Source organism: Typopeltis vanoorti, chromosome 20 (assembly GCF_054136105.1).
Source record: "Typopeltis vanoorti isolate ZY-2024b chromosome 20, IOZ_Tvanoo_1.0, whole genome shotgun sequence".
Taxonomy (NCBI): domain Eukaryota; kingdom Metazoa; phylum Arthropoda; class Arachnida; order Uropygi; family Thelyphonidae; genus Typopeltis; species Typopeltis vanoorti.
The window spans coordinates 60779013-60850568 of record NC_143568.1 but is presented as its reverse complement, the minus strand read 5'-3'; the positions used below and the strand labels follow the sequence as shown (position 1 = coordinate 60850568).

Genomic DNA, 71556 nt, shown 5'->3' with positions numbered 1-71556 from the left:
GCCCTTTCATGTTGAACAGTGGAATTGGAAAATAGAAACTCATTTAAAAAATAGGAACCATCTCCTTTGTATTCCATTTTCAAAGGCCTGATGAAATGTTTTTCTCTTCTTTGGTTTACTTGATCAGATTTCTGTTATTGATTTTTTTCACTGAATAATTAGACTTTGAAAATTTATTCTAGTAACTGCAATAGCATTGTTTCCTCTTTGAAGCCTTGATCCTACAAAAGAATTTGTCATTTCATCCTTGAATAATATAGTACCACATTCATTACCTTCTGTAAAATTTTTTAAAAAAATCTGTGACAATGTGCAAAATGAATATAAATTTTATTTCATTTCACTAATGATAGCATGTTGTGGATGGATTTATATTATAGTTAAAACTTTCATTAACACTTTAAATGTTAGCATTGTCCTTTTTTATTGGAAATCATACTAGTCAAGGAGATGGGTGGCTAACACTCTTGAAGTTGATATGAGTGATACTCAGATAGCTGGTAACAAAGCAATAATAAATAAATTAATGAACTAACAAAGCAATAATAAATGAATAACAGTAGGTAAGCAGCTGTGCTAATACTGATGTGTTTGAAATTTTTGAAATTAAGCTGCTTAAACTTGAGTGCAGCATAGGGCTGCTGGTTATGTTATGAAGTCAATAATTGTTGTCAACAACAAAAATTTCTGCATCTTTTGTACAATGTTAATAGTTCACTGCAAAAACAAAAATAATATAAGAAAATTGAATTCTTGCATTGTCCATCTAAAGCTATATTGCCACTGTATATTTTTTATTGGGTACTTTAAACCACTACTTTATTCAGCTTAGTATTTAATTTAAAATGTAAAATCCTATTTTCTGGCTTAGTTAATAAAAGGTCATGCAAATAACCAGTAGTAAAAATTACTTAAATACTTACCGTATATTATCACGTATAATGTGATCCACGTATAATGCGAACTAGAAATTTTGTTTCAAAACTAGCCCTAAAATGCCATGTCCACGTATAATGCAATCTGTTAATCTTGTTCCATAACAATATAAATAATACAATACAAATTAACGAAAGAAATATTTATTTTAAAACAAAATGTCAAAATCCTTTAAATTCTTCATCTTTTGAGTCGTCGAACATTTCATTTATAAATTCATCTGTAGGGATTGTGTCATCAGTGTAGCAGTTGTGTTCATCATCTTCATGCTCTCCAATTTGTTGTGCATCATCTTCGCTTTCGTATATGACGTGATCTTTGGATCCATCCATTGAATCATTTCAGATGATATCGAATCCCATGCTTCTTTAACCCAGCTGGTGACTAGGGTGATCTCAGGCTTCTGAAAATTCCCACCCTTTGTCATCGTCACCAAACCAGATGACATCCATTCTCTCCATTTTTCACGTAAGTGATCTTTAAATGACTTATTCAAGCTGACATCAAGCGGCTGCAAAATAGAAGTTAGACCACCCGGTATGACTGCTAGGTCTGTACGTAGCTCATGTGCTTTCTCTTTGCTTGCCTCTGTTAAATGCGCCCGGAACATATCCTAGACTAGCATGCTTTGTTGACATAACAAGCTACCTGGGTATATGTTCCATACTTGATCCAGCCACAATTGTACACCTTCTTCATCCATCCAATCTGATCAGCACAAACAATTACACCTGGTGGAAATTTCATATGCTTCGGAATGTTCTTCCTTTTAAATATCACTGTTGGCTTTAATTTGGTTCCGTCTGCCATGCATGCTAGAACAACGGTAAAATGCTTTTTTTCATGTCACGTTGTTTTTATGAAGACACCCTTTTCACCAACTGAGTTTACTGTTCGATTCCCAGGCATATCAAAGTACATGTGCATCTCATCCATATTGCCAATTTGGGAAAGTTCATATCCATGACACTTCCGTAATTTTATGATAAATTTATGGAAGGACTGCATTTTTTCTTCAAGCTGCTTTGGTAACTTCTGCGCAATTTTTGTTCGGTATCGTAATGTTAATGCTTTGCGTTCCATAAATCCAGGTGAAGCAAGAAAAGATGAAATAACTGGTGTGTCCTTGAATTTACCATTCTTGAGTTGTAGAGCTCGAAAACGAATTGCATTTCTTGTTACTATAATGCCATCTTGTCGTTGCGTCAAAATTCATTCATTTAGGTCTTCTTCGAGTTCTGGAAAGGATGCTACATCTCCACGACGGGCACGTTTTGTTTTGGGGATTTTTTCAAGACTGTCTTTTTGCTTACACCAAAGTCTAATATTACTCTCTGCTACACCAAATTCTCTCATAGCAACACTGTTATTATGTTCTTCTGCAAACTGCATGACATGCAATTTAAATCCTGCTTCAAAAGATGAACGTTTACGTTTGTTGGCTTATTTTCAAGCTAGGTTTGTTTAACAAATAATACTTAAAATGAACTGTGGTTAAACAGATATACCTAACTGTGTTCTATCTATCTCACTGTGCTCTATCATTCGGTGACAGAGAGCGCATCGTATCTGCACATAATGCCATTAATGTAAGTAGCTTTATGCCCAGATACAATACGTGCTTGGTCGCCGAATGCGAGTGGGTCAAGTAGATTTGGTTGCATAGGCATTAGGTAGTATATATTTTTTGTGTAAGTCTAATAAGATGTTATATTTTTTAGGATCCGCATATAATGCGAACCCCTAACTTTAAGTAGTATTTTTTAGCATTTTTCGCATTATACGTGATAATATATGGTAATTCTATTTTGAAGTATTTTGGCATTTTGTTATCCTAATCTTCTACATGCAGTATTAAGCTTATCATAGTAAACTTTTTGTTCAACAGTATTAGCCCTCTACCTGTAATTAGCTATGGCTTTCCAAGTAAGTGCATGTGAAGATATTGTGGCATTTCCCCATTACTTGCAAGGAATCTTTATAAGGGCTTCATTGGCATAAAATACAGACCTTGGCCATAATTTCAACCAACTGAATCCTGTGTACATTCATGCTTTCTCAGGCTGGCTTGTTTTGCAGGAGGAACAATCTAAGTTTCTGGGAGGGGAGGGGAGAATCTTCCATCTTGTGTAAGATCAGTTAACTTTGCCTTGTCTGAAAAAGACTTCATAAATTCCATCACATAAGAATTTGCACTAGTCTCTTTCCCAAGCAAGCGATACATGGTTAAGCCACTCAATCATTAACAATAATCGTATAGCTAATAGTATAACAATCACTTCTGATTAAGTGATTATGGTAACCTTTTAAATTACAAATAAAAAAAGTGATCCACAGATAGTCTCAGTTTTGCTGCCTTCTATCACTGTCGTCTTGCTGAGTTATCGTTTTTTATGTAATTCTTTTGATATTAACAAGCCTTCCCCCTCCATCCTGTTCTCTCTAACCTCTTTGAAAATATTCTACCTATTACATTCTACACCTGTATCATCCTCCCATCAGTCAAACTTATCAGATCTAGAATTTTGGCAATGCTAGATTGAACTAAGCATTGCGAAAAAACTCATTATTCTGAATGCTTCAAGCATTTATACACATAAATTGTTATTTTCAGGGGCCCACAACTACTCCCACACAGTATTGGTTATCCCACCCAATTTTTTCATCTGAGATGCTATTCAACATTTGCTTGCTTCAACGATGCTTGTAGCTGCACACTTCCCTGTGTTTTTCTCCTGTTTGCCAATTGCAGTAGCTCTATTTCCCTGACTACACTTTCAAACACTCACTCTACAGCATTATCTCCAGATACCTAATTCCATATCCATTTAAATGCAATCTGTAACTCATATATAAATAAATACATTAAATTCACTTTAAATCAACAATCTGCATCGTTTTGCACAATATACACATTTTCGATCATGGCCTGCTCTTCTCATCTTTCCACTGCTCTACCGTGAAAAGAGATTACAGATTACTATTAAAACTAACTCAGAATTAAAATGAATTTTTTTTTTAATTACATTTTCATTTTTATTGCATATAATACAATAGTAATTCAAAAAAAAGCACATTTTAAATTATCAGTAATGTTCAGTTGCAGATTATTTCAAACAACAGAAATAAATTATGACACTGCATAACCTTACATTCTGGTAAGAAAGAGAGTTGAGAACTTCTATGGACCCTTTGAACACTAAAATGCTAGTTTTTCTGTGTGAGTCTTGAGAGACTTACTACTGAAATTTTATGGTGAAATCAGCACTGGTTATGAGCATTTGTACCTTTGAACTAAAATGTGGCATAAGTCTCTTCATTTAAAAAAATTTTGACAGATCCATAGCTGTCAACACCAACATATAATTCTGAAAATTTTTCATAACCTGCTGGGCTATTTTAACCCATTTCCTTGTTCACACTCATACGCCATAATTATATGCATAATGCCACCATTAGTGCACATCCTAAAAAGCTGTATTATTTCTATCAACCTCATCTGTTGCACATTATTACCAATTCCACTCGTTTATAACAGTTAGTGATAATGCCTGGCTCTTTCATGAATCAGGCATAGTAAGATTAACAACAACAACAAAAAAAAGTATTAAGTTAAGAATACCAAACTGGAATACAACAACTTCTTCCTGAGCAACTAGTTGCTTTATACAAATAGGATGACCCATGTTTATTAGTTTGATTTGCTGGTATGTTAATATTGCCATTCACTCAATGGCTATATGGTGCATTGTGATGTCTGTGATGAATGTTAACTGTTTATCAGATTAGTTTACTGTTCTAATTGTTCACTTTGAAGACAGAGTAAAGTCTGTTATTTGTAACTTCAGATATGATTTTCTTATCCTTGATATTTATCATACAAGGACTTGCATAATGCCAAACTCAAAACAAAAATGAGTGAATCATTAAATTCTGGTACCAGTTTTTGACCTACAAATAGATTCTAAAGGTTGTAAATTGTGTATAATTTTTTATTTTGTTTAAAAAATGTTATTAGCTATGGTAGATGTACTCTTAAAGATAAGCCACAGATATCCTAATAAACAAGACTAGTTTAACTGCCACAATGTGGGTATAAGATTCAGCCATCATAGTCAAGGCTTCTTGTATTTGAATTACAAAACAAAAACATTTGCATTTACATCCTGATACGGCATCATATCAAGCTTAATCCTATGTTCAGCTTGATCTTTCTGGTATACTTGTTAGATTACTGGTTAAGAAATTAGATTACTGTGAACAGATCGATAAGTTAAAAAGATTTTAGTATTTTAATATCTTTATTGTATGATAAAATTATATTATTAGTGCATTTTTAATCAGACTTGATCTAAACAGGAAGCAAGATGTTTGTGACAGAGGGCAATTGTAATGGGTTCATCACTTGTTCAGGAACAAATTAACCAGTTTTTTTTAAACTTGAATTTTCTGAAATAAAATTTTTTTGGAACTGTTTCACATAAAAGCATTATATTTCATGTACATTTTTTGTTAATCCTTACATAATTGTGGATATTAGGACCAGAAATGTTACCTGAATCAAGAGAAAAACTATACACACAGAAAAAAAATAATTTTTATAGAAATGCTAATATTTCAGAGAGGATAAAAAAAAAAAAACTTAAAATTCTTTTTTAATGTATAGATTGATCATTTGAAAATTTTCAAAATGGTGTTCTCTCATTTATCTGACCTTCACATAACCAAACCCATGGTTATCCAGTTACTGTGTAGTTGTACATTCAATCACTGCACCAGTTTGTTAACTGACCAGTTACCAGTACTGGGTCTAAATCTCTGCAAAGTTGACTCTCACAATAGCAGACTTAAAGGGACCACAGGAATAGTTTGATATAGAAAATAGTTTGCTATGTTGAATTTCTTTTAGCATAGCATTATACCTCCAGCACTTTGTCTGGAACTTTTCAGTAGTTTGTTATAACAGTGTTTGCTATAGTGAGAGTCAACTGGATTTATCTTAAATTTTGTTTAATGCCTTCAGTGAGTGACTGAAATTCTTTTACGTATGTTTGGGTGTGTATATGATGTGCTCATAATGTGTGCCATATGGCTAATAAATTGTAAACAGCATTGTTTTGATTTATTTCCACTGTTCAATATTAAAAGAAAAGTTAATTGAGCAGAACTGTTATCTTTATAAATATACTGTTCTAGAACTACCAAAGATGTACAGTAGATGAATTAAAATTTTTATGAGTTTTTATTTAAAAGGTCATGCTAATGGGTATAATTGATTTGTTTGAAATGTTTTTGTCCCTGTTTATTACATCTTTATATTTTGCGTGCCAAATAGGGCTTTGTAAAGTTAGAATTTTGCTCAACTAATTTGAGAGATTGGAACAAATATAGTTTGTAAATTTATATAATTTATAATTTATAGTTACATCACTTCTGATCTTGTTAGGGTCTCTGTTAGTTCCAGTGTCTTTTTTATTCATCTAACATAAATTCTTCTACAACAAATGTCATAATTCCTGAATAAAAATTATTTTTACAAAAGTATGTGGAACTTTAAGGTCAGATTTCTCCAGTGTTTGTTACATTGAAATAGAAGGAATAAAGTTTTTTTTTATAGTTATACATGTATGCTTACATAGACCCACACACTACTGTGCAGGCTTTCAAAACTATATCCAAAGGAATAGAGTTTTAATCATTATTCCTGTAGTTTCTTATGTCTGTGTGTTCAGTTTGCCTGTTTAGCAGAATGGAAAAACCCAAGTTTCTAAGAGAAAAAAACCCTGTCTTTGTATGAGACTGCATAACTCAACTTCAGATGAAGAGCCATAATAAAAGTTCATTACATTACAGATGGAATTTGTACCAAAGTCTTTCTATCCAAAGAGCATCATCAAAACTCACTGAGCTAGAGAGAGTCCTGTTAACCTTAAGTAAAAAAAAAAAAAAAAGGTGTTGGTGGAAATAGAAGTTTGGTAGTTAAGGGAAGACAAAATGGTGAATGTTGCCAGCCAAGTGGATTGTGTATCTGCTCTCCATTAGGCTGCTTGGTCAAATCCTGCTATGGGTGTGGTTGTTTATGATTGAATTTAGGTGGGACATTCATTTCATTGATCAGTATGAGACTACTGACCACATGCTTATTGTAGGCTGAAAAAGTTCCGTGTCATTCTGTAGAGCAGGTTTCTGAACTGTAAAAAAATAAATAGTTCACAAACATAAAATTTTTAAAAATTAGTCCATCCACTATACACGAACTTACTATCGATTTGCAAAAATGTTTTGTTTGTGGAAGCCATTAAAAAAAAAAGTTACATAAAAATGAGTAAATGAGAGTTCTCCAAAAGTTGGAACTCCAAAAGTCTCCTTGCATTAGAGTAGTGGAACTACAATAATAGCATTTGAAATCGGGTGGCAACTGATTTTTACGAGGCTACTGATGATTTTGAATGCATCAGGTGGAGTGTGGCATGCACCTCCATCTTGTTATAAGCCTTACTCATATCGTTTGAAATTTAAATTTGAAAAATTGATAAAAAAAAAATGACTGGAGAGCTTGATTTTCCTCAGTAGCAGTGTTAATCGCTTTTATGGAAGGGAACCACTACTTGCATATGCCAGAGATCAGTTAATTTGGGAACTGGCTGCAAAAAATGCCTCTAAGAGGAACTGCTCATACAGGCCACTGAATTAGAAACTCGTTTAATATTGTGTTGAATCGCCTTTAGGCTTATAGCTCAGTGGAAATGCTGCTTGCATCCTCTGCACTAGGCTGCCTGAAGATGGACTTAAGTGCGGTTTAGTCGCAGACTGGAGGAACTTTTTTAAGCCTTTCTTCAACCATTTCCTGATACCCATCTCTCATACAGGCAAGCAGATATTTTCTGTGAAAGTATGCTCAAGAAAGTTGACTGTAGATAACCATTCTACTTCAAACAACAACATATCCTATTAGGGTATGTTATTGTTTGGTATCTCAACAAATAGAGGTACCAAGAGATATCACTTGTTTGCTAATCTCTTCATCAGCTGCTGCTTTTCGATCGTTAGTGATCGTCGTGGGCAGCTCTCTGATTTTCTACCAGCGGAGATTGAAGTGCTCTCTTGGTCTCCAAAAGCTAGATGGAGTTAAAACACATTGTCTACTCCTTACAAGGAAATAAAAGATGTTAACTGATTTTGATCTCTTAGCCTGAATTCCAGCGCATAGTGATATGTGATTTTGTAGATCCCACAAGGTGTATTGCATCTGCAGCATATGAGACGTTCACAAGATAGTCCTTAAGTCCCCTTACACTTAAACATTAGTTACTGTATTTACTCGAATATAACTTGCCCTTGCTGGCAAGCCATCATCAAATTTCTGACATTTACCCTCAAGGGGTGTACAGTATATGATAGTACTACATGAAAAATTTACATCATTACTAACTTCCTACCTACAGTTTTCTGCCAAATCAATCTGTTACCTGTGAAAGCTACAACATTTTCAGATCTTATATATTTATATATCTATCTACTAAGGCACTTTTTACCATATCAATCCATTTATATCTGGGTGTTTTTCCTGCCAACCTGGCAGAGAACACTTGTTTGGCTGATCTTTCCTCGCCCATTCTGTTTAAGTGACCATACCACCTGAGATTAGCTCTGCTAACGCATTTCTGGATGATGACAATGCGAAGTTTTCAGGATTCCTCATTTTTAATAAGGAATCCTCATATTAAAAAGAGGATTCCTAATATCCTCATTTTTAGTATGATATTGCTATTGATGCCATCTGTTCACGCCCCTAATCTTTCTCATATCGGCTGTCTCTAGTCTTTGGTCAAGTGTTTTACTTCTGACCAGCTCTCAGATCCATAAGTTAAAATTGCTTTGAACACTGTCTTGTATACAGCTAATTTAGTGTTTTGACTAATTTTTCTCTTATTCCATATAAATATATTCAGTTGACTTCCTACAATGCCAGCTTTGTTGATTCTGTTGTCTACTTCCATATTTAACTTACCATCTTCACTAAAAATCGTGCCTAAGTAAGGTGAAATGTTTTACTTGTTTTAGAGGTTTTTCATTCACAATGCAGCTGATATTTTCAGTGCTTCTGCCTATTTTCATTATCTTTGTCTTGTTATTGTTGACCTTCATACCATATCTATCACAACAGTTATTCAATTTAGTCAGGGAATCTTGCAGACTTGTAGCGGATTCATTTAGAAGTATAACATCATCTGCATAAAGCAAGGAGCTGACATTAACATCTCCAATTTTGATATCAGGATTAATACTTTCCTTCATAATGTAATCCATATAGAGAATGAATAACAGGTGATAATGTACATCCTTGTCTGACACCAGATTTAACATTAAACCATCTCCCTGTACTTCCTTTAATTCTAACTGCTGACTTGCAACTCAAATACAGACTAAGTATTGCTTGATATAATGCCCCATTGACACCATATAACTACAGCGTATTGAATAGCTTCTCTCTTGGCACCTTGTCATATGCCTTTTCCAAATCGACAAAACTTAAATACAGATCTCTGTTATATTCCCATAACTTTTTAACTATTTGTAAAGTGAATATCTGAACCGGACAGCCTCTATTTGGCCTGAATCCAGCTTGTTCTTCACCAAGCTTCTCTTACACAATTCTTCTCAACCGTTTCTCAAGTATACTGGCAAAAATCTTACCAGGAACACTCAGTAGAGAAATACCTCTAATTTTCACGATCAGTTTTATTTCCCTTTTTATATATATATATGGGTACTATGAGAGCTCTACTCCAATCATCTGGAATTCGTCCATCTGTCAAGGCCATCTGAATTATGCAGTGTAGCCACTGTAAAACTTTTATACCTCCATATTTGATCATTTCTGCTCTAATATAATATCTACTCCAGCTGCCTTTCCACATTTCTGGCTTTTTCTACTTCAGCATGGATATGTATTCCTGATTGCATGCCTGGTCAGTTTTTTTTTTTTTTTATCACTGTACTGTCATCACTGCTAGTTTCATTTAGCAGTTTTTCAAAGTAATTACTCCATACTTCAAGGATATCTTTTTCTCCCGTTTTCATGTCACCTTTATCATCTCTAATTCCTTTTGCAGCAATTTTTCCTTCATTTCTCAGCTTCTTCAACAACCTCCAGAATATCTTGCCACCTTCTTGATATTTATTTTCAATATTCTTTCCAAAGTCTTCCCATAACTTTTGTTTAAATAGTTTTACACAGTGTTTAGCTTTCTTACATTTGTCTCTGTATTCTCTAAGAGCACAAGCTGACTTATTTGCCAGGAACTTTTGATATGCTTTCTTCTTTTCCTGCACTTCCTCTTTAACTTCCTGTGTCCACTAGGGAGTTCTGATTTTTCTATCCTTGCAGACAACCTCACCACATGCCTCTCTTGCAGAATCAATCAATGTTTTCTTCAGAGCTTGCCACTGAATATCCAAGCCTTTGATTCCTGTTCTCAAACTCGCATTTTTTCTTGAATAATGTTTGTATATTTTAGTCTACAATTGACACCTGAGCTGCTCAACTTCTATTCGTTTTAAAAACGTTCTTACATGTTCTTTTCAATATTAAATTCAATTTTATCCTGTTTAAGACTAAATGGGGATCGCTTCCAATTTCAAATCCTCTGTACACTAGTGTCCTGCACCAGAGAGAAGACATCACTATCAACAATAATATAGTCAATGAGACTTTCCTTATTCCTTGACTCTTCTCTGCATGTGAATTTGTGCACATTTTTATGTTGGAACATGGTGGTAGTAATAATCAGTCCATATCCTGAGCAGAAATCCAACAAGTATTTGCCATTATAAGTTTTGCTCTTTTCTCCAAATTTTCCCAAAATATTTTTGTATGTCTGACAATCATTTCCTACTCTGCTGTTTAGATCCCCAACAAGGACTAACTTTTGCTTTTTCTAAAGCCTGAAAAAAATTCCTCCACTTCTACCTTAGTAGAACCTTCTGTGGGACCATAGGCACAAATAAGTCTCATTGTCCAGTTTTCCATTCTCATATATGCTGACATCACTCTACTCGAAATTGCCTGCCATTCAAGATTAGCCTCGTATTTTGTGTTGAATACTATGGCTACTCCTTTTCCTTGATTGTCATTGCCTGAATAACATTTTGTGTTTATTGCTCAGAAAGATCTCACCAGTTTTTGTCTTTTTTGTTTCAGTCACCACTATTATGTCGATCCAGTACTTTGCTCCATTTCTTTGCCATTTAGGCTTCTTAGTTGATAGTACCGATCTTCAATTCTGGTGATATTGAGTTGGGGTGTGTTTTCAGATTTGTTCCAGTAGCTGACTTTTCGCTGTTCACCCTGGTTCCCTGGCAAAAACAATGGGGTCCTTGTTTAATTGGGCGACGTCCCAGCCGGCATAAAATTCTATCATTTACCATCAATTAATATTGTTGTTTAAGTCAATAATATAATTTGGTCAGCTAAATCCCAAATTGCCAGCCCATCCTCATTCGTTCAGTATCCAGGTAGATATCTGACAGGGTGCGCCACGAGAAGGTGAGGATTGGACATTAGGTCAGAAGCCCTGATCGGTTCTTCACATTCCTTTAACACGTTCATTGCCAATCACGCGATATCGCGTGTTGCGAGTTCTCACCGGTCGGCCGATTACGCGTTATCGCGAGGACGTCGCTACTAAATAAAAAAAAATTTGGCCACCACACGAAATTCCAATTTTCAGCTTGGCAATGAACGTGTTAAAGGCTATATCTCAGTTATATAGCTTTGACCCTTAAGCACTCTTGCTGGTAACTGATTTTACTTTACGAAAAAAGAAATTAAAAAGTTTCGCATATACCTTGCACACAAAAAGTTTAAAACACGTTCATGTTTGGCCGATGCTAAACTAGCTCCCTGCAGTAAACATGCTTTCTCTAACAGCCCCTACACTGTACATGCAGGAAAAACGAGTACTTCTATTGTATCATTGAATAAGGTACAGAGACATTTGCAGTCTGTAATGTAATATATTTCTCAACAAATAGAGCAATTAGAAATAACTGGGATAAAAACGGCACTAACTAATGAATGACGTCCTCTCCCACAGAAAGTATTCTATATAGACTCAAGCAAAATCATGTTGCACCAGCAAATACAGTAACTAAAAATTATTGTCCTTTTCATTTACATGAAATAAATGTTTGTGATCTGTCATTAAGACATCACAAAGTCTAACTACTAATAAAATTCTTCCACGAATTGAAACACGCCACATAACGTGTGTGTGTGAGTGAGTCCACCTGCCAGCTCGACAAGGAAGCGGCAGGCAAACAAGGAGCAATAAAATTAATCTGACTTCAGCCTACCGTATACAGAAATGGTAACGAGAAGTTCCGTCGGAACAATAAACAGCCAAAACTCCCTGTAATGAATGTTTTAAAACTAAGAAATCCGTAGCGCATGTTGTTATGACAGTTTCAGATATGGAATTCGGTTGATGAGAATTACCATTTCAACTCAACAATTGTCAGTTTGCCTTTGTCGTTGGGTCACGCGATCTTTTGTAAATACCGCACCAGTAGCCGCTCAATCTCTACTGGCATACCATTGCTGTCTATTTCGAACTGCTTTCCTTGTCATTAGTCATTCGTGAAGGATTGTTTATTACGTATCTCAAGCCTTGTAAATTACTGGTAATTTTTCTTTGTTGAAATAATGGGAAAGAAAATGACACTGAGAAGCTTAAGAATTGAGGAAAGAGTGCTGTAAAAGGAATTAGAAATGATAAAGGTGACATGAGAAAACGGGAGAAAAAGATATCCTTGAAGTATGGAGTAATTACTTGAAAACTGCTAAATGAAACAAGCAGTGATGACAGCACAGTGGTAAAAAACACTGACCAGGCATGCAGTCAGGAATACATATCCATACTTGAAGTAGAAAAGCCATCAAAGGCTTGAAATGTGGAAAGGCAGCAGGAGTAGATGATATTCGACCAGAAATGCTGAAGTATGGTGGTATAAGAGTCTTACAGTGGCTGCACTGCATAGTTCAGAAAGCCTGGACAGAGGGACGAATTCCGATGATTGCAGTAGAGCTCTCATAGTACCCATATATAAAAAGGGAAATAAAACTGCATGTGAGAATTACAGAGGTATTTCCCTACTGAGTGTTCCTGGCAAAATCTATGCAAGTATACTTGAGAAACGGTTGAGAAGAATTGTGGAAGAAAAGCTTGGTGAAGAACAAGCTGGATTCAGGCCAAATAGAGGCTGTCAGGTTCAGATCTTCACTTTACGACAAATAGTCGAGAAAGCAATGAGAATATAACAAAATCTGTATTTAAGTTTTGTCGATCTGGAAAAGGCATATGACAAGGTGCAAGAGAGAAGCTATTCAATACGCTGCAGTTATATGGTGTCAATGGGGGCATTATATCAAGCAATACTTAGTCTTTATTGGAGTTGTAAGTCAGCAGTTAGAATTGAAGGAAGTACAGGAAGATGGGTTAATGTTAAATCTGGTGTGAGACAAGGATGTACATTATCCCCTCTGTTATTCAGTATCTATATGGATCACATTATGAAGGAAAGTGGTATTAAACCTGATATCAAAATCAGGGATGTTAATCTCTGCACTTTCCTTTATGCGGATGATGTTATACTTCTAAATAAATCCGCTACAAGTCTTCAAGATTCTCTGACTAAATTGAATAGCTGTTGTAATTGATATGGTATGAAGGTCAGCAATAAAAAGACAAAGACAATGAAAATAGGCAGAATCATTGAAAATATCAACTGTGTTGTGAATGGAGAACCTGTGGAACAAGTAAAACATTTCAGCTATTTAGGTCACGATTTTTACTGAAGATGGTAAATTAAATATAGAAATAGACAACAGAATCAGCAAAGCTGGTAAGTGGGAAGTCAGTTGAATAAATTCATATGGAATAAGAGAGAAATTAGTCGGAACACTAAATTAGCTGTATACAAGACAGTGTTCAAACCAGTTTTAACTTATGGATCCGAGAGCTTGGTCAGAAGTCAAACACTTGACCAAAGGCTAGAGACCACAGATATGAGAGTCCTGAGAAAGATTATAGGCGTGAACAGATGGCATCAATGGCAGTATCATATTAAAAACGAGGATATTAGGAAAGAACTTGACATTGTCAGCATCCAGGAATGTGTTAGCAGAGCTAATCTCAGGTGGTATGGTCACTTAAACAGAATGGGCGAGGAAAGATTAGCAAAACAAGTGTTCTCTGCCAGGTTGGAAGAAAATCAACCCAGAGGAAGACCCAAGATATAGGTGGATTGATACGGTACAAAGTGCTTTAGACGATAGAAATATAAGCTCTGATAATGTTGGAGTCTTGACAAGTAACAGACTGATTTGGAGGAAAATTGTAGATAGGCAAATTAATAATGATGTAATTTTTTTCATGTAGTACTATCATATCCTGTACATCCCTTGAGGGTACATGGCAGGAATTTGATGATGATGATGATGAAAATGACCACTGTTTGGGTAGATGACTGATGATGCACACAAGGAAACCACTCGAGGCTGAAGTATCGATAGCGAATAGGAGATTCTTGGTTAATCATACCCATTTCTCATTTTTTCTGAAAACTTTAGTTTCCGAAAATCCCCGCATATATTTCGCACCACGATTTTTTAGCTTTTTTTTTTGGGGGGGGGGGGGGAGTGCGAGTAAATACGATAAAACGTTTCCTATGAATTCCGAATCATACTCCGTTCTGTTTATTCCTTCTCCTACATTTGTGTATATTCTAAATCACATAGCAGAGTCACTTATCATGCTTAATTTTCATTTTAAAGTTAACAGTACTAAATGATTTCCTTTGTAAAAATTCCATCTTTTTAACCCATTAACGTACCAATTAAAAATCAGAAAGCGGTCGTTTTTCAGCAAATCACCCTCACCCAATTTTTTTGGGCGAGGGTGATTTGCTGGATCAAATTCATCATTATTTGAAAAATGATGAATTTGTGCAAACGCAAACGAAATAGCTGATACATGCCGTTGGCAACTTTTCTCGGCTGAAAGGAAATAGGCAGAAGATTGTCTAGCGTCTATATTAGGTTGTATTAATATGTGAAACCAAAATGCAAAATCAATTTTGGTGCAATAAACAAAAGGCGTGTCGCAGACGTCTTTGTATGTTAAGGGGTTAATTTGTTTTACACAATGGTTTAAGGAAAGTTTTTGCAATCTGAAATTAGTATACAGATGTACTTGTCATTTCACTGCAATCATAGCCAAGCAAATATTTTATCCTTTGACATAAATAAAGCTCTTTGCTTTTATCAGAGCTAGCCTGTCTGTGTGATGCTCAGTTTCTTTCTTGGCAACGTCATGTTTGCTAATATTACCAGTACACATACCGGCCACTGAATTAGAAATTTTATTTGATACTGTGTTGGACCTCCTTTAGCCCGAATTACAGCACATGCAATTTGAAATAGATTCCACAAGGTGTTGGATTACGTCTACAATATAGCAATCGTTCACCAACCCGTCTTTTAACATGTTCATTGCCAAACACGCGATATCGCGCGATGCGAGTCCTCACCAAACGGCCGATCACGCGTTATCGCGTGGACGTCGCTAACTAAATGAAAAAATAAAAAAAATTGGCCACCACACAAAATTCCAATTTTCAGCTTGGCAATGAAAGTGTTAACTGACTATTTTGACTTAAGAGGACTTTGTTCCCGGATCTGTTTTTCTAACATGTCACATTTTCAATGGGATTCATATCCAGAGAAGTTGCTGTCATGCTTGTTGGACCACTACTGAACAATTCTTGTGTGGTCAGTAGCATTGCCATCCTTGAAACAATCATCCCCTGCTGGATAAAAAGTCATCATCGCAGATGGATTTGATCGGCAAAATGTTCAGGTATTCCTTGAAGGACACCAGCAATATCAAGAAACTCATTCTGTACAAGAACATGACATCACCTCCAGAACTCGAGTTGTGTTTACAATGCAAGCTAAGCTCATTGCTTAATGGGGATCCCGCCAAACTTTGCTTACTGTCGGTACAGAACAAGGTGTTCCATGATTTCGGATCATATGACATTTTTCCAATCATCCGGTGTCCAGTCACGATGTTCTTTTAAGCGTACAAGCCTTTTTAGACGATGGCGATCTGATTTCTGACAGACTGTCTTAGAACAATAGTTATGCTCTTACATGAGCAAAATGGGTTATTTTTCTATTGATTAAACGCTTTTTGAGAAATCAGACAGCTCTGCTGTTTCCAAAATCGTAGCTCCAGCCAGACGGGCGCCCACAATAAGACCTTTATCCAACTCCGAAAGATCCTTTGCGTTTCCCATTGTGATCAACACTATTGACGTTGCTGACCAGCAACATTCTTAAATTTTAATTTCGCAAGAAAATGAGTACAAAAATTAAACTCCAACTTTACCAAATAATTTGTGCCCCTCTGTTCCTAGAAAGTGTGGTGGCCCACGTGATCAAATGTTTTGCTTATACGCTGCGTAAGTGACGTTTACATATATCTCCATATAGGTTTCTTATTCCATGGCCGGTGTGTGTACCTCGCAAGGAATCCAATCTGGCAATCACATCCATAATTTCTGCTCCTTGTAAACATTTTGTCCTATACTTGTGTTGCATAACATGTTTTCAGCCTGTCTTATCTTTGAGTGTCCAGCTGATATTGTAAGCCTGTTACTCATACAGATGCTGTTATTAGATTTCCTGCTGACAGGCTTGCCTCATGACAGGCTAATTTCCCTCCGAAAGTAAAGTACTCTTTATGTTTCATTGAGAATATCGTCTGCTTATAGATCCGTTACATTAAAAAAAATAAGACATAGACGAAAGAAAAAGAGCTGAATGCATTACTTTTAATTTATTTACCATTTTTAGCAGCAATACATAATATTTGGATTTAAAGAGTGAAAAACACCATATTGATTACAATGCATTTTGAAACCAAAGATGCGCATATATCTAATTTTTAAGATGGATTGAGCCACGAAGGTGGGGGGAGGGGAGAAGGCATGGCAATCAGTTTTGATTAGAGCCTCGTTCACCTGGAGGTCCAGATGTTTACAAAGCATCCCTTTTCATCCATCAGGAAACTAAATGTTGCAATTATTAGTCCTCCAGAACGTCCAAATAGCTGCTAAGTTCCACAGGAATGTCAAATGCTTGAATTCCATCAGGAAGTTGCTGATGAAGAATTGATTCATCAGTTTTTAGAGACACCGACGGATAACAAGTCTGCAGAGATGCTTTAGTTCACACAGAGTTTCGAGTCTTTGCGTCAGTAGCGGTAACCACGGGGTGGCATTCGAATGAACTGCTGAGCAGTCAGTTGCCAAGGAGGAAGTCCATTTTGAGCCTGAATGCCGTTGGTATAACTGATGGTGCTTTCGAAGGATCCAAATGCGAGTTGAGGGGAAACACAAAGTGCATTCTGAACACACTTCACTGTGTTTTGAGCATATTGGTTTCCTACATCAAGGTTTAGGTGGGTGGCATACAAAACGAGCTCTGCATCTTAGTAGTTTCAGTTGCATTTCAGGCTGTTGATGAATGAATACACCATTCTTATAGCTGATCACATCAACAAACCGCAGACCGCCAACAGTCAGTTTGCAAAAATTGGCCACACGAAAAAATAGAAAAGTGGAGAGTCCTTTACAGATCTGTTTTCGGTATTGTCATGTCCAGGCCATGCCAAAAATCTTTGATCCTCAGTGGATATTCTCGCTCTTAAATTATTAGTCCCGTCTCTACGATGAATGATTACGATAGGCAGCTAAACTCAGCACTCAACAAAAAATAGTGAACTAAAACCAAAACCGAAAATATTAAACAAAAACTAAAACCAAAATTATCGTAAACTGAAACAAATACTACTGTGCTTTCAATGTTTTTTAGATAATTTAAAATGTTTCATATATATATATATATATATATATATATATATGTTAGAGATACCAAGAAATTTTAAATATAAACCTGGTTTCAATCCATTTCCCAAGTAAGCAAACAGACAAGTAAGTCAAGTTTGCGCCTGCAAGTAGTGCAAGTCTTAGGCAACTCGTGGTAAAGGTGGAATAAGCTCTGATCACTATTCTTAGTGTTTACCCTTAATGCAAGGCACATCTCCTTGAGGAGATGAATGATGCCATGCATTAAAGGCAAGGGGCCATTACCTAGACCGGTTTCGACCTTTATTGAGGTCTCATCAGTGGGAGCCAGGCTTAGAAATACCAACGTTTAAGTAATACAGAGACTTGCACTACTTGCAGGCGCAAACTTGACTTACTTGTCTGTTTGCTTACTTGGGAAATGGATTAAAACCAGGTTTATATTTAAAATAGCTTGGTATCTTTAACGTATATTATATCCAAGGTAAAAAACTTTCTACATATATATATATATATATATATATATAAATCAGCTAACGCCTCGCCTACTCCCCGTATACGGGGAGTAGGCGAGGCCATTTAGCCCTACCTAACTTTTTGGAGATTGAGTGGGCAGTTCAATCTCCAGTGGTACCAATCAGAGATAGATGGCCCAAGGCTATCACTAATTAAGCGGTACTCAGTGAAGAGAGACGGCTCAAATGTGCCGCCATCTCGTGGTCCCTAACCCTAACACAATGTATTTAATGTCTGAAATAATGTCGGTTCTACGGTCAATTTTCTTGAGTTTACAGGACGAAAAACCCGAGTTTCCGGGAGGAAAAACCTGCTTGCCCGTACCAGAGATCGACTAACTCGTGAACCGGTCGAAAAAAGACTTAGAAAAATTCCCTCTAGTCGCTGACTAGACTCGAAACCAGTCTTCTTTCGTGCGGCCAAGCGCCGTGGTTGGCAAACGCCACATCCACTGAGCCCACTGCCCATTTCGGTTGGGTGTGCTTTCCTGTGGGATATGCAACCCACGTCACAAATTTCACGTCCATTTGACCGCATGCATGGCCGTGTGTCTGTAGAAAATTTTCCAAGGGTGGGGGGTGGGGATGAAAGCTTGGAGACAAATAATTACATTAACAGATTTTTATAGTTATTGATTTAATTAAATAATTACATCAATAAACGTCTTTTAGCTTTTTTTATGTAATTATTAATTACACTGTCCAACACAATTTTTGCTGACTTTTATATGAGACTTGTTTTTTAACTGGTGCGCTGATTTCAAATATTATTATTATTATTGTTGTTCCGGGCAACTCCAAGGAGTCGACAGACTCATCGAGGGAGGCTCTAACATCATGTCAAGAACAACTATTCGACATTCACACAGTATCTATCATACCTTGCCTTGAACTCATTCACGGTCGTAGCACCCACAACAGACTCTGGAAGCTTATTCCACTCATTCACTACTCTCCAAGTAAAAACCTAGCTCTAACACCCTTTGTCAACCACCCTCTTGTCAACCAGCTTCCATTCATGGCCCTAGTCCTCCCACCACCAGTCATATTTTCAAAAATATCTTCTGGATCAATCTTATAGAAACCCTTCAGTAATTTGAATGTCTCAATCATATCACCCCTCCTTCGCCTATCGACCAATTTCTGCCACCCACAAATCTTCAACCTATTCTCATAAGGTTCAGTCCACAGACCTGCTATCATCTTGGTCACTCGTCTCTGGATCCTCTTCACTTCCTCCCCATCACGAAGAAACCCTGGTGCCCATAACTGGGCACAGTAGTCCAGATGGGGTCTTATCAAGGCTCGATACAGAGGAACAACAACTTGTTTGTCTCTGCATGCTAAAGTATTTTTCAGAAGCCAAGTGATTTGGTGAGCTGTTTTAGTCACTTTTGCAATGTGTCCCCCTAAACTTCAATTCCCTATCCACCAACACTCCCAAATCCCTGGCCTCATCAATCTCCTGTAGTACGGTTCCACCAATGTGATATACTGCTGCTATTCTTTTCACCCCAAAGTGCATAACCTTACACTTTGGCACATTAAATTGACATCCATTTTTCCTAGCCCAGTCCTCAAAACTATCCAAATCATCCTGTAAAAATTTGCATCCTGTGCACTCATAATTGCTCTACCCAACTTTGCGTCATCAGCAAACAAGTGAACACTTCCTCTGAAATCCTTTCCTATATCATTGATGAACAAATTGAAAAGCAGTGGTCCAAGAACAGAGCCCTGTGGCACTCCACCAGTCACAAGCCATCTTTTAGACTCCACTCCTGAATAAACCACTCTCTGGTATCTCTCGTTCAACCACCCTCCTATCCATCTCACCAACCCTATATCTATCCCCATCTGCTCCAGTTTACTGATTAGGGTTCTATGTGGTATCCTATCAAAAGCCTTGGCAAGGTCCAGTAGTATTACTGTAAACCCTTTACCCCTATCCAGTTCAGCCGTCACTGTGTTATAAAACATGAGCAAGTTACTGAGGCATGATCTACCCTTCACAAAACCATGTTGTCCCCCCATACAATATCCCATTTTCATCTATCCAATCCTGTATTCTTTTCTTGACTAATTTCTCTAAGACCTTGACAATGGTTCCTGATATGCTAATCGGTCGGTAATTTACAACAGCAGTCTTCGAACCTCCTTTATGCAGTGGAACTATTTTTCCCCTTTCCACCCCCTCGGGACTAACCCAGACCCGAGACTCAAATTAAACAAAATGGTCAAGGGTACTGACAATTCTTTAGCTGCTTCTCGTACAACACGAGCTGGTATACCATCCAATCCCACAGATGTATTGACATTGAGGTTATGCAATAGACTACTCACCTCCACTTCATTAACCACAATTCCCGTATAATCTACTGGTTTATTCGTTTCTGCAATGTCACCACCTGGATGATATACTCTTGCAAAGTGCTCACTCAGTAACTCAACTATCTCAACTGATTCAGTTACCTCCCTACCATCGGCATTCTTTAAAAGCAATCTGCCATGTACATTTTTCCTTTTACTTGCTACACATCTAAAAAACTGTTTAGGATTCTCTTTAGCCTGCATGGCCAATGTTCTTTCGTAATCCTTTTTTGCTTTTCTTACCACACTCGTTACCCTTCTGGCCTGCGCTTTATACCGTTCGTGTGCCTGCTGGTCACCTTTCTCCTTAAATTTCCTCGATAGTTGTTTCTTTTTTTGCAGCTCAAGCTTAATGGTGTTATTCATCCATTTAACCCCTAGTTGATTTATTATTCGGACTCTAGGTATACAGTCAGCCATTGCTTCATGCAAACACTTCTTAACTACCTCCCATGCACTATCGACTTCTAGACCTTGCAGTTGTACATGCCATTGCACTGAACCAATCAAACTACTAAGCTTGTCATACTTTCCAGCCCGATAATTCCACATGTACCCTGTCTTAATTGAAAATTCTACACCTTTAACCACCTCCCAAGTCAAGACCCTATGATCAATCTCACCGATTGGTGGCAATGTGGTCATATTTTGTTACAGCCAAATCCTCAGATGTAATTACTAGGTCAAGCACTCTCTGACCTCTAGTTTTCCATTACATGCTGTCGCAGATAGTTATCCCTTAATAACCGCATAAAATACAATTCCTTCCTCCCGTGTGTCCTCTCCTCACTTCAATCAATGCGACCATAGTTTAAATCTCCCATTATAATCACCCTCCTTCCACCCATTTCTTCTATTTGCTTATGCATACTGTCACCACCATCTTTTCCATCACCTGGTCTATAGCAGCACCCAATTTAGTTCTGCTAGCCACAATCTCACACCAAATGGCCTCAAATGTACTCTTTTCTGTATCCTGCAATTCAACTTCTATTCTTCTTGGCTGCAGCTCATCAGCTATCATCAACAATACTCCTACCCCCATTTTATTCTCCTTGTCATTCCTGAACACACTATACCATCACATTCAATCCCACTAGCTATATCATCTACAGTCAGCCATGTTTCACTAATACCAATAACCTGTGGTCTGGAAGTGCCAACCATAGCCAAAAACTCTTCCTTCTTGTTCCTAATACTCCTAGCATTAGTGTACATGAATTTAAGACCCCTATTAGTCCCAACCCTACCTTGGTGCCTTATATTAACTATCCCACTCTGATTTGTTGTCCTTATTTGCTCGGGCATATTATATTCATTCTTACATTCAACTGCCTCTCTAAGGACTGTATATCTACTCTCCCCCCTTAATAAATCTAGTTTCCCTGAATTTGTACATCCACTACATTCAGCAACACTTTCTCAAGTCTTCTTACACCGTAACCATTCAAATGCAAGCCATCCATCTTATATAGATCCTTTCGCCCATCGAACTCACTCCACACGTCCACAAATTCCACACCACTTGTCATACATAACCCACGCATAAAGTCATCCGCAATTATGGCCCTCCTATTAAACATTTCACTGTCATACCGTGGCAAAAGACTAATCATTCTAACTCTCTCACTCTTTTCTTTTGCTACCTCAAACAATTCATTCAGGTCTTCTATCATTTCCATTTTGTCTCCTTTCAAATCATTCGTACCTTCCACAACAATCATTTCTTTCACCCGTTCCTTTTGCTCTCTAATAGACTTAGTTACATCCTTTATGGTCGCACCAGGTTGGTACGATTTTGTCAAATCCTCTACTATCATACCTCGTATTAACGAGTCTCCATACAGCACTCTATCCTTCATTTTGTTCATGTTCACACTCATACGTCTATTTTTCCTGTCATACTTTTTATTACTGGCTGGTTCATTCAGCCGACTTTTGCTCATACGCTCTAGCTGCTGTTTTGCCCTTTGTATCGCACCCTTCAACAACGCGATCTCACTCATCTCACTGCGTCTATCTCATCTTTTTTATTCTCAGTAAAACCATTAATACTATCATTCACACTCTCACAATTCTCTGGTACAACCTCGCCGTTTCTTGTCATATCCCTATTTTCTTCATTCTGAAGTTTGACAAAAATATCACACTCACGATCCGAAATACTCTTCAATTTCTCATTCTCCCTACATTTTCTACACACATTCACTCCTTTATTATCATCTAACCACACTCCGCAAAGCGTACATTTCGCAGCTAGTACACTGAATCATCTCTTTTATACTACCGTTCTTTGATAAAAATGGCGAACCATCATTACTGGCCGCCATTTTCCTTCGTACTGAAGCCACACTTACTTGAACGTATTTTATCAAATTATAAATTATAACACACCAAAAACACACAAAAAAACTCACTAAGAGAACGCAAGGCAAACAAAACTACGCAATATTAAATAAATTTATCAACGATAACTGAAAATAATACTTATCTTATCCGGAGCTTTCACGAACACTACACACTACGAATCCCTCTAGAGGCGACAACCCCAATAAAATATGTTATAAAGACATAAAATACTCTAAAAACACGAAAATCGTTCTAATATACTATAAAACCAATTTTCCAAGGAAAAACACACACAAAAAACACCAAAAATCACCAATTTTACACGAGCACTAAATTACACCGACCACTCACCATATAACCTCGAACCCAAGTTCAAACCCCATTTTTCTCTATCACGTCAGGTTTTTCCTCTATGGCATTTTCTTTTTGCTAATTTGTAAGTTTTTGATAGTTTTAAGGAGGCATTGCTATTTAGAGGATCAAAAAAATCGATTTTTAATATTATTTTCTGAAAGTATGTACTTTTAAAAATCTGTTCCTAACTTTTTATCAAGAAATTCGAAAAATTCCCGAAGATATAGCCTATTAATCAAAGCGGTGAGCAGATCAGAATCGGAGCGCTCACCACTCTCGCTTGCTAGTAAACGAATAAATTCGTAAGAACCTGCAACGGCACGTACTGCTTTGAATGCGAGGGAAGCCGATAATTAGATACATAACTACTTAACAATATTCATTAAAAACTACAAGAATATTTATAAAAAAATAACAATTTTACTTACACATGAGTTTCAGGGAATAAATTTTTGTTTGTAGCAATTTCTGCTGTATGTTCTGTTTTGGCAATCCCTTTGAATACTCCAACAGTAGTCGGCCATCATGTGAGAATCCCATCTTCCTTGGTACCGATCTTCCATAGTTTTTAAGTCTTGACGAAATCTTTCGCCTTGTTCATCGCTTACAGCACCGAAATTCTCGGGAAATCTATCAAGATGACTGTATAGGAAATGAAGCTTTATGCTCATGTTGCAACCTAGGCGCTGGAAATTTTCAAGCATTGTTTCCACTAGATCTTTGTAATTGCACGCTTTTTTGTTTCCAAGAAAATTATTCGCAACCATCGTAAATGAAGTCCAGGCCTCTTTCTCAATTTCGTTCATAGAGTTGATGAAATTTGGGTCTCTCATTAAAGTTCTAATTTGCAGTCCATCAAATACACCGGCTTTAGTTTTTTCATAACTAAGTTGTGGAAATTTTTCACATATGTATTGGAAACAGTCACCTTGTAAATCTAAAGCTTTAACATACTGCTTCATAAGACCTAGTTTGACGTGTAGAGGTGGAAAAATGATTTTTTTCTCTGTCGATTAAAGGTTGATTTATAACATTCTGTTCTCCAACATTTAAGGATATTCTAAGAGGCCAATGTTTCTGACTCCAGTGTTGGTTTCTAGCTCGACTATCCGCGAAGCATAGAAAACACGGAAACTTTGTATATCCTCTTTGAAAGCCAAGTAAAAAGTTCACCATTTTAAGATCCAAACAGATGATCCAGTTATGGTCTGTATATTTTAATAACTTCAGAACCTTTTTAATGTCCTCATATGTTTCCTTTAAGTGGACTGAATAGCAAATAGAAATTGAGCCATATACATTCCCATTGTGTAGTAAGACGCACTTGAGACTTCTGCTTGAACTGTCGATAAATAAACGCCACTCATTTGGATGATATTGTACAACACTCATTTCAGTTAGTAAACCTGACACATTGTTACAGTAAACAAACCCACACTCGTGTTTAAAATGTTGTACAAGATTACTTACCCTGCTACGATAAAAAGTTATCTTCGTATCTTGCTCCAGTAAGTTTTTTTCATTTAATCTTGAGGCTAACAATTCCGATGATTCCTTTGATAGGTCCAAATCTCTTACTAAGTCATTCAATTCCGCTTGAGTAAAACGTTGCGGTCCAGAACTAGAAATTAAATTTTCATTGTCTAAATCAACATCCGGGTCTTTCTCCTCAAGAACATCTGGCATATCCCGATCATGCTCGTTCTCAAGTAAAGGAAGTGCTTTATAAATTGGCACGGCTATTTCATTGGAATGAGCAACTGGCCGAATTGCTGAGTCGAGATTTGGATACACAATTTTTTTCTTATTCTTCTTATTATAACCAGAAGTCTGAACTAAACAAAAATAGCAATCATCTACATGATTTTTCGGTTCACGCCAAATCATTGGAATGCCAAAAGCAAATTTTTGGCATCTTCCCTTGCTCCACTGTCGTAAATTTTCTACACATGACGTACACACTTTATTTGGAGCCCATGACTTGTCCTGATCTGCAATTTTTACGTCAAAGTATGCAAAGTACACTTTCTTAACGAAATCAGTGATATTTGTCCTTTGACTGGGAACAGTAAAGCTGCCACAAATGTAGCAGAAGGAATCTACACTATTGACACAATTTCGAGTATTAGACATGATGTATTTTCTTCACTGCCGACTAACATGCAATTAACAAGACAAAAAAAAAAAAAAAACAGAGACTTTATTGAAACGTTATAAGCGCTCATCATACTTTCACGATCGATTAACGATTGACTAATTTCGATCGTTCTTTGTCCGCTATGACGCATATAGCATTCATTTGTTTTAGGCAGTTGTCATCGCCTACTTTTCATCACCTAAATGTATTAGGTCGGTTATCGGCCTGTACGTGCCGTTGCAGGTTCTTACGCATTTATTCGTTTACTAACCAGCGAGAGCGGTGAGCGCTCCGATTCTGATCTGCTCACCGCTTTGAATAATAGGCTATATCTTCAGGAATTTTTCGAATTTCTTGATAAAAAGTTAGGAAAAGATTTTTAAAAGTACATACTTTCAGAAAATAATATTAAAAAATCGATTTTTTTTGATCCTCTAAATAGTACTGCCTCCTTAAAACTATCAAAAACTTACAAATTAGCAAAAAGAAAATGCCATAGAGGAAAAACCTGACGTGATAGAGAAAAATGGGTTTGATATTTGAAATCAGCGCACCGAAATTAGTAAAAAACAAGTGTCAGATCATAATCAGCAGAAAATTTTTTTTTTTTTTTTTTGTTGGCCAGTGTTATTAATTCTTGGTGTCAACAGATACTACATCTAATGTGTAAAGAAGAAGAAGATTTGTCACTGCACGTAACAAATGAATCCGACACTGCTCGTTGAGCAGTGTCACTACAGATAAATTGTATACTTGCACGCGTGATTTCTGTGTACGAAACTTTTGTTATTGGTGTGTGTTCGTGGAGAGGGTGACTATTTTTTGTAAATCTTATTTTCTTCTGTTAATACAACATATAAGTATTTATTTATTATAGATACAAGGCTGAATTATGACAAGCGTCACTGTTGAAAATATGAAAAGAGTTATATTTTCTCAATTATCGTTATGAAAAATTATCGTTAGGCGAAAAAACAAATGCACTGCGATCTAACAAAGTGTCGGAATGTCAAAATGACACTGCTCGTTGAGCAGTATCGCTACAGATAACTCCTATGCTTGCGCACGTTATTTCTGTGTACGAAACTTTTATTATTGATGTGTGTTCGTGGTGAGGGTGAAATATTTTTTAATAAAGAAATTTTTTAATATGTAAATTTACTTGTTAATAAATTGGTTACTGATTAGGGGAAAATGAATTATTTTTCTTCTTTTGTATATGCAGCACCTCCACTTAAAATTTTCACCGACCGCCACTGCTCAAGTGTTAATATCGATGTAATCCGACAGTGCTCCTTAAACTTATTCAAGCTACAATGCAGCATCTTTACCAACGTACCAACTGAAATAACTTCTTATGAACTGGTGTCCAAAAACTCAGAACGAATTACATTTTTACTTGTACAGTCATACTTCGACTTACATCCATTCGAGTTACGTCCTTTCGAAGATACGTCAGTGATCCCATAAGGGAATAAATAACATTTTCGGCTATACTTTCGAACAAGACGCAATCGAGCGTAAGGTAAAGCATGCACAGTGGCAACAGCGCTTTCAGTGGTAACCTCCCTCGGCAGTCGGCACGTGTCTTCAACAGATCCTCTATTTTGATTTTGTGTTTCAGAAATGGGTTTAACTATTTCGCGATGTTTTGTGCAACATGGCTCCTACATGCACAATCAAAAAACCTAGTGAAAAATCACAAAAAAAAGAGGCGAGCAATTGATCTTGATACGAAGTTGCATGTCATAAAGCAACATGAAGCTGGTAAGCCCGTCAATGTGATCGTACATGACTTCGGATAGTCTCATTCTACAGTGACAACCATTTTGAAAAATAAGGATAAAATCGTAGAGGCTGTGAAAGGATCTGCTGCCATTAAATCGACGACATGGTGCTATCGGTGATATGGAAAAGCTATTTACATCATGGATAGAGGACCTGAACCAAAAGTTCATACCCTTTAGCACTATTACCAAAACCGCTAAGGCACTAAGTCTCTTCAACATGTTGATGAAGAAGAAAGTAGGACTCGATTACGACTACAAATTCAACGCTTCTTCCGGTTGGTCCATGAGATTCAAGAAGCGTTTTTCGCTGCATAATGAGAAAATGTATGGGAATCTGCAAGTGCTGAGAAGGCTGCCAAGGAGTTTGTGGAAAAATTGGATGAAATTATTACTGAGGAAAATTATTTCCCACAGAAATATTTAATATGGATGAGACGCCCTTCTTTCAGAAAAAAAAATGCCCGAGCAGACATTTCTCCACAAAAAGCTAAAATCTTTTTAACGCCTGCATTACGATTCTGTTACGAGTAATGTGGCTGGATATAAACTGAAACCATTTGAGATATAGCACAGTGAGATCCACGAATCTTCAAAAACATTAGGAAGTACACTCCCAAAAATTGTTTGAGGATGTCTTAATCAACTGTTATCCGAGTGAAATAAAAAACTGTTGTGTGAAAGAAAATGTAGAATTTAAAATTTTATTAATTGTACTCCAGGTCATTCGTCTTATACTTCTTATAGCGGTGATCTTTACCCAAATTCAAGACCATGTTTCTCCCTTCAAACACTACTTCATTGATCCAACTGATGGATCGGGGAGTTCTTGCAGTGTTTAAGGCTTATTATCTACAGAGAACTTTTTCACAAGCCATTTCTGCTACTACTGAAGGAAATGACCAGACTCTCATGCAATTCTGGAAAACATTCAATATTTATCATGGGATTAAAAATATTGCTGTTGCTTGGAACGAAGTGACCTCTCAATGTATGAGTGGCATATGAAAAAGACATTAAAAAGGTTTGTGCATGATTTTGGAAGTTTGTAATAATACGGCCCAGCAAACAATCTGAATCTCGAAGTGAATGATGACGACATAATTCAACTCATAGAAAGTTTACCCCTGAAGAGTTGACCAACGAAGAATTGGTTGAACTGGAGGAACAACTGTTGCAGAAGAGGAAAAACAAGAAAAGGAGAGGGAAAAGAGGAACAGGAAGAGGTAGTTAAACAATTTACAGTGAAAGGTCTTGCAAGAAGAGGATCTAAAAAAAGCAACTCTTCTTGATTCCGTCAAGTTCTTATCATTTTCTCAGTTGGAGGTAGTTCGAAATGCCTCCCTGCAGTTCTGTTTCCACGTTCTTTAGCATACGCAATCACACGTAGCTTGTATGCAATATTGTGGCAATGCCGACGTTTTTCTGCCGTAATTTGCCAAGAAATTTAGAGAAAATTTAACGGCAGAAATTTATCAGCGTTTCAACAACCGCGACAACAATTGGAAAGTTTAAACGAACAGGAACACAGCTGTGATCATCTATGACAGCGCATGGGCATCCACTGAACTCTACGTAACTGGAATGCTCTGACACACCGCAAAGAAGCAAGAAAGAAATCGGGTAACTCGGAACAGAGAAAATTAACAGAAATTAAAGTAATAAAAAACTGAATAAGGGCGTATAAGATGCACCCTATTTTTCAGACCTATTTTCAAAGAAAAAGAGTGCGTCTTATACGCCGGCAAATACGGTAAATTGCAATACGTTTTTGGCAAAAGTTCTTAAAGATATAGTTAAAGAATTAATGTACAGCGCTTACAGAAAACTATGCGGAGAGACATTTCAGTATGGAATATGTCCCGCGAATTGCGATGCAGCTCTCACAACGTCGTACCATGCTTAGCACCAAGTGATTCAGGGGTTCTTGAGGCAAACTGGCCCACTCCTCCTTCAGAGCAAGGACAAGGCCTTGTTTCTGGAGGGGAATTTCGAGGAGTAAATGCGTCTCCCTATTGCGTTCCAAACGTGTTCTATGAGGGTTGAGATCTCGGGCGGGGGGATGGGGAATTGCTTCTCACTCGATTCCATTATTATCCTTGTTCACCAGAAATATCTCCACTGCTCGTGTACGATGTGGCGTGGCATTATCATCCATGAAAATGAATTATTCGCCTACAGCACCACGGAACAATCGAACATTAAGTTGAAGAACTTCTTTGTAATATCAATCACCAGTTAGTCCAATTTTCCAGCACTTGTAGCTTGGTCCGTCCATTAAGCATAATGCCTCGCCATACCATGACCCCAGCACCACAGTATCTATTCCTTTCAAGAACATTCTCGCGATGGTAAGCAGTACCACTATTACACCAGTTTAAGTGTCGTCTAGAATCGGAGAATCTGTAAAGAATACATCGGTGTCATGTCCAGTTTATATTGTCATGCCACAGTTTGTTGAGATATCCGCGTAACTGTGCTTGAATGGAGCCGATTTGCAAACTGACTTGCCGTGGTGCGTCGATTACCTTTTGCTGTTATTACCAAAAATCTATCTTCATGCTCCGTTGTAGAGCGAGTGGAACCTCTTAGCTAGCATCTGGAGACACATTCTATTTGTTTGAAATGCTGGCCAGAGTCTGGATACAACTATATGTCAGATTCCAAACTCTCTGGCAATATCAGTAATTCTGAGGCCTTCTATGAAACAATGAAAATTTGTTTCATAGAAGTTGTTTCCAGTAATTCTTCCATGTGAAATCATCTAGATGATGTGTTTGAAAGATTAGAAGACATCCAAGTTGACAAATTTATTGAGTTTCTTCAAACATAATTCGCTTAGCACAGCCTTTTATCCTATAGAGTATTACGTGACCTCTAGGCGCGATTCGAAAATTTGAATGCGTACTTACTTTTTACTCGAAATCGTCAGTTATAAAATTACCACAACCTAATTGGTTTGAATTGGCGGTTGTAATCTGCAGAAATAGTGTTCGTCCTTTGGTTTTGGACTACAGTGTATATATATTGAACTCTTGGTATGAAGAACGTGATTTGTTTAAATTCTTTCCTTTAATAACTATCATGGCAAGTTTGAATACGTTTAGGCAATTTTCTTTATCACAAAATATTACTGACTTCTGCTGTGCAAGTAAAATTCAAACATGATGAGAGAGAGAGAGAGAGAGAGAGAGAGAGAGAGAGAGTAAATACTTTATACGGTGAAACGAAGATATTTATTCACCGTTCTGAAAAATGTTCATCAAGTAAGACTGATTTCATGATATAATCGTTATATTTTCAGAAACATGTTTAAGGACAGGCATAGTGGTTACCTTGATCATGCAGAGGTGTCTGTATCACTAAATGAATATTGTCTACGACAGATTTAGACCAGAGAGAAATGCACATGAAACTACTGAGTTTCGACGTTTTTTCGGTAAACAGTCTAGCCATTTTATCAATTTCTTCGAAAGCCTGTGTTCTTTGGAAAACAACCTGTCATTCTTTATAAGAAGCACTGGAAAAAAATTTAGGAACCTCCTGATAAACCGATCTGGTTGCTTTGTCAGCAGTTAGATTACCTAAAAGTACTATTTCTTTCCTGATCACTGAAGATAAGTAGTAAAGTTCAGGCCACTGGAGTGATTCAGGAGTTCTTGAGGCAAATTGGCCCACTCCTCCTTCAGAGCAAGGATAAGGCCTCGTTTTCTGGAGGGGAATTTCGCTCCAAACGTGTTCTATGGGGGGGGGGGGGGTTGAGATCTCTTGGGGGGGCTTGTTTCCCACTCGATTCTATTATTATCCTCGTTCTCCAAAAATATATCCACTGCTCGTGTACGATGTAGTGTGGCATTGTCATCCATGAAAATGAATTATTCACCTACAGAACCACGGAACAATCAATCCATTAATTCCAGATGACCACCTTGGATTAATGGGTGCTGCTTGCAAAATGATTTCTTTAGTACCTTCATAGTGCAGTGGAATTAAGAAAGAAAAAAATAAGATTGAATACCTGGATTGGATTCTCGTCATGACGACAAGAATCTTTATATGAACTTTTTAAATGAAGTTGGGTTTGCAGATCCGTTTTCATCCCCCGTGGAGGCAAATCGGTCAAAGAATGCATGCTGAGCTGTCGGTATTAGATGTGCGCAGATTATGTAATGATGAATGAAGTAGTACAGACAGTGTGTTTTGTAGCGGATATCGCTCTCCCGTGATGAGTCCTTGAACTCCATGACATATCAGGGAATGATAAAAATAATACAAAAATTGGCCGTGAAGGATGATAACATACTTTCCGCAAACAGACCTTTGCTAGTCGTTGTCTGTCACTTCTAGGGAAAATAGTTTTTCAACTTCCAGTTGGAATTCTGGAACTGGAAGTTCCATTCTGATAATGGAATAGAAATAAAGACTGTCGGAATTCACTTAAACATATCGTCACTAGTAACATCATAATAAAAAAGATTCTTAGCAAATGACATGTAATGAGAACGTTTAAACGAATTCAAACATTGTAAAAGTTACTTACGTGTTATCAAGCAAATAAATATAGTCTGGAATAATCAGTTAAGTAGTCCTCTAAGCTTGTGTCAAAGCTGTTAGAAACGTATTCTTGTATTCTCTCATCCTAGTACATGATCAGGCTGCCTGATTGGCTGAGCTGATAACTCGTAATTTAGAAGGGTTTAAAACTTTTTGCGGTGTGACAAACGTAAAAAACAAACATTAAAATAAAATTAGAACTTAATTTAGAAGTTATCCATGTATAACTGCTTCACCTTTAAGCTCTAAAGATGTGCAGGGAATCTACTTTCTTAATGCTTTAACTTTAACACAAAATAATTCAACAGGAAATTTTCAATACGTTTCACAAAAAAAAAAACCTATTAGCCAGCAACTATATCAGCTATAGATATAGTGTAAAATTTCATAATCTTCAAACACGAATGTTATAGCATCATTATATTCAACAATTACCGATACCTAAGTGATCATTTGCGCGTCACCTTTGTGTGTGTGTGCACAAGTAGACATTTGGCAAGAGAACGAAAGAGTGAATATACAGCATTTCTTGTTTATAGTCTGCTGCGCCATGGACTATCGGAGATTCTTTTCTTTTACTAAACAAGTTTTACAATGAATTGAAGCCCAAATAAAGATGGAAGTTTCTAGGTTAACCACATAGACCAATTGGCTATGAAAAATAAAATAAATAAAATAAAATGTCACTTGAATGTAATGATTCTTGGATGGCAGTATTTTTTTCCATACGAAGTCTTGAAAGTTCTCTCTTTAAAGAACAGATCTCCTAATTCTCATTCTAAAAGCTCGTGAAAAACTTCTCAAAAAAGTCTTGTAAAATTTTATTGGTACACTCGTTAAATACTGAGTGGTAATATATTAAAATAAATATCGGTTTGTTGAAGAAAGATCCCATTCCAGATTGCAACTTTGCACCAAAACCGAAAAACCCAATAATGCAGAACCTATTGGTCCCTGGCATACTACTTCGTGGTGACCTCTTATCGAATTCATTAAGAGAAAATCATCACAAGATTAAGCGAAAATACGACATAATAGGACAACAGTGAACAACACGTATTAAAACTGATTTCATGTATTTACATGACACTTATCATGCCACGTATGCTTCGCAATTCGTGCACGATTTCTTATGTAACAGAAAAAAGCCTTTCGCAGTTTTTGGAAATAAATTAGCTCCAGCTAATTCCAGCTTATTAGATGATGTAGATGCGCATGCATCTAACTGTCACAAAATGTTCGCACCAATGATTCACAGCATTCATTGAGTGTACGAGTTTATTTAATGTGATGGGTATGAGTGAATTGAAACTTCATGAGGCACTTTAAATATGCATTATATACACAACTTCACCCTTTATTATTCGAGTAAGGATGTAATATTCTTATACAGCGGGTAGGAAATTCATTAAAGACACTCACCTAATAGTGTCATAGATAATGTGAACCATCAGAATGGCTTCAAACAACACGGGGAGATGTGGACATTACGAATTCTTTCAGTTTCATCATATGTTTTCGTCAGATTAGCTCATCTAAGACAAAAGACAGGATTGTGCATCAAACGCATAAGACAATATCATATTTCATGATCCTGCAAACATTTCCGTTAAGTGATTCTTATAAAATTATGTGAATTCCTCAGACCAGGATGAGAATCACGTAATGCATTCGTTTAAGAGATAGTATTAGTTGTTTCGAGTATTCCTGAGCTACAATAATGTGTTCATATTTATTAGCGAGCTGTACATGTTTATTTTTAAGTTAGATACTAAAGGTGAATTAGGAGTTATTTAAATAAATAATAAATTAATCTGACAAAAATACCCATTCTACTTTGAACGAGAGCCAATTGTTTAAGTTTTAGTTGTTCCACTCCAGTTCATGAATCCTATAAAACCCTTTTAATAATTTATATCCTTCTATGATATCTCCTCTCCTACGTCTATCAACTAGTTTTGAAGCCCACAGACCTTCAATCTATCCTCGTTGGAGATCCCATACGCCTGCAACAAGTTTCGTCACCCGCCTTTGAATCCTCTCCACCATTTCCACATCACTAAAAAATCCAGGTGACCAGATCTGTGCACAATAGTCCAAATGAGGTCTTATTAATGTCTTATAAAGTGGGATAATTACTTCTTATCCCTGCATGTCAGTGTGATCTTCAATAACCATGTAATCTGATGTGAAGTTTTGGCAACCTTTGCAATATGCCCTCGAAACTTAAGTTCTCTGTCCACAATAACTCCCAAGTCCCTAGCCTCATCAAATTCTTGCAGTTCATTTCCATTAATATAGTAAACAGCATGCGATCTCATCATTCCGAAGTGCATCACCTTACACTTGGTCACAGTGGCAGCCATTTAGTTTAGCCCAAACCGTCAGCCTATTTAAGTCACCTGCAAGATATCCACATCATCTAAATTAACTATAGCTCTTCTCAGTTTTGCACCATCAGCAAACAAGTGGATATCTCCTTTCAAAGCATTCCGAATATCATTAATGTACAAATTAAATAATAGAGAAACAAGCACTGAGCTCTGAGGCACACCACTAGTCACCTGCCTTCTACTGGACTCCGCTCCACCATAAACCACACTTTGATATCTATCCGCTAGCCACTCTCTAATTCAAATTACTAGCTTTTGACCCATACCCATTTGCTCCAATTTATGCAACAGAGTTCCATGCGGAATCTTGTCAAATGCCTTTGCAAAGTCCAGCAGGATCACTGAAAAAGGATTTCCTTTATCCAACTCCATTGTTACTTCATTATAGAAAGTGAGCAAATTGCTAAGGCAAGATCTACCCTTCACAAAACCATGTTTCCCCTTATAAAGTATCATATTGCTGTCCACCCAGTTCTGAATTCTAATTTTTATCAATTTCCCCAGGACCTTAACCACCACTCCCGATATCCTGATAATTTGCTACCTCAATCCTGGAGCCCCCCTTATGTAGTGGAATAATTTTCCCCTCTTTCCACTCTATGGATTTCAATCCGAGTTTCGTACCCGGCTATAACTTATTGGGACTTTACCAGAACTGAGGCTTAAATTAAACAGCATCATTGCGCATTCCCTTAAAACGTAGGCCGATATGCCATCTAACCCAATGGCAGTGTTAGCATTAAGGTTCTGTATATACTATGCACCTCAAATTCTTCTATCACTAAACTCTCATCAGTCAATGACTCATTCGGCACTGCAATATCACAACCAAGATGGTATACTTTTGCAAAATGATCGCTAAGCAACTCAACTATTTGATTAGCTTCTGTAATTTCCTTACCATCAACACTTTTTAAAGTCATCCTTCCATTGTTATTCCTCCTTTTACTTGCCACATGGCGAACAAACTCCTTAGGATTTTTTTTGACTCATCAGCTAGCTTCCTCTCATAATTACCTTTGGCCTTCCTTACCATGCAGGTTACCCTTCTTGCTTGTATCTTGTACTGCTCATGAGAATGCTCATCACCTTTTTCTTTATACTTATACCACAACTTTTTCATTATCTGCAACTCTCACTTAATAATATTATTCATCCATCTTACTCCTACCTGATTCTACCTCCTGACTCTGGAAATACAGTCAGATACAGCTTTCATTAAATAATCCTTGATAATCTTCCATGCACCATCAACATATCTCCCCTTTAAATTCTCATGCCATAGCACTTTTGAAAGCTGACATCTCAGCTTGTCATAATCACCGGCCTTGTAATTTCACATATAACCCTTCTTAACAGAATATTCAGCACATAAAACAATCTCCCAAGTCAAACTACTTCTATCAAGTAGTTTGTTTTATACAGCTGTGGGAAGCAAAAGTGTTCTCTATATCCCTTGAAATGGATAAAATTGAGTATCGTGCGGTTATAAAATTCTTTGTAAAAGAAGGTTTAATGCCAAATTAAACTTCAAATGAATTTTTATGAAATTCTTTCGAAGTTCATAAAAGTTTATGGGCACACTTCTCCTTCGTTTTCGACAATTGAGAAATGATCTGCCGATTTTGAACATGGCCGCACCAGCCTTGAAGATGATCCACTTGAAGATCGTCCAAAAAAGTGTAACAACACCAGAAATCATTGATCAGTGCATGACCGGTGAGTCAAAGCGTGTTGAAACTGCTGAGACAATAGGCATTTAAAAAAGAAGGGCAGGGTATAGTTTGCATGAGGAATTGTAAATGAAAAAGTTGTGCGCAAGATGGGTTCCTCGCTTGCTCACAGCAGATCAAAGACACACTCGCATGAAAATCTCTGAATAGTGCTTGGAGTGTTTTAACAAGAATAAAACTGATTTTGTTCGCTGGTTTATTACTATCGATGAGACCTGGATTCACCATTACACAACAGAATCCAAACAACAGTCAAAACAGTGGACAGAAGGCGGTTGATCAGTGCCAAAGAAAATAAACTCGGTTCAATCAGCAGGAAAGATCATGGAATCAGTATTTTGGAATGTGAAAAAGCATTTTGTTTATTAACTATCTTGAAAAACAATAGGTAGAAGGATAAAACAATAACCGGGGAATATTATTCCATTCTTTTAACCAGATTAGACGATAAAATGCGTGAGAAAACACCCGGTTTGTAGAAGAAAAAAATCATCTTTCATCAGGACAATGCACCTACCCACAAAGTTGTTTTGGCTTTGGGAAAATTAAGGGATCTGCACTATGAATTATTGGAACAGCCACCCCATTCCTCAGATTTTGCTCACTCTGAGGTCTATCTCTTCCCAAAAAAACTAAAACCCTTCCTAGCTGGTCAGCGTTTTTCTTTGAATCAAGAGGTGATTGCAGCTGTAGAGGGGTATTTTACAGATCTTACTGAGAACCATTACAAGGACGGGATAATGGCGCTGGAGCATCGCTGGAATAAATGCATTAGTGTTAAGGGAGATTGTGTTGAAAAATAAAAATAATTTTGAAATTATAAATTCGTTTTTTCATTGTTAGGCCGAGAACCTTTCAGAGCGCCTTCGTGTATATATATATATATATATATATATAGTTCTTGCTTGATGTGAGATGAGATACAGTCTGTTGTCTTGATGTTAAAAATATCTCACCCAAATAACTGCTAAGCTTCGAAGCAATTTTAAAATAATGTGATACGTTCAAGTGAGTCAGTACATTGTAGTGTGAATCTTCAAGTTAGAGAGATGGACGGTTTCAGTTGTCACCATCAGTATATGGTGATACTCTTATTCTGTTTTATTTTTTTTCTATGACATTTATTATTATGGAATATTTTTTTTGTATCAAAAGGCTAGAAAACGAATAAGCTTGAAATTGCTGATACTGTGCATCATGAAAATACTCTTTTTAAGGTTTTCACTCACTTACTATCCATTCTTAATAATAATGATAATAATTAAGAATCAGTATATCCACTTTTTTTCTCCCTTAATGAATTATCCCAGAATGTTTTTATAAACCAAACTATCTTTTTATGAATCTGTTTTGTCAGGTGTATGAAGCAAGTTAATTTGTAAAATCTCAGTGTTTAAAAGAGAGTTATAATCATGACACCTTAAATTTCATTTGACAATATACTGGAAAATACAGGAGTGTAAAGTAGATTAACCAGAATGAATCATAAGGGACAATGTAAAAAAGTCTACATCAGTGATGCTGCCATAACTCTCTCACACAGGATTTGTGGCTACAGGTCACAGGGCAAAATGATAATAGTGCTCTCAAGGACTTGATGTTAAGAATATTGGCATAGGCCTGAAGATATGTCATCTCAAAATAAAAAGCATTTCCAGTTCTAAACTGATGGCTTGTGACTAATACGAATCTTAAAATAACCACGAAATTGATGTTTTTTTGTGTGCAAGAGGTAAAATTCCTAGATATATCTTGATTTTTAACATTAACTTCCATAAATATGGAGTTACTTACATTAAGAACAGTATCACTGATTATACTGTCTGCCAACCAAACTCCAGCAAAGAAGTGTTTAGTACCTCCACATAGGTTTGTAGAATAATTATCACAAATGAATATAAAATTTTCAGTGCTAGCAGTCCTAATCCTCTACTTTCCAATACTCTATGTATATACCATGATTATGATGACCATAGTAGATATATGCTAGTTAATGGAATGAAAAATCGGAGCCTGTGAATAGTTCGTGATGCTAAAGACAATCAATACTTCCACTCAGCCAGGGCCGCATTTACCATTAGGCGCATGAGGTGCAAGATGGGGCCTCACTCTCTATGGGGTCCACATTTTAAACTTTACTCCTCACAAAGAACAATAAAAAAACAGCGTAGTTATAGTTGCAAAATAAAATACTTTTTTTTTAAATATTAAATTCATAATATAAAAACTAGAGGCCGCTGAAAGATTTGTGAGGCTTCCTGCTTCCATTTGAAATACATTGTTCTTTCCTTATAATATAAAACTAACAGGAACGCCTGTATTCCATAAAATTCATGTATGTAAGCGTACCATTTCTTTGCTGGACGTATATACACGTCCAGCAAACCTGGATAATATTCTGTCCACCTGCTGAAAGAACATGGGTAAGAAGTGTAGTTTGACCGTCATGTCTATTAGAAGGGGCAATAATCCTTAATGCTGAAAAGAACACTTAACTACATTACCTGGCGTACGTAGTAGTTGCCTACAGTTGCCTACAGCAAGAAACGCAGTTGCTTGCCGTTTGCTCGGTAACCAGAATCTAAGTTATATCAGACTAAATACCTATGAGTTATATTCATTTTGTTGCTTGTTTTTATCGTATAATTATAGTTTTTAATCCAGCGTAAAATAAGAAATCCTTTCACACTTTCTTCACTTCATATTGCATCACTTTGGAAGATCAATGTCACTGTCAATTTTTTTGCTAATTATTTTAATCGCCAATACATTTTAAAATTCCCCAAGAACTTGATTGAAGATAATTATTTTTGTCAAACAATTATTTTATAAATTCATCAAAATCCGAATCTAAAAATGAACACAGCCTCCATCTGTTCCAAATTAAGTTTCCTATTTTATTCATAATCTTAGTTCGAAGGTTAGTTAACATACGTAAATCTTGAATCATATCATGTAATGCATAATTTTTATAACGTAATCTGTTGGTTTTTGCATTTCAACTTTCTTGGTTTCTCCCTAATCACTCACTACAAATCAAAATAAACGCAGTTATGAAGTCAACTGTTATGTACATATTTTTGGCTAATTTCGATATTATGCGGCAGTTTTGAAGTAGCGATATTTTCCCTACAGTTTATCTTTTGAAACATGTGTAGGCGCATGGAATCAAAATGAAATTTTATCTCCAAAATTTTCATAACGGAATTAATTCGCCTTTAATGGCTAATTCCCCCCTCCCAAAAGTATTATCACACCCACACCCACACACACACACACACATGCACACAAAAATACTTCTAGATAACATGCGCGCGCTTTCTTTTTGTTTGAATTCGTTATTTTTCCAAAGTAATTGTACTGTTGCAGTTTTAAGCAAAAGACAAAGGCGAAGAATCTCTGATAAAATACCATTGGATATAAATTAAAAAGACTCACAATCGGAAACCCCGAGTAATGCAGTTTAACACCATTTGTTGTTCATAAAAATAAATAAATAAATAAATCGTTCCTAAAATTGAAATGTGCAACCCATATAATCTTATTTTGCAAGGAAAGGAAGCAAAATGTCATATTTATTTCAATAAATGTTATTTAAAAAAATATTAATATTTGACATAATATTTCCAATGCAAACAAACTTTTTGAATAATTGAAAGAGAGATGGTAAATCCCGTTTTATTTTATAGCCGGGTACGAAACTCGGATCGAAATCCATCGAAATCCATAGAGTAAAATAAAATGGGATTTACCATCTCTCTTTCAATTAACATATGTCGCCGCTAAAATAGCCTTTTGGCTCATTATGGTAGTAATTAACAACATAGGAATACACCAGTTCAGCAATTCTATAGTAGAGGTATATGCAAGTTCGGTTCACTTAAAACCTTGATATTCCAGGTCTACCTACTCACTGATGAGACCTCAAAAAAAAAAGGTTGAAACCGGTCTGGGTAGTGACCTCTTCTCATAATGTAAAACAATATATTTACATCTCTTAGGAGCTGGGTTTTACATTATGAGAGAATATTAAGGTTAGTGACGGAGCTTGCTCCACCTTGCATGGAGTTGCCCTGGTGTTGTACTACACAAGTGATTATTTACACTTGGACCCGCCGATAGTTTTTTCGGCATGAAAATCGATGGATTTCGATCCGAGTTTCGTACTCGGCTATAAAATAAAACGGGATTTACCATCTCCCTTTCAATTAACATATGTCGCCGGTAAAATAGCCTTTTGGCTCATTATTGTAAACATTTTGATTATTTATTTTCGCACGTGTGAAATTCGTTTTTATTTGGGAAGAGACACAATAAGTAAATTGTGCAGCAAAATAGGGTCAATCCAAGAAATACAGTGCACGAAACTACAGTAATCCGTTAACAGAGGAGGGAGTGGATAATTGCATTTTAACAGATAGAATGCTGATGAAGTTTCATCAGCATTCTACCTTTTTATTAGATCAAAGGGATTTTGAGTATATTTGCAAACGTATATTCAACATAACTTAGCCAGTTTTGTTGTAAGAAGTGCCGCATTTGAAGAAATATTAGCGGCATAATAATAAAATAGCAAATTTCATAATGCTTCAGAATAACTTGATAATTTTGATAATACCAAAACAAGATGAGACACATCTGTAGAAATCTATTATTATTATTATTATTATTAGAGTCCTTTTAATTATGAACTCTATAAAGATATTCTTAATAAAGTTGTATTTTTGTGTTTTTAAATAAATAAACTAGTTTTCATTTTGTCACAGATGATTTTCGCTGGACTACCTGGACTTTTAGACTATGCTCTTATCAATATTACTAAATTCCAATCTCCTTCTCTGGAAATTTTCTCTTAGTAAATATTTGACTTCTGTTCATCAACCCCAGAATCCTGTTAGGAAAGAACAGATCGCTGAGTATTGAACTTGCAATCATTTTGAATCACGTTCCAGAGACAACAGAGGTTTTTTGTGTGCTGCTGCTATTTGTATTAATTAGTTGGGTAAGAGCAGTTTCTATATCACATAAATACAGCATTTGAATTTCAAATTTATTATTATTTATAAATTAAATTGATTTTTCAGTTCATTTTTTTGTGCATCAAGATTCTAGTAATTTCAGGGTAAAATGTCGAGTAAACAAGTGGATGTTAGTGAGCATTGAAGGTTATCTTTACTATTTATTGCCTCCACGTTTTAACTAAAGCGGGAATTATTATGCTTATTACTGCAACTTAAAAAAAAATTAAAGCTGGAGTTGAATAAATCTTGTAATAAATAAATGTTGTAATTCCATAAATATGATGATTTTTTACTATAATTTTTATTACCATAAATTCAAAATTTTTATTTTTAGTGAGAATATCTGAACTTTACAGCTCACGAAGTTCCAATTTTTACTTTGATTAGCAAGCTTAATTTGATTGCATTCAAATTCTTTAAAAAAATAAAAAAATAAAAAATAAACTTTTATCCTTATACTAAATTATTACCATATCTTTTAATTTTTCGGTATTCAGAATTTTTGTAGCAACTGTGATGCTTGTCAACGAAGCTTGTCAAACAAAATCAACGTTCTCAAAATCAACAATCAACACTGTAAATGAAATCTTTCACAGAAAGATTTTAATTACATCTTTCTTTAAATTAATTATTATTCAATTACATGGAATATTTAAAAGTGTAAATAATATATATATATTTAGAATTACATTAAAAGATTTTAAACTATTTAGAAAATTTAATATTAAATATAAAGTATCGTAGAAGTTGCATAATTATTTATAATCCATCGATATAAGTTAGTTATTTATATAAAATGACTTACAAGGTTGCTATTTTAATATTACCAAGATATTTTTAATATTAATATTTATTGTATACATGTGAAATTCGTTTATATTTTTGGGAAGAGACACAATAAATAAATTGTGCACCAAAAAGGGGTTAAATATCGTAGAACAGTAAAGGAAATTCCAAAAAATGGTAATTAAACTGATAGTTTAGTTATCGTTATTTGGCTAGTACTTATAGTACAGTACTTGTAAAGTATAGTACTTGTAAAGCAGTATACAAGTGTATATACCTAATTATATGGTTAAAGTAGTTGTCGCAGTCGGTAAGAATATATTATTCAATTAATTATTATTCTTATTTTACTGTTACTCGTTTATTTTAACAAACTCAAGATACTACTGTTTCTATTTTTGTATTTTTTAACCTTTTAACGTAATTGTTTATTTTATTTATATTTTATTTTGGATTTAATAAATATTTATTTCGCTTTTGATAGATTAATACACATAATGATGCCAAGAAAATTTGAACCCGGAGCTAGTAAAAGAAAACGACTTAGAGAAAATGAAAAACAGCTAAATGGTCAAAAGGGGGCAATTTTGTGTTTCTTGCGTTCTGAAAACGAAGAATTTCGTAGAACTGAAGTTGTACTTCACAGTTCTCGGAATGAAAACGAAACATTGGTATCATTATCAGGAGGAGATGAAGTGAAAATGAAGAACATCAAAATAATGTGGAAAACATAGAAGGAGAGAAAGAAGTAAATGAAACAAATCAATAGGATTCTGAAGAAAATTTTCAATCGGAGTCTGTACTTACCAGCAAGCAAGCTATCTCTTATCCTACCGATATAGCAGTGTGGCCACTTACTATTAATGAACAGTTTATCGAGCATATTTTAAAAAATATGCCTCAGAATGTTGGTAAAATCGAAAATTTAAAAAAAGAATACACAGAACGCAATCGAATATATATGTCAGAAATGTAAATGAAACACATTTTTACTGTAAAAAGGCGAATTGAACAAAGGAGAAACGAGAGTGGCTAATTTTTTCAGAAACCAGCAAAGCAATTTATTGCTTTGTTTATAAATTGTTTTCTAAGTCAAATAATAGCTTAATGAAGGGTTTTAATGACTGGGGAAATATAACACGAATCCTATGTGATCACAAACATTCTACTGAGCATATACGAGCGATGTGCACATATCGCAAAGGAAAATCAAGTTCTGTAAATAGTCGAATTGATTCTGAATTGATCAAACAAATACTATCTGAAGAAAATTATTGGAGAGAGGTTTTAAAAAGAATAATAGCTACCATTAAGTTACTGAGTAAACTAGGACTAGCATTTAGAGAGAATACAAATATTTTTTCTGATTCTTGCGGAAATTATTTATCGTGTTTACATTATTTAAATGAATTTGATGATTTTTTAAAACATCACATGAAAATGTACGCCAACTGTGGTTCTGGCTGATCAAATTATCTTTCTTACGATACTTGTGATGAATTCATAGCATTAATAGCTAAAAAACACAAGAGAAATATTAATATCAGAAATTAAGGAAGCTGTTTATTTTGCAATAATACTCGATTCAACGCCAAACATTGCCCATAACGACCAACTAGCTATGATATTTAGGTATGCTGCCGCAAATTCGTACATTAGAGAAACATTTATCGGGTTCATCAGAATTACACAACATAATTCCTTGTATTTAGAAGAGGTAGTATTAAAAAAAATTAGAAGAATTATCTTTGGATATAAAAATGTGCAGAGGGCAAAGCTATGATAACACTGCCAATATGAGAGGTATCTATACAGGTATTTTTGTTTTATTCAAAATGTATATAATTACTTTTCATCTTCAACAAAAAATTTAGAAAAAAAATCTTTAACAGTTAAAAGACTAAGTGAAACGAGGTGGTCCGCAAGAGCTGACGCTATATTGGCTTTGAAACGTGGATATAAAGAAATTAAAGACGCATTACATAACTATCCATTTCTCCTCATGGAAAACCTATTTCTAAATTAGAGAGCTCATCATTGGATGAATATTTTGACAAATCAGAAACAGCAATGTTAACAGTTATGTGAAACAAAATTTTACAACGAATAAATGCTACTAGTAAATGTCTACAAGATCCCGATATGGATTTGTTTTTAGTTAATAATTTGTTGCACTCTTTAGTTGGTTTTATTTTAGATATAAGAAATAGTTTTGCTGCTGTAAATGAAGAAGCGAATTTATTAACAGATGAGACAAAATTTAAAGATGAAAAGGAAAGAGTTAAAAAACGGGAAAAAAAAATGAGTGACGAAGTTTCACAATCTAACAATGAGATTATATTACATGGGAAAGAAAATTTCGCTGTGAACACTTTTAATGTCATTTGCGATAAGCTAATTTTGGAAACTAATGAAAGAACAAAAAGCTATTTTGACATATTAGATATGTTTGACATTTTTTTGAAGGAAGATACAAGTACAAGACTTGTACTTGTATTGATAAAATTGATAAAAGACTAGTATTGATAAAATTTTACAAACTTATGGGACTGATATTGATTCAGAAAAATTTACCGATGAAGTTAAGCAATTTTTAATAATGATGAAGGAAGAAAATTGTTCAATTAAAAATATGTACAAATTTATAAACGATGGGTTAAGGTCTACTTTTCCGAACGTAGAAACAATTTAAAAAATATTTTTGACGATGCCTGTTTCAAATGCAAGTGCTGAACGCTCATTTTCGGTATTGAAACGAATAAAAAATTATTTAAGAATCAACTTGCACCAAAATAAAACAAGTGACCTGTCGTTATTATGCATTGAATCAGATGTAATGGACTCGATCAATTATGATGACATTATAGATATATTTGCTAAAACCAAAGTCAGAAAAAAACTTTTAGTTATTAATTTTTTTATTTAAATTTGAACTGATTTATTTTTATACTTTTTTAAAATGCAAATATATGTATACCAATGTTGTATTGTGTTATTAAAATGAGTTACTATGGAAATGTTGACTTTTATTTTCAATAAACTAAAAAAATGCTCATTTTTGAGGGCCTCATAATGATATTGCGCCTCGGGCCTCCAAAAGTATAAATGCGGCCCCGAACATATTATTAAACATGTTATTAGTGATGACTGCCCAAAAGTTATATGATCTTTCTGGATGTTAAATTTAAATCTTTAACGTGGATTCAGAATCTGTTAAATTGTGGCTTGCATTTTTTTTTCCCCAGATGTATAATTCTCTCCATGGCCGTCGCCAGATTAGATCGCGCCCTGACGCAAACAATTAAATATCGGCCCTGATGGATTATAAGACAAGAATATAAGAAAATCTCCAATTGCTATTTTCTTTTTATTACAAGAGAAACATTAATGCAAAACGGTTACATAATAATATTATGTAATCGTTTTTTTTTTAATATTATGAACTCTCCAATCTAACAGGATTAGTTCGGAGAGTTTACTGTTCAGTACTATGCCTACCAAAATGCATGGATGACATCTGAATTTTTTAAAAACTGGCTTATGATGGGACAAAGAATTACACTGTAAATCAAGAAAAAGTTTATTGGTTCTAGAAAACCAGCAAAGGAGATCATTGAAAAAGTAAAAATTTTACAAGTAAAATAGCTTGTCGTTGAGGAATAGGCAACAAGAACCATTCAAAATTGTTTAGCTCACTGTCCTTTTAAGCATTCAATCATAGATGTGCCAGATACTGTAAATAGTGAAAATAAAATGCCATTAGATGTGAACGACATCAGAAACTAAAGAGCTTGAATCCATCAAACGCAATCTTCAATTCTGTAATGAGAAGGAAGATTTTGAGGATGAAATTCTGGAGGAAATGACAGTAGATCATCAGAGGACATTAGAAGAATAAGAATGTGATAATGATGACTCTCCTGTGCTTGAAAAAGTGACTGCCAAGGAAATTAAAAAAATATATTATTGGATGACAATTTTATTTCATACAGGAAGGCAATGAAGGTAGAGGTGTGTCTGCACTAGAAAACTATGCTGGTTTTGTTCAATTGCAGTCAATAATAAAATAAAAACAAAACTGATGGGATACACTTGATCAAATTCTAGCAATCTATTAACTGCTAAGAACAGCATGCATGTTTAATATGTGTATAAATGAATTACTTTTATGGCAAATATATGTTTAGTTAAAGGCAGTTTAAGTTTATCTATAAGTCATTTACGCTCTTTATGTACGGGTTTGTGTAACTGAGATATCTACTTAATTGTGCTAAAGTGTGCTAGTCATGACGTGGCCCCCTAATAAAGTGGAATCCACTGAATATACATTAACATTTCTTCACAGTTCATCTCCAAGCTCACTGCATAAATTTTCGTTTCTCTTAATTTTCCTTCTGCTGCTTTCTTTTGGAATGGTCTACAGTTCTTCATATCCAATATTGATGAGTTTCTTCCTACTTCTCAACTCTCTTCCTATACTCAGTACAAATACACTATAGATTGAACAGCCTGTATGGTATTAACATTTTAAAAAGAAATTCCATTACTAGGAGCGATTAAAATAACCTTTTTGTTTCTAGATGACAGTTATTTAAAATAAACAGTCTCAAAAACGTGTGTGTGTGTGTGTGTGTGTGTGTGTGTGTGTGTGTGTGTGTGTGTGTGTGTGTGCGTGCGTGCGTGCGTGCGTGCGTGCGTGTGTGTGTATAAAACTTTGTTTTTCATTTTTGAAGACATCTAGGAAGAAAGAGGCTTTCTGAAGAGGATGAACCATATGTAACTGGGACACGTTCACTTGTCCATGTTGACTATTCTTATTGGACTCTCTGTTACACAATAACTTTAGAAAGTGCTAGAAAACTTGTAGATGCCAACCCTTTGCGCAATCTTGTCCCTGTTGACGAATATTTGCCAATTATGTTCGACAGACATCCAGAGTAAGTTTCTTTTTCTAGAAAACTAGTAATTTTTAAGAAGTGGGCCTATCATTTTGAACAGAGAATTTTAAACGTAGTGTCATACTGTAAAAAAAAAAGAAAAGAAAAAAGGGAAAAAATTGCATTTGTAGTGTAAATGTTGCTAGTTATAACTGTTGCTACTCTAAAAATGTTGCACCAGTCAGTAAATAGCAAAAAAATAATCTTTGGTTCTTTATATGGTTTAAAAGATAACCAGCAAACTTATATATAGAAATATGCTACTGTTCGTATTACCCTAAATGTTCAAATTTTTATGAAACAATTTTCAATCAGTAGTTTCAAGATTATTGGTGGAATATTCTGTATATCTAATATGTTAATCTAAAATGTTCCATTAGTGTTTGCAATGATCAAATTTCGCAACTGTAAAACTTTTTTTTAAAATATATAAATTCACTGATTTTTTAGTTATATATTTATTTGTAGGAATCAATGGAAGGGATATTTTCCTAACTGTACTTCACGCTTATTCAGGACATCCTCTGCTAGTATATCCTACACATTACACTGGAGATGAAGACGACATCAGTGATACAGAAGACTCTGAAGTATTTAGAATCAAAGATGAACACTAACATTTCATTTTCTCCCTTCTGCCATCACACTCTTATGAACTAGTCTGGATGTAATATAGTACTACATCTATGCCATTGACTTTTAACTATTCATAACAAAAATTCATTACTTTGCCATGTTTATATGTATATTTTTATATTGACAGCTTTTATATATAATTTACTATTTCTTTTGAGAATATATCATGTATTGGAGTATATAATTTTGATGAGATATGCTATGTTTTGTTTTTCAAGTAAATTTTGCCATGTTATTGAAATATCAATGGTGGCTCATCCATAAGGGCTGCACTGAATGCAGCTCCAGCATTGAGTATACTAGCGAGTAGTACCGACTAGTATATTCAACGTGTTGAACCTGTATTCAATGCAGCCCTGCAGCCCTTATGGACCAACACCCGCTGTTGAATATCATGTATCTTGAATCAATATCATGAATGTCATGTTATTCAAATTTTATATTTCAGCATAACACACTAGAAATTTTTCCAAAAATCTTTTCCTAATTAAAATTATTATTTTTTATTTATGTTGTGTCGTGTCTTCTATTTCTATACTACTTATGAATTAACGGTCACATAAGGTGGGAATACCCTATAGCTCTTGGAATCACGGCTACTGTGAACGCAAGGTGAACGAAGTATTGCTCGGTCGGACCGAGCGCTACTTCGTTTGCCCGAGCCGGACCAAAGGAGATCACGGGTATCGTGTATTCGCGATCACTGCAGATGCTCAGTCATAGGTCGTATGCAATGTATATTCTACTTAACTCGACCCCCCACCCTCCCCAAGATTAAATCTTCAATGCTCGCCCCCCCCAAGATTAAATCCTAAGTGCACCCCTGGTCTGTTACTATGAATTAAAAATGGGATTAAAATTATCATTTATGAATTACATTTCATATAACAGCAGCTTGTTTTATAGTAGTAATATGCTGTCAATGGAATTAAACCATTTATTCAGTTTTCATTGAAACTCTAGTTTATTTTATAGATTTCCCTGTAATCAAATTTGTGCAGAAAGGGTGTGCCTCACCTTGTAATTGGCATGCAGTATTATAGCATGAAAAATGGTGAATAAAGATAAGGAAAGAGAAAATGCTTTATTTTTTGATTATAGTTTGGAAATATGAAGTTCAGTTATTGGGTGACCTACTTAGTATTGAATGTGAAAGCTTGTATCATAACAAGCAAAGTTTGCATTCTGTGCCGTGCTTCACATTAGTTCAAGAATTTCATTACTTCTGTTACTTTTTTTTGTGTTGTTGTTGTATTGTAATCCCACACAAGAGGTTGCAAGACTTATAACACATTGTTGATGTGTCTGAGACATCAAGAAAAAACAAAATGAGAAAGATTCTTCAGAGGACAGAGAAGGACGAGAAGTTAGTTGGTTAGATTTGAAGCTGCACAAGTGAATAGATGTTGGCCAGCAGCTGTTTGTGTCTTAACAAGTGCAGAGGAAGATTAAAGAATTGCCCATTAAAATACCTATATAAATCTAAAAATATGATGTTAGTGAGAAAGTAACTGAAGTAATAGATTACCCTCTTCTGGATAGCACCAAACATTTTTGGGGAGGTTTTTGGTACACTACACCAAATGTCATAACAGGGAGGGGAGAAGGGAAATAATGCTATGAAGACAGAAATTTGATGGTATCCAAGCTATTCATGATGATTCTTCTGATATCTTTCTGGCAAAAAAACCAAAGGATCCATTCAGTGAGCGTTCTTGATATTGGGTGTAGTGTTTTCTTTTTGGTCATATATGCAAGAATTGGAGGAGCAGAATGATGCCAGGTCACGTTTATTATTGAATGATATTATGATAGTATCATCTTTATGTAATAAAGTTTGAAACATGGAAGATGTTCGGTCCAGTTGCTTTAGTGAAGGTTACACAATTACTGTTTTACAAAGATGCGAGTTTTCTGTAGATGTTGTTTGGAATTTTGCAGAGTAATTTTAGCGTAAAGCTGCAGCCTTTCCTGCGTCACTTGTATGCTTGAGTTTTTGCGAAGACTGCCTTGGCATGCTTGGGAAAACCAAGGTTGTGTGGTCATAGTTTTGAGCGTAAAGGTTGGTGAAAGCCTTTGTTTCAGCAAGAATTATTCGAGTTATTTGGTTGCATATGCTCAATCATAGGTCGTATGCAATGTGTATTGTGTATTCTCAAATCATCTACTTAAATCGGCCTCCCCCAAGATTAAACAATGAGTGCTCGGCCCTCCTCAAGATTAAATACTGAGTGCGCCACTGGTTGGAGCAGATGATTACATCATGAAGGCAGAAACTGTAACCAGATCATTGAAAGGAGGAGTAAAAATCATAGAGCTCATTATGTGTAGACCACTGTGGTGTCAAAAGGCATATGACTGAGATTGGGTATGAGGAATGTGTTCTCTGGTATTGGAAATTGGAATGAGATTATTGTCTGACTTAACGGTAAAAGAGCTGACATCTGCAGCATATTTGGGGGAGCGATCCTTAAAAAAAGTCAGGTCAGAATGTTTGGATTTGTAGAATTATCAGGTATTTGGTTGGTGGATACGTAGTTTGTGTTCACTCACTGCTAGTGGCAAACACCTTGTTGAACAGTTTGAACAGTCCTTTCATGTTGAACAGTGCAATTGGAAAATAGAAACCCATTTGAGCTGTCATCTCCTTTAGATTCCATTTTCAAAGGTCTGATAAATTTTTTCCCTTCTTTGGTTTACTTGATCAGATTTCTCTTATTTTTTTTTCACTGAATAATTAGACTTTGAAAATTGATCCCACAAAAGTATTTGTCATATCATCCTTGAATGATGGTGTACCACATTCATTATCTTCTAGAAAATCTTTAAAAAAAAATCTGTGAAAATGTGCAAGATGAATATAAAGTTCATTTCGTTTCACTAATAGTATGTTCTGAATGGTATTTTTTATTTGAAACTTTCATTAACACTTTAAATGTCAGCATTGTCCTTCTTTGTTGGAAATCATACTAGTCAAGAAGATGAGTGGCTAACACTCTTGAACTTGATATGAGTGATACTCAGATAGCTGGTAACAAAGCAATAATAAATAAATTAATGAACTAACAAAGCAGTAATAAATGAATAACAGTAGGTAAGCAGCTGTGCTAATACGATGTGTTTGAAATTTTTGAATCGCTGCTTAAACTTGAGTGCAGTGTAGGGCTGCTGGTTATGTTATGTGTCAATAATTGTTGTGAACAACAACGATTTTTGCATCTCTTTGTACAATGTTAACAGTTGACTGCAAAAATAAAAATAATATAAGAAAACTGAATTGTTCCATTGTCCATCTAAAGCTACGTTGGCACCGGTTATTTTTTATTGGATGTTTTAAACCACTACTTTATTCAGCTTAATAATTAATATAAAAGGTAAAATCCGATTTTCTGACTTAGTTAATAAAAGATCGTACATATAACGAGAAATAAAAATCACTTACAAATTTAATTCTATTTTAAAGTTATTTTTAGCTAGTTTTCTTTAGAGGTATAGAATGAATGTAACAGATGAAGTATTTTGGCATTTGTTAACCTAATCGTCTGCAAACAGTGTTAAGCTTATCCTTTTCATCCAACAGTATTAACCCTCTACCTGTAATGAGCTATGGCTTTCTAAGAAAGTGCATGTGAGGATAGCATGACATTTCCCCATTGCCTGCAAGGAATCTTTATAAGGGCTTGATAGGCATAAAATACAGACCTTGGGCATAATTTCAACCAATTCAATCCTGTTTACATTCATTATTTCTCCGGCATTTTTGCTGTTTTGCAGGAGGAAAAATCTAAGTTTCTAGGAGGGGAGGATCTTCCATCTTATGAAAGATCAGTTAACTGTGCCTTGTCTAAAAAAACATTATGAATCCATCACATTGAATTTGCACTCGTCTTCTTCCCAAGCAAGTGATACATGGTTAAGTCTCGCACTCATAATAATAATGGTATAGCTAGTAGTATAAAAGCCATTTCTGATTAAGTGATTATGGTAGTCTAATAAGTTACAAATAAAAAGAGTGTACTCTGAAATATGTGATCCATATCTTCTTTTGCACTCCCTGAATGTTAACTGTTTTATCAGATTAGTTTACTGTTCTAATTGTTCACTTTGAAGATTCAGTAAAATCTGTTATTTGTAGCTGCAGATGTGATTTTCTTATCCTTAATATTTATCATGCAAGGACTTGCATAATGCTAAACTCAAAACAAAAATAAGTGAATCATCAAATTCTGGTGCCAGTTTTTGACCTACAAACAGATTCTAAAGGTTGTAAATTGTGTATATTTTTTATTTTGTTTAAAAAATGTCATTAGTTATGGTAGATGTACTCTTAAAGATAAGCCACAGATATCCTAATAAACGAGACTAGTTTAACTGCAGCAAAATGGGTAGAAGATTTAGCCATCATAGTCAAGGCTTCTTGTATTTGAATTACAAAACAAAAACATTTGCATTTACATCCTGATACGGCATCATATCAAGTTTAATCTTATGTTCAGCTTTATCTTTCTAGTATTTTTATTATTATTACATGACATCTCCAAGTAGTCCAAAGATTGATCGAGGTAGGGCACTCACTCTATAACTCTCTGTCTCTCCTGCTCAATCTACCAACTAAAGAGAACTCGCATCATCTACACCAATGCCAATCACATTGGTGTAGATGATTCACAGACAATCACAAACATCCATGTCCATGGCAGGATTCAAACCCACGACCTTTTGGCTGGAAAGCAGATACACTAACCGCTTAGTCAACCAGGCCTGCAGGAATCTCTCAATGTGTACGGTTTCATATTCATAAATTAAAACTAGTATTTCATAAGTTAAAACTAGCAGGAAAACACCTAGCTGCAACATAGACCCATATATAACCTTCGGTGTTTATACAAAGATAGTGCTGAATCCTTATTTCTAGTATACTTGTTAGATTACTGGTTAAGACATTAGATTACTCTGATCAGATCGATAAGTTAAAAAGATTTTAGTATTTAAATTATACATGTTTTTGGTCGTAAAATGTTACAAAATATAAGACTTATTGTTAAACTGACCATAGATTTTTAATGCTCGTACAATATTGCCTACCGGTTTCGCTAGTAACTGACTAACTTTCTCAAGGCTTGCACAGTACAAAAAAAAAAATGGTAAATGAAAAAAAGGTTTAAGAATACAAAAAAACGTTAATACCTGTTAGGTAGCTAAGGTAACACGTTCGCGTGACATTTCTACTGAGTATCATGAACACGCGTTACATGCAAACGCGTAATATGAATATTCGCGTACTGTAGTTCTGTTGAACTGAGGGAATTAATTAGATTTTTCCGAGTATCGTTCAGTATGGCCCCTTGATTTCTGTTTAGGTTGCTGCTTGTACGTAGCACTACTGCTGCTTCTTTAAGTAATTAATCGATGTCTGTAATCTTCGTCTACGTAGGGCATAGAGCTGTTATTCCAGTCTATAGTGTGGTTCGAAGTTGAAAAGTGATGTGCTAACCCGGAGGTGGTCATTCTGTTGTGATTTACATCGCCAACATGTTCTTTCTGTCTTATTTCCAGGCTTCTCGAAGTGTGTCCAATGTAGGAAAGACCACACGTGCATGGAATATTATACACACCTGGATATTTATAAAATGGAACACTGTCTTTAGGAGATCTTAGAACCTGTCTGATGCTAGTAGTTGGTTTAAATACAACCCTAATGTTATGGGCCTTTAACAATCTCGCAATTTTGGTGGAAATTGAACCCATAAAGGGGATGCCTGCTGTTGAAATTTGCTGGGAGACTGTTTTTTCTTGTTGGTTATCTCTGTATAGAAATTTGTTGATGATGTTTCGAGGATAACCATTTTGTGATAGTGTTATAGAGATTTAAGACAGTTCTGTTTGGACTTCTTCATCTTTCTAGCTCGATTTCTCAACATGTGGATGATTCTCTGTTTATGTGACCTATCTACATTACTCTTCAAACCATCATAGGTCACATAAACAGAGCACCTAGTTCACAAACATATATAAAATTTTTAAAAATTAGTCCATCCACTAAACATGAACCTACTATAGACTTGCAAAAACGCTTTATTGGTAGAAACTAGTTTAAAAAAAATTAAGTAAAAATAAGGAAATGAGAGCCTTCCACGCTCTCATTTCCTTATTTTTGGAGATTAAGATTGAAGTTTTGGAGATTGAACTGTACTCAGTTTCCAAAAATTAGATAGAGCTAAAACGGCTTTGCCAGCTCCCTATATGGGAATAAAAAGCCGTTAGCTGATTTTTTTTAGCACTTTTATTCCCGTATAGGGAGTAGGCGATGATGTTTTAGCTCTACATTTCTGGCGTGAGTAGAGAGTTCAATCTCCAATGGTTGCCAGTCAGAGATAGCTGGCTGAAGGCTATCACTAATTTAAGTGGCAAACAATGAAGAGATGACTAACAAGTGCTGCCATCTCGTGGCTCCTAACAAATATTTCTTAATATCTGAAACTGAGTTTCAGATACATCTGACAATGAATGAATATCGAATTTCTGTTATCTTTCATTTCAATAAAAATTCTCTAAAGCTTTTTATTCCTTGCATTAGAGTAGTGGAACTACGGTAATAGCATTGAAAATCCGGTGGCAATGGATTTTTGCGAGGCCACTGGTGAATTTGAATGAATCAGGTGGAGTGTGGCAAACACCTTCTACCATCTTGTTATAAGCCTTACTCATATCGTCTGAAATTTAAATTTGAAAAATTGAAAAAAAAATGACTGGAGAGCTTGATTTTCCTGAGTGGCAGTGTTAATCAGCATTTATGGAAGGGAACCTCTACTTGCATGTACCAGAGATCAGTTAACTTGGGAACTGGGTGAAGAAATGCCTAGAAAACGTTCCTCTAAGAGGAACTACTCGTACAGGCTACTGAATTAGAAACTTTAATTTAATACTTTGTTGAATCTCCTTTAGGCTTACGTAGCTCGGTGGAAGTGATGCTTGTATCCTCTGCGCTAGGCTGTCTGAAGATGAACTTAAATTCAAGTCTAGTCATAAACTGGAGGAACTTTTTCTAAGACTTCCTTCAACTGGTCCCTGAGTTAGCCAATTGCACAGGCAAGCAGATTTTTTCTCTGAAAGTAAACTCAAGAAAGTCGACTGTAGAACACACACACCATTTCAGACGATAACATATCCTGTTAGGGTTAGGGACCAAGAGATGGCAGCACTTGTTTGCCATTCTCTTCAACTGTTGCTGCTTATAATTAGCGATGGTTGAGGGCTAGCTCTGTCTGATTGGCTACCAGTGGAGATTGATCTGCTCTTTCAGGCTCCAAAAGCTAGATAGAGGTAAAAGGCCTCGCCTACTCCTTACAAGGACATAAAAGATATCAACTGATTTTGATCTCCTTTAGCCTGAATTACAGCACATATTGATATGTGATTTGGCATAGATTCCACAAGGTGTTGGATTGCATCTGCATCTAAAACATATGAAAAGTTCCCTGATAGTCCTTAAATCCCCTTACACTTAAACATCAGTTACCGTGTTTACTCGAATATAACTCGCACTCCTGAGTTTACTTTACGAAAAAAAATTAAATATTCACGTCAGGGGGGGCAACAGTAACTCGCTCCCTGTGGTAAACAACACGCTCTCCAACATCCACTGTACTGCAGATGCAAGAAAAACAAGTACTTTTGTTGTATTAGTGAATAAGGTACAGAGATATTTGCAGTCTGTAATATATTTCTAAACAAATAGAGCAATTAGAGATAACTGGGATAAAAACGGCACTAACTAATGAATGACATGTCCCCTCCCACAGAAACTATGCTGTATAGACTCAAGCAAAATCATCTTGCACCAGCAAATATATCTAACTAAAAACTATTGTCCAATTTTTCCATTACATGAAATAAGTGTTTGTTTGATTGAATTTGAAATTTTCGATGTCATTAAGACAAATCACAAAGGCCAACTTCCAATCCGCATGACAACTTGATGTGGAAGTGGTAGGCAAACAACAGCAATAAAATTCAACTGACTTGAGTCCTCCCTTGCGACGCTGAAGCAATACACAGTTCCGTCGGAATGCTAAATAGGCAAAACACCCCGTCATGAATCTTTTAAAATTAAAAAATATATAGTGAATATTGTTATAAGTTTCATATATTATGGAATTCGGTTGACGAGGATTAGCATTTCAACTCAACAATTGTTGGCTTTCCTTTGTCGTTGGATAGCGCGATCTTTTGTTAATACTGCAACAATAGCTGCTCTATCTCTATTGGCCTATCGTTGCTGTCTGATTCGCGCTTTGCTTTCACTTCTCATTAGTCATTCGTGAAGGACTGTTCGTTACGTATCTGAACTCTTGTCAATTTCTAGTAACTTTTGCTTGTTGAAATAATGGGAAAGAAGATCAGGGAAATGGGTAGATGACTTTGACGATTCACACAAGGAAACTGCTCTCGGTTTCCTGGTGTTCATAAGAAGTAGTGATAGCGAATAAAAGATTCTTGGTTAGTCATACCCATTTTCAGTTTTTTCCTGAAAACATTAGTTTCTGAAAATCCCCGAACATATCTCGCACCACGATTTTTTAGCTTGGGGAAAAAAAGTATAAATACAGTAAACGTTTCCTGTGAATTCTGACTCTCACTCCTGAATTTAATTGCGTTCTGTTTATTACTTCTCCTACACTTGCGTATGTTCTAAATCACGTACCAGAGTCACTTATCGTGCTTAATTTTGATTTTGTAGTTAACAGTACTAAATGATTTCCTTTGTCCAAAAAACCCATCTTTTTAATTTGTTTTACAGAATGTTTTAAGCAAAGGTTTTTTTCTAATCTTAAGTTTAGTAGACAGAGGCACTTGTCATTTTCACTGCAGTCATACCCAAGCAAATATTGTATCCAAACAATATGTGTCAACAAATATTGTTGACCTCCTTTATCCCAAATTACAGCACATACAATTTGGTATAGATTCCAAAAGATGTTGGATTACATCTACAATATAGCAGTCGTTCACCAAACCGTCTTTTAAATGACTGATTTGACGGAAGACGACTTTGTTATCGGATCTGTTTTTCTAACATGTCACTTACATTTTCAATGGGATTCATATCCAGGTAAGTTGCTGTCATGCTTGTTGAACCACTACTAACCAATTCTTGTGTGGTTCCATATAAGCATGTGGCTGTCAACACCGTTTCTCTTCAATTACCTGCGCATAGTTTGGTGAGATATCTGCGAGAACAGCTTCATTAAATGCTTCCGTCAATTGCTGCACACACAGGAAGTTCTGGTATACAATCCTTTTTAGACGATGGCGATCTCGTTTCTGGCAGGCTTTCTTAGAACTATATGCTTCTTAGATAAGCAACATGGGTTATTTTTCTATTGTACAATATCAATTAAACAGAATTTAACAAAAATTAAACTCCAACTTTACCTAATAATTTTTGAGTCCCTCTGTTCCTAGAATGCGTGGTGACGCACGTGTCCAAATAATTTGCATATACACTGCTTTAGTGACGTTTACATATATTTGCATAAAAGTTTCTAATTCCGTGGCAGGTATGTGTACTTCACAAGGAATCCAATCTGGCAATCAAATCCCTAATCTCTGCTATTTGTAAACATCCTGGTACAGTAAAAAAAAAAAAAAAAAAAAAAGAAAAGAAATAAACCAAAGAATTAAAAAGTGCGGTGAATTATTTTTAATATATTTAACTTTTTTAGCACCACCGCATAACATTTTGATTTTAAGGGTGAAAAACACTATTCTGTAAATGCGCACATGTCTAATTTTTAAGATGGAATGAGCCACAAAGGTGGAGGGGAGGGGAAAAGGCATGGCAATCAGTTTTCATTGGAGTGATGTTCACCAGGAGGTCCAGATGTTTACAAAGCATCCATCCATCAGGAAACTAAATGTTGCAATTATTAGTCCTCCAGAAGGTCCAAATACCTGCGAAGTTCCACAGGAATGTCAAATGTTTGAATTCCATCGGGAAGTTGCCAGTTTTTATAGAGACACCGACGAATAACAAGTCTACAGAGATGCTTTAATTCACACAGAGTTTCCAGTCTTTGCGTCAGTAGCTGTAACCACGGGTGTTTCATTCGAATGAACTGTTGAGCAGTCAATGTCCAAGGCGGAGGTCCATTTTGAGCCTGAATGCCGTTTTTATAACTGATGGCGCTTTCAAAAGATTCAAATGAGAGTTGAGGGGCAACGCGAAGTGCATTCTGAACACACTTCACTGTGTTTTGAGCGTATTGGTTTATTTTATCAACGTCTTGGTAGTTGGCATAAAAAACGAGCTCTCTTGTACACCTCAGGAGATAATTCCAGATGTGAGTCCTTTCGTCTTCGAACCATTGGGAAGGACTGCCAGTTCTTATTCTAGCTCCACATCTTAGTAGTGTCAGTTGTATTTTTGGCTGATGATATCGAATGAAGTCACTAATATTAGAGCTGATCACATCAACAAACCGCGGACCGTCAAGAGTCATTTTGCAGAAATTGGCCACACGAAGGAAATAGAAAAGCGGAGAATCCTTTACAGATCTGTTTTCGGGATTGTCATGACCAGGCCATGCCCATAAGTCTTGGATCTTCAGTGGATATTCTTGCTCTTGAACTATTAGTCCCGAACAGCTATCGTAATCATTCATTAAAAGAAGTACTTCGCCAGCCAATCTCATATTACTGATATTCTTCCAGAAACAAACTTTACCTAAAGAGTATGACACAATCTTCAAATAAATGCGACTATCAGGAAGATAGCAATTGGCTTCCTGCTTCCACTTAATATATAAATCTAAAACAGCTCTGAGAAAGTGATCCACGTAATTGCTGTTATCTCCTTCGCTGTGTTCTGGAGATCTTAGAAGGAATTGAACGGCTGAGAGAATTTCTTCCCGAAAATTTAATGGAGCTACAACTGAATAGGTGATGTCTGGTGGCTCATCCATTTATGCTTTGCTACTAACATTTCCATTTTAATTTCATTGTTAGGTTAATTGTAGCGAAACAATTTGAATCAGCAGTACTGTCTAACAATATAAAAACTATTTCCCATATACAACAGTAAGTCTACATTCACAGAGGCATATGCGAACCTTACAAATAGAAAGAACGTTATTTTGATGACTATTATATTTTTGAATACTTCTGTTATTAAGACTGTGAACGAACTACTTTATCACAGGAAGTAAAACAGTCTGTATGAGAACATGAAGAATAACTAATTATTTCAAAAGAAACCGTGCAACGTTCAGCCTTGTAGGATTTCAAACACTGAGAATTTTTGATAAAGAAAGATAATACATTTTGGGTAGAGAAAGGAGAATTAATTACTGAAAATTTCTTAGGATTGGCAGAATCGAGACAAATTGTGAATATAGGAGATAGAAAAGAATGGACATAATTATGTTCAATTTTTATTTTACTATTAGTTGCTCGCTTCCAGGACGCTTATTGATCAATCGTGATTCATGGTCATTGGTTGGAAATTCACAAAACTAATAAAGAAAAAATCCCCATGTCCTAATCTGAGGGTGTTTGTGAAATTTTAGGAAGATATTAATTTCCGTTTATTATCATTATTTTGATTACTTTAATAATTAATTTACTACTAGCTTAATGTATGACTAATTACGTAGCACGTTATTTAACACGAAATGTTCTCCCTAATGTGAAGAACATCTTCAAGTGTATCTTGTAAATTGAAGAGAAAACCGGGGAGCCTAGCTATGACTGGAAAGATCTGAAATTCATTAAGGTCCAAGCTGTACAAATTTAAACGGAATTAATTAATAAATCTGTAGTTAGTGGTTATTTACTTTTTTAATTATGAAATGCTTTTCAAGTAATAGCATAATAAAAAGATTCTTAGCAAATGACGTGTAATGAGAACATTTAAACGAATTCGAACATTGTAAAAGTTACTTAAGTGTTATCAGGCAAATAAATATAGTCTAGAATAATGTTTCTCAACCACTGGTGGTCCGCAGGGAGACTTAAATTAAATAATAAATAATTATCCAAAGAAAACAAATTAAAATTGAATAAGTAATAATTAGTGAAATAAAATAGATACTTGAAAAAACCAACAAATAGAGTTAGAATGTTCAAAGGTGGAAGCAATAAAACTATATTGTTGTTCACTTAACCCTTCTTTTATTACTCGTCATTCTGCCGCTACAAATTATTGTAGCGGCAGAATGATGAATAATAATAGGGGTGAAGTGAACAACAATACAGTTTTATTGCTTCCGCTTTCGCTTGCTGTTCTGTCAGATTTGAAGTGAACATGTATTATCCACATTTCAACCAATGGCTTGTTGTTTATTGATTTTTATTATTGAAGGTTTACCTCCTTCAACCAAGGCTCAGTATATCTTCAGAAGTGCTAAGTGATAATTGGACAAAGTGTGTCGTGAGTTATTCCCAGTATTTATATATTTATATATTTTTCGGACACATTTTTAATAATGGAAAAGTGGCTTAGAACTATGTCTTTCAAAAGAAAAGCAAATGAAACAGGTGACTCAGACCCTAATTGATACATGTGTTGTAACGGTGAGTAAATCTGATAACATTAAAGTAGAAGAAACAAGCAGTTCAAAGAAAAGGTACAGTAGGAAATATAACAGTTCATATTTGGAATTCGGGTTTACTTGGTGTGGAGATGAAAGTGAACAGAAACCTCAATGTGTTTTGTGTTATGAGGTGTTGTCGAACGAGTGCATGAAACCTGCGAAACTTCGAAACCATTTAAAAACTAAACATTGTGATGTAAAAAATAAGCCAATTGCATTTTTTCAGAGATGCGTAGGGACATTAAATCATGGGGAAAGATATAGTTTCGGCCATGGGTTCGATTAATAGTAAGGGCACTGGAAGCATCCTATCTCTTAAGTTTGCGCATAGCGAAAACAGGGAAACCTCATTCTATCGGGGAAAATTTACTACTTCCAGCTATAAAAGATGTGGTAAAAACTATGTTTGGAAACAAGTTTCTAAAAGATGTTGATTTGATTCCTCTTTCAAATTACACTGTCGGTCGCAGAATTAATGATATGGCAGGTGACGTAGAATCTCAGTTAACCGAAAGAGTTAAGACCCCATATTATGCGTTACAAATAGACGAGACTACTGATGTTACAAATGATGTGCTGTTAATATGTTACGTAAGATATGAGCTTGATAACAACATTCATGATGATATTCTGTTTTGCATAACTTTGCCGTCCCGAACAACTGGAGAAGAAATATTTCGCACTCAATAATTACATAATACACAAAGGGATCCAGTGGGAATAATGTATGGGCTTCTGTTTGGATGGAGCTCGTGCCCTTATAGGCAGGCATAGTGGGGTTGTTTCTATGGTCAAGGAAGTAGCTCTGGATATGAATTGGGTACATTGTTTCTTACATAAGGAAAGCATTAGTCTGAAAAGGAATGCCACCAGAATTTAAAACTGTGTTATGCAATACTGTAAAGCTAGTTAATTCTATTAAAGCTCTACCATTAAATAACAGGTTATTTTCAGTACTCTGCGATGAAATGGGCAGTGAATATATACAACTTTTGCTTCATTCTGAAATTCGCTGACTTTCCAGGGGTAAAGTATTAACAAGGTTATTTCAATTAAGGCACGAAGTTTTATTATTTGTAAATGAACGTAATTCTGATTTTGCATCACTCCTTGTTGACGAAGCATGGTTATCAACACTATCCTATCTTTCAGATATTTTTCGAACTTAAATGAAATAAATCTCTCCCTTCAGGGAAATTCTTTAAATGTTCTTGAATCCTACGACAAAATAAAGGCATTTCGCAAAAAAAAAAAAAAAACTGGTTTTATGGATTAATTGTGTAAAAGACATACAATTTGCACCTTTACCAACATTGGAATCCTTTTTAGTAGAAAATGATATTTTTGTTGATTCTGAGTTTCTGGAAAAGATTTGTGATCACCTCAAAAATCTAAAACGGAATTTTGAAATATATTTTCCGAATAACTTTTATAAGAAATTTCTGTGGGTTCTCGATCCATTTCAGGCTTGCATTCGCGAGAACGACCTTTCATTATCGAAAAAAGAGAGTTAATTGAGCTTTCAAGTGACAATGGGCTTAAAATGCAATTTCGTGACTGTTGTTTGTCTCGATTCTGGATCTAGCCTTGTGAGAAGTGAATTTCCTGAATTATCTGAAGGAGCATTGAAAATCGTCATACAGTTTTCTACAACCTATCTTTGTGAGAAAGGATTTTCATCACTTTTTTCAAATAAAAACAAAATACAGAAATCGTCTTAGTGTGTGTGCGATTTTCGACTGAATTTGATCAATATTGAGTCAGATATCCAGCAACTCTGTAAGGGTTGAGAAGCTCAACCATCTCATTAAAAGTAAGTAGTAACATAATTATATAATATTATTTATTTGTTTAATTTTTATTAAACAAATAAACAAAGTTTTAATTTTTATTAAAACTTTTTTCAATGATGATACACTTTTAATGTTTACCTCCAATTAAATTAATTATGTTTCCATGTGTATTCAAAAATGCTATTAGATTTATTATGTTATAAATGGCACAGTTTTTCCGAAATGTTGACAATTCCTACATAGCTTTTTAAAAAATTACAAAAAAGCAAAAACCACGTATAGGGAATTAAATTAAAATCACTATGTTTATTTTTGAAGTAAAACTTTAATTTCAACATCTAAAGTGTTATTTTTCTTGCTTTTCTGTTCGCAAAATTCGATGACATTGTGGAAGTCTATTTCATCACTCAGTTACTGTTTTATAGACAGTACGGCAAGATTTCTTAAACACCAAAAAAGTGCCGCCCGTGGGGAACCCCCTCCCCACCCAGCTACTCCTCTGTAACTTAGTGGTGCGTAGAATTGTTTTAAGCATTTTACTGGTCTTTGGGGTTAGAAATTTGAGAAACGCTGGTCTAGAATAATCGGTTTAAGTAATGTCTTCTAAATTTGTGTCAGAGCTGTTAGAAACGCATTCTTGTATTCTCTCATCCTAGTACATGATCAGATCGCTTGATTGGCTGAGCTGATAACTTATAATTTAGAGGGTTTAAAACTTTTTTGCGATCGGACAAACATAAAAAACAGATATAAAAAATTAGAACTTAATTTAGAAGTTATCCATGTACAACTGCTTCACCTTTAAGCTCTGGTGATGTGCAGGGAATGTACTCTCTTAATGCAGAACGATTCAGAAGGAATTTTTCAATACGTTTCGCAAAAACTTATTAGCCAGCAACTTATATCAGCTACGGATATAGTCAAAACTTTCATAATCTTGAAATATCGTAGAGTCATTATGTTCAAAAATTACCGATACCTAAGTAATCATTTGCGTGTCACATTTGTGAGTGTGCACATATAGACATTTGGCAAGAGAACGAAAGAGTGAATATACAGCATTTCTTGTTTCTTTTAGAAAGGCCTAAAACATTTAGCCCAGTAAAACATAAAAACACAATTTGGCACTAGTATACTCTGCTGCATCATGGAATATCGGAGATTCTTTTCTTTTACTAAACAAAGTTTACAATGAATTGAAGCCCAAATAAAGATGGAAGTATCTCGGTTAACCACATAGACTAACCTGGTATGAAAAAATAATAAATAAATAAAATAAAATATCACTTGAATGTAATGATTCCTGAATGGCAATACTATTTACACGTAATGCAAGTCTAAATGACCCGTAAAGTAGCATAAGTCTAAGTGAGGGCGTGCAGGCGCAAACTTGACTTACTTGTCTGTTTACTTTCTTGGGAAATGGAGTAAAAACCAGGTTTAAAAAAAGCTTGGTATCTTTAACATATATAATACCCAAGGTAAAACACTTTCTACATCTATCTCTCATCCTGATATTTTTACTTAATAAGGTCAAAGCACCTTTTTGTAAACTACTTATAAGCTCTATATTACTAAACCTTGGTATTTCCTAGCCTGGCTCCCACTGATGAGACCTCAATAAAGGTCGAAACCGGTCTGGGTTGTGACCCCTTGCCTTTAATGCATAGCATCATACATCTCCTCAAGGAGATGGGCCTTTCATGGAAAATATTAAGAATAGTGATCAGAGCTTATTCCAACTTTACCACGAGTTGCCTTGACTTGTACTACTTTACGGGTCACCTAGGACTTGCATTACGCGCAGGCGCAAACTTGACTTATTTGTCTATTTGCTCACTTGGGAAATGGAGTAAAAACCAGGTTTAAAATAGCTTGGTATCTTTAATATATATTATACCCAAGGTAAAAAACTTTATATATATATATATATATATTTTTTTTTTTTAAATAAGTTAGGAAATTTAATGACTTATTTAAATTTGTCTTCTTCAGTACATCTACATGTACTGAAGATGCCTGTAATACTCAGGCGAAAATTCTACTAATAAATAATATTTTAAGTGAGTTAAGTGCGTTATTATAATTTTAATTAACATGTCTACTCACGGTATTCCTTACTGTAACAAATAAAAATTTAATGATGCGATCATATATTGCCTACTTCTGTTGTGATTTTGATAACGATCTTTGAAATGTGTGGAGATTAAATGGTTATAATCGAGTATATTAGCGATAAGTAAAATAGTAAGACGGAGATGGATAAAATTTAAGTAGGATGGATAAAATTTAAGTTTAAAAACTTCGATGAGTTTTAAAATTTAAAACAGATATGAATAAAGCCGTTAAAAGCATAAAAATAATAGGGTATTATTAAAATATGAGAATAGATCCTTTAGTGAATGGTGTGATATGATTAGTAAATAGACTATAAAACTTGTAAAATTTAAAAATGAAAAATATTAAAAACTAGAACGTAAAAACTGTAAAGGATAAGAAAAGAATGTAAAGGCCTTGAAAGTAAAATATAAAAATATATGATGAAAGTTGCTCGCATTTATAGCGATCCCTAAGCTGGGTGGAGCTAAATGAGCAACAGCGATAGGCAGCCACTCCGTCCTAAGGATCTCCTGGCCAATTTCATGATGTCTACTGAATATAGTGACTTGCAGAAACCGGACTTTATAAACATTGACCCTACACTACGTATTTGTTAATTAAATACTGAATCTATTAGCAAAGCGAAATGCGATTATTTATCGAAATTGATCACCAACAATGTTTATGTGATTGCTGTCCAAGGAAACACGTGATGCTGATCCTGAACAGCTCCTTAAAAGAGGTTGCATTCCATGTTACACTGCTATTGGTGCAACGTATTACGAAGTATAAGGAATAGCAAAGTGCGAAATCGTCTTAAAGAAGTTTCTCTTCTATCTCAAAATATTGAAGAAAACGTATATACAGTAGTAATAAAAGCTCAAGATATTACAAGTACGAATATTTATAAGCTTCCTGGATCATCTTGGGTGGAAAAAAATATTCCTATTGCTGAACATCCTGCAATTTATATTGGGGACTTTAATAGTCAGCATGAACAGTAGAATTATGCTCGAAACAGTGAATGTGGTGAAAAATTTGATAGGATCGAACTAAATAATCTTCATTTAGTCTTTGATGCCAAAGATAAAGACACGTTTAGATCTGCGGTCTGGAAAAAGAGACTATAATCCTGATTTATGTTTTGTGAGCAAAAATAATTTAGGTCACCCTATGCAAAATTTGAGAAGGATCTTAACTGACTCTCGCCATAGTCAACATTGGCTGGTATTAATTGACATTGGTATTTCTATTCCCCTAGTAAGACCAATGCCTTTTCTATGCTGGATTTTAAAAAGGCTGACTGGAATAAATACGCAAATGAACTTCACAAATGCATTCACTGAATATCTCCGATAAGTAGTAATTTTAATCGATTTATAGGTATAGTCCTGCTTGCTGCCAAGAAAAGTATTCCTAGAGGTATTAGGCATAACTATATATATAGTTGGTGGCGAATTACTCTATAAGAAATATCAGATGAACCACGACCCAAAAACAGCAGACGAACTTTTAACAAAATTGGATATATCCCGAAGACAAAATAGGGTAAATACAGTTGATGGTATAGACTTTACTCATTCCAGCCGTAAAGCTTGGAGACTTCTTAGGAAACTAGGTGGTGGTGCTTCATTTGTTAAAGAACAACCAAGAATCTCCTCAGATCAAATAGCGATACATATCGTTAATACATCACGTACCCCAATAAATAAAAAGCATACAAGAAAAAATATATTAAGAGAAAATTAAAAGAATTTAACAAGTCTTCACCTATAACCTCTAATTTCGCACTCCCTTTTACCTAGCAAGAAGTTGGAGCAGCCTTAAAGGAATTAAAGCCTGGTAAGATTCCTGGTTTTGATAATATTCATCCAGAATTTTTGATTAATCTGGAAAGAAATGGAAGATCTTGGTTAACTACGTTCTATTCTAACACACGTACAACTGGTAAACTTCCCACTATTTTTAAAAAAGCAAAAATGCTTTCAATTTTAAAGCCTAGCAAGCCTAATCATAAACTGGAAAATTACCGACCTATTACTCTCCTCAGTTGTTGTCAGTAGCGAAATCAGGGTTTAATCTTGAGGGGGGGGGAGAGTTGAGTAGACTCGAGTAGACGATTTGAGAATACAGGCTACGCATCGCATACGACCTATGACTGAGCATCTGCAATGATCACTAATTCATAAGTAGTATAGAAATAGAAGCCACCGCACAACACAAATTTTTTAAAAAATGAATTTTATTAATTAGGAAAAGATTTTTGGAAAATTTTCTACTGTTTGTTTCTTTTTCTTTGGGGAGACAGGGTCCCTTGGCCGCCCCCTCTGGATGCGCCACTGGTTTTGTTATAAACTTTTTGAAAGCCTTATTTATAATAGAATAAGCTCCACAATTTTTAAATATATTCATATAGAACAAGCTGGCCTCAGACCAAATCCTGGGTGTTGTGACCAGGTTTTCTCTTTAGTAACTCACATAGAAGTTGGTTTTCAAAAATATTTAAAAACATCAGCAACATTTATCGGTTTGTCAGCAGCCTTCGACACTGTCTAGAGACAAGGCCTTGTATATAAATTATATATAATCATTCCATATAAAACAGTAGTCCATATTATTAACAATTTGCTAAGGGATAGAAGATGTATAGTGGCTGTAGGTGATAAAATTAGCAGCGAAAGGCAGTTCAATAATGGATTGCCACAGGGATCTGCTTTATCTCCCTTATTATTTAATCTGTATATATCTGATCTTCCCGTCACTACATCAAAGAAATTTTGTTATGCTGACGATGTAGCAATAACTATACAGCATAAATGCATAAGTCGTACAAAAAATTCTAAAAGCTGACTTAACTATACTGGATGAATATTTTAATAGATGGAGACTCTGTTTAAATAGGAGAAAACACCAATATCTTGTTTTCATCTAATAATAATATGGCAAATGTGGAACTAAAAATTGAATTGAAGTACTTGGGAATTACGCTTGATCGTCTCTCACTTTCAGGCAACATCTTTCAAACTTGACATATAAACTAAGGACACGTAATAATATTCTACAGAGACTCTGTGACACTACTTCGGGTTCAAGAGCCTCTACCTTTCGGACAGCAGCCCTTGCTTTGGTATTCTCAAGTGCTGAATATTGTGCTCCTGTGTGGCTAAATAGCCCTCACATAAGGATTATCGATTCTCAATTGAATAATGCCTTAAGATTAATTACCGGCTCTAATAGATCGACTCCAACTTATTGGTTACCTCTCTTAGCAGGCATTATTCCTACAGAATTACGTAAATTGAATTCTTTAGTCCGTCAATTTCAAAAAATTGCTGGTAATCCAAACCTACGTATTCATCAGGATCTCTCAACTATTAACGTCAATAGATTGAAATCTTTTTATTCATCGCTACGAGCAGCTGAAGAATTAGTTCTAAATAATTTAATCTTTATCAAAATGAGAGGAAGTATGGAAGGAAAATAAGAAAGAATATTTGCATAACATCTTTAAAGGTAATCAAATCATTACAAGATCAGATCTACCTCGCAAAACCTGGACGCAGAAGCTAAGACCTGATCTTACTTCGTACAATATACACTTGGCATATCATATCTAGAGACTGGTCTTCTACTCTTCTTTCCTCTACTCTCTGTTACTTCTTACTCCCCCCCCCCCCCCAGTGCTATTACAGCAATTCGAGGGCGAAGGAGTGACTCTTTCCTCTCAAACTGTAGGTTTCCACTATCTACTAAAAAAAAGGCAATCCTAGTTGTCTTAAGGTGGCAGCCCCACCACTAGGATACCTATCATCATGCTAGTCACTTGACATAGGGAAACACATATTACTTTCAAGTCTCAACGAAATCTAAACTGGACAGAAAACATGGGAAACGGCTGTAAACTGGAAAAGGTTAAGAAACTTTGGAAAAAGAAAAACGTGGTGAAATATGCTACATGGAACATTAGAAGCATAGCACATAAAGAAGAAGAATTAAATAAAATTTTAAATGACGAAAATATGGAAATTGCAGTTCTTACAGAAACAAAAAAGAAACTTGAAGGGACAAAAGAAACAGCTAATTACAATATCATATATAATGGAGTGGACAAACAAATACATGTAAAAGCTGGTGTAATGATTTGGATCCATAAATCAATTAAAGTAAAAATAACTCATTATACATACTGGAATGAAAAATATTAGAAGTGCGATTAAAATTAAATTAAGAAAATTTAACAGTTGTTGGAGTGTATGCCCCTGAAGAAGGAAAAGAAGAAGAAAATTATTACTTTTACAAAGAGTTACAAGGAATATATGAAAAATTAAATAAAACAGACCATATAATTATAGCCGGAGATCTTAATGCCAGAATAGGAATGAAAAAAATTAACAATAATATACAAAAATTTGTAGAACCAGCAGTAAACATAAATGGAAAGTGACTCACTTTCTTGTAACATATATTTACATATATTCCTTGTAACTAAAACACAATATATAATAATTTAAAAATAATTAATACATTTTACAAGCATAAAAATATCCATAAATATACATGGGGGGTGAAAGAGGACAAAAATGAATAATAGACTACTTTATAGCAAAAAAAAGAAGCAAACCCCTTCCTAGACGTTAAAGTTAGAAGAGGGCTAGAGATCGACACAGATCACTATTTAGTACAGGCAAAACTAAGATTTCCACCAAACTGGCTACAAAAAATACAAAAAAAAAAATAAACAAACTAGAGAAACAAAATCTAATTACAAAGTAAGACTACGAAATGATTCAATTATAATAAATTTATACAAACAGAGGATTAATAACTACTTAGAAAAAATACAAGAAAATAAAGACACTGAGAAAGAATGGAATAATATAAAAGAAATTATCGCATCAATAGCATATGAAAGTCTAGGAAGACACAAAAAATATCATAAAAATAAAACAAATTACATATATGGGACAATGAAATAAAAACAATAATTGAAAATAAAAAGCTGGCTTTTAAAAGATGGTTAAGTAGCAAAAATCAAGAAGATGAAATTGAATATAAAAAAAGAAAAAAGACGAGTAATAGCCAAAATAGAAACCAGAAAGAGACACAGAGAAAGCTGGGAAAAATTTGTGTCATATCTAGAAAATGACATATACAAAATAAGACTCAATGCGTACAAAATGCTAAAACACATGAATGCAGATATAAAAGAAACTGCAAATATAAATTGTGAAAAAGATGTAAAAGAATTATTGGATTACTTTACAGATCTTTGGACGGATAATACTGGCATCAAAAATAATTACACCAAAAAATTACATTCGTCATTTAAAGTATTCAATGAAAATACTTTAAATGATATGATAACAATGAAAGAATTGAAGGACAACCTAAATAAAATAAAAAATGGCAAATCAGCAGAAAAAGATGGGCTAAACTGTATAAATTTGCTGGAAAAAATTTTCTTCAGAGATTATTAAAATTTTTAAATAAAACACATATACACATGGAGAAATACCAATAGAATGGAATACAAGTATAGTAATATCTATATTTAAAAAGGGAATGAAACAAAACTTCCTAATTACAGAGGTATTAGTTTATTGAATACATGCTGCAAAATATATAGTAGAATACTTAATGAAAAACTAAAACTATACAGTGAAAAAATATTATTAAAATGTCAAAATGGATTTAGAAAAGGACGCTGTACAATGGATGCAGTTTTCTGTTTAAAACTACGTATAGAAAAAAAGAAGAGAATTTAATTTAGAAACTCGTCTTTTGTTTATAGATTACAAAAAAGTAAAAAGATATATACTGTTTGATATATTATAAAGAATAAATATACCTAATATTTTACTATATGCAATATTCAATATATACAAAGATAATGAAATAAAAATAAAAATAAATGAAAAGTTGTCTGAAAAACAATCTATAAACCAAGGAGTAAGACAGGAGTAAAAACTTCAAACTTTTTATAGATTATATACCTGATAAATAGAACACTCAACCCAAATATAGTACAAAACGAAGCACGCTTGAAAATATACTATACTTTAGCAGTGCCCACATTATTATGTAGCAGCGAAATCTGGGCAATAAACAAACAAATGAAATGAGATTTATCAAAAGAACTGCAAAATACATATTATTAGATCAAAAAAGAACGAAGATATTTCAAAAGAACTAAAAACAAAATCAATAGAAGAAAAACTAAACAATTATAAACAAAAATGGATTGTACATGTAAACCGAATGGCCAACAACTGCCATTCTAAACAAAAACAAGATAGCCAGTTTTAAAGAGAATGCAGGGTAGACCTCAAAAAAGGATATTGGATGGATAATGAGACCGGCACAGACCAACATGGTCTATACCCGTAATTAGCGCTTTGATGATGATGATAATCATCTCCAATATGTTACTGTGGTGCTACACGAGAGACTGCAACATGTTGTGTGCTTATCAGAATGACTGGAATGACCTTTTACAAGCGGTTCCTGAAGCTGTGACCTGGATTGCAAATTTAGATCTGAATTTATAGCGAATTATATATATATATATATATATATTATAATCATGTTATTTTTAACTTTTATTTGTTTTATTTTAATTTTTTAATTCCTTGGATTAGATCTATGTTTTCCTTCAAAGTTTTAACTTAAAATATTTTAAACTTTTCAATCCTGTTAATATATAATGACATCATATTTTTGCCATGAGCTGTGTGTGCGTTATATACTTTATAGTTCGCCCACCGATTTGAGGTCCCTCGACACTTCTGCGCATGTTAGAAAAAGGAGAATCCATTCCGATAATAGGGTAATCAGTCTGTCTTCTGGGATGTAATAATAAACAAACTGAGTTTGTTTATTATTACAGGTCGGAAAATTTAGCTTTTCTTTTACGAACAGTGCTGTTTTTAAAATGCAACTATTTTGCTTGTATAACAGTTGGGAAAATGTACGTAGAGTGTTAATACGTGCAAATACTGCTTTCTACATAAAACAATGTCACTTCGCTCCATGATAAGTTTCCTTTTATTCTGGGACTTTTTAAAACAAAATCCGATTTCATGAAGTATTTTCCTTAAAGTTTCTCTTTTCCAAGGAAAATTAATTTTTTCTTTAAGCACAGTAATCAATTTCGGAACAGTTGGTACTCTTTTCTCGACCACATAAAATTCGTGAATAGCTCTTCTTATAACGTCTACATCAAAATCATTCAAAGCTACGGTTTCGATGGTTTTCTTTCTCTGGCGCTTTTTTTAGGAGATTTAAATTTTGGCTTACCTTCACCTTTTGATTCCCTACGAATTCTTTTAACAGTCGATCCCGATACACCCGCACTTGCACGCTTTATGACTTGAGAAAGGGGAACAAGAAGACGACCTTCTGACGATTCTTTTTCGCAGAATGTCAGCACATTATTCAACATTCTTTTGCAAGAGCTACTGAAACGTGTAACAATAGAACTTGTGGACTATACTGGATCCATCATACAAATTAATAATAAAAAAATAATGCAAAAAGAGAACAACAAAAATCAAGCTAGTACTAGTACAGCGACAGACAAGATAGCACGTGATTTCGCATGTTGCCGACCAATTTGTACATCCTTCAT

At 35.1% G+C, this 71556-nt stretch overlaps 1 protein-coding gene across 1 annotated transcript; it reads left to right on the top strand.

Annotated features, from left to right (window-relative positions):
- The first annotated feature begins 37843 nt into the window (after positions 1–37843).
- On the top strand, positions 37844–47424 carry LOC150095480 (glycosyltransferase 25 family member-like). Its single transcript, XM_090410689.1, has 4 exons — positions 37844–37932; positions 46604–46807; positions 46939–46991; positions 47276–47424. The coding sequence occupies exons 1-4, from the start codon at positions 37844–37846 to the stop codon at positions 47422–47424; spliced, it is 495 nt and encodes a 164-aa protein (XP_090266815.1).
- The last annotated feature ends 24132 nt before the right edge of the window (positions 47425–71556 follow it).

Excerpts from the sequence above, each read along its gene's own strand:
- LOC150095480 (XM_090410689.1), top strand. The coding sequence starts at position 37,844 with ATGGAGTTACTTACATTAAGAACAGTATCACTGATTATACTGTCTGCC. Across the intron at positions 37,933-46,603 it reads TGTTTAGTACCTCCACATAG|ACATCTAGGAAGAAAGAGGC; the intron begins GTTTGTAGAATA and ends TCATTTTTGAAG. Across the intron at positions 46,992-47,275 it reads TAAAAATGTTGCACCAGTCA|GAATCAATGGAAGGGATATT; the intron begins GTAAATAGCAAA and ends ATTTATTTGTAG.